This window comes from Pituophis catenifer, unplaced genomic scaffold (genome assembly GCF_029215685.1).
Source record: "Pituophis catenifer annectens isolate HBS135680 unplaced genomic scaffold, rPitCat1.0.hap2 SCAF_8, whole genome shotgun sequence".
Taxonomy (NCBI): Eukaryota; Metazoa; Chordata; class Lepidosauria; order Squamata; family Colubridae; genus Pituophis; species Pituophis catenifer.
In genome coordinates this window covers 58111309-58183397 of record NW_027256888.1, presented here as the reverse complement: position 1 = coordinate 58183397, position 72089 = coordinate 58111309, and the positions used below count along the sequence as shown (strand labels likewise).

Genomic DNA, 72089 nt, shown 5'->3' with positions numbered 1-72089 from the left:
CTATAAATGTTGATCGTATTTCAGTTTATCTTGTAATAATATATCTTAGTGAATTTCAATAGAGGAAAAAAAGAAGGCAACACCTAAGCTTCTAGTAGTTCGTCATTTGACATTTTTATTCACCTATTGAGTTCCTCCCACAGTTTGGGATAAGCAGATGTTGATTTTTGATGGTGTTAAAAGTATCATGGCAGGATTTAACCTATTTTGAGTAAAGCTGCTGTTTGCAATTGACTGATGGTGATTTTGTCAAGGTTGATGGGGTTCAAGTGGTGCTCTATTTGTCTTGCGATTGCATCCAAGACATCAAATACTATTGGTACTACCTTTGTTTTCTTTTGCCACAGTCATTCTATTTTTATTTACAGGTGTTTTGTTATTATTATGGCTTTTAAACTAAGGACATACATTAATAATGGTCCCAAACATTTTAGCAGTCACTTTCCATAAGGATAGTTTGATTCTACTCAGTTTTAAGCTCAGTTGTTTTAATCCCTTCAGTCCCTTCAACTATTTTTCTATTTTGGGATGCACATTTTAAGTTCATATATTTTCACATATACTCTTGAACATATCCAAAACTAACAAATATTTTTACAAGAAAAACAGATTTAGGAAAACTAGTCTCTGGCAGTGATGAGCATTAAAACAAGCTGCTGACCAAAAATAAAATAAGGTTTATAAGGTTTACTTTCTCCTGTCAATGTGCACGAAATCTGATTCTGCTAGTCTGGTGAGAATTGATTCTGGATAGAGATGCACAGCTTGAATGCTGCCCCCAAAGATCTCAAAAGTTACCAACTTGTAACATTTAACTTTATTGACTAAAACTATCACATTCATGATTGCAGAATAATACTAACTTTTTAAATAATTAAATAGTAGTATGAAATAGAATCTAATTTGTGTCCTAAGGCAAAAAGTGTATGCCATCTTCAGCTAAATATGAGAGGAGGAGGAGGAGGAGATTTAATTTTGTTTAGTCCGGTCTTAACAATCACATTGCCTGAGTTATGCAGTCTTGTAAACTGGCTAGAGTTTTTTTTTTTTTAATCTGAAAGTACACTAAGAATTAACATAAATGAATTTTAAAGCAAGATGCGTAAAACTGATGGGCAGATACAAAATCCCATCATGAACTTTGCTGCAGCAAGTCCTCTTATACTTTTGTGGTGAGCAAGTTTTCCATATTATTCCCCCATGTAATGTAGACAACTCCTTTTCTTTATTTCTTTAAGCATTTATTATGCATGTAACATAAAATGAAAAGGAATAGGTTCAAACAGGTACTCACAAAATTAAAAGTTTTTACTGCATTTCATTTGAAAGTATAGCCTAACAATATTATGCACATTGAGAGCAGCACTAGACCTAGAATTCAATTATCCTCTGATTGTCATTTTAAAACAAAAATGAATGCTTTTTGTCTGCAGCTCCTTGTAATTATGAACTCCTTGCATTAGCTTTCCTGTAAAATGCATTAGAGCGTCCCTGTGGAAAATAAAAACATTATGTACTTAGTGGCTGTAATGCTACTAGTGGGAAACTTGGACCATGAATTACTATCATTATCTCTGGACAATTTTGTTCTCAGGTTTTATTATGACCTGAGATTTACTGAAAGAAAAATAAAGTTGGTGCATGAAGAATCTTATAAAGCTGGAAAATGCTTTTGCTGTCCATGCATATTTTAATTTTTTTTTGTTAGAGATTTATATATATATTACATTTTTATTTTATAAAAATATAAAAAGAAAAATTAAGAAATAGGGAAAAAAAAATTATAAGAAACAATATAAGTAGAAAAAGATAAAGAAGCAACTTACTACTTTCCTTCTGGCAATTACAAACTTAATATCCCTCCCTCTCTCTTTAAGATTACATTTTCCTTCTTTCCATATTTAATCCTTTTTAATCAGCAAAGCCCAGTGGTGGGATTCAAGTAATTTAACAACTGGTTCTCTGCCCTAATGATTTCTTCCAACAACCAGTTTGCCAAACTGCTCAGAAAGTTAACAACCGGTTCTCCTGAAGTGGTGCGAACTGGCTGAATCCCACCACTGGCAAAGCCATAAAACACCAAATCATTTTTCCATTTGTTCAGCAAAAGCCCATAGGAGTTTTTCAGTATTTTATTAAAGTACTTATTGTTTAATTCCTGATCAAACGGGTCAATTTTACCTTCTATGCAAATTCCGCTATATTTACAATCTATTCCTCTATTATGATATATCAATGTTTTCCCATCTTTGTCAATATACAGTCAGGTCCAGAAATATTGGGACAGCGACACAATTCTAACATCTTTGGCTCTATACACCATCACAATGGAGTTGGAATGAAAAAAACACAATGTGCTTTAACTGCAGACTGTCAGCTTTAATTTGAGGGTATGTACATCCAACTCAGGTGAACGGTGTAGGACTTACAGCAGTTTGCATATGTGCCTCCCACTTGTTAAGGGACCAAAAGTAATGGGACAGAATAATAATCATAAATCAAACTTTCCCTTCTTAATACTTGGTTGCAAATCCTTTGCAGTCAATCACAGCCTGAAGTCTGGAATGCATCTTGAGAGTTGACAGCAACAGATTCCAAATGCAAATAGCACACTTGAAATGAACTCTGGGCCTTTCATCTGCACATTGTAATTGGGGTAATGAGGGAATATCACACACCTGGCCATGGAACAGCTGAGAAGCCAATTGTCCCATTACTTTTGGTCCCTTAACAAGTGGGAGGCACATATACAAACTGCTGTAAGTCCTTCACCTGAGTTGGATGTACCTACCCTCAAATTAAAGCTGGCAGTCTGAAGTTAACGCACATTGTGTCGATGTCCCAATATTTCTGGACCTGATTGTAATAGCCTCCTGCAGTTACCATATACAAAACTAATCTTCCATAAGTCTTTTTTTTTAATTGGCTATCAATTTAAAAGTTCAGATTTCATCAGAATATTAATTTTTTAAATTATTTGCAGCACCATGTGCATTTACATCCAGGTTGTGTTTTGTTTGAGAATATTTTTTGCTTCCCTCCCCCCAACACACACACTTCTACCATGCATGGTAAAATGTCCCTTGTATCTTTCACATTTTGAACATTGATTAGAAATACTTTTATACATCTTAGATAATTTGTCTGGTACTTACAGCACATCTACATATTATTAAATCTTTCATGCCTGTTTGTAACCTTCAATTGGGGCGAAATGCTGCATTATAGGACAAACGTTTGTCAACAAGATACCTCAAATGAGGTAACTTATAACTGCCAGGCTCCATTATTCCTGAGGTGATGACATTTCGGGTTTTGTTTATTTTCCTACTTCAGCTCCACTACACTGCCGCTGTTCAATACCATTGCACTGACCCAGTAACCCGCAATCACACGATCCTCATTTTCAATATTTCCTAACAGCTTCCCACAAGTTGATGGGGAACCGAGAAGGAACTGATATGACTGTCAACACTCTTTGCTTACCCCTTCCTTATGGGAAGCCTGCAAGGCAAGTCAATGGAGAAATGATGCACCCTCCACCAGTCCCTCTGCACTCATATCATACCCACCACTCTCACACTTCCTCCCTCCCTCCCCCCTCCACCAGCAGCAATAACTTAGCTGCTTGCGGGAAAAGGAAGGGAAGATTTCTGATGACAAAGGGGAAGCTGACAGGAAGTCAGAAGCCACTTCCCTCCCACTGATATATACAGTTATAATATACAGATAGACCAATACAATTTAAGAGATAACTGTTAGGAAATGCCCTGACAACCGGTGATTTGTTGGTTTATTTCTCCAGAGATATTTCCTTACTGTATATATAGTTTTTCTATTTCGATAAGAAAATACATCTGGAGAAACAAACCAACGATCACAGGTTGTCCGGGCATTTTATAACAGTTGTCTCTGATATTGGTCTATCTGTATATTCTAACCAAAATTCTTAACCAATTTTATCAGGCACTCTATTAATAAGTGAGCAGGGCAGGGTGACAGAGCTTTGTCTGCAGACGGGAGCTTCTACAGAAAGGAGCCTGGCAGAGGGGAAGGCAGTGGGGTGGTGAGATGCAACACTCTCCGTCACTGAGGCAGGAGAGCTAGCAGTGGTTCCCTGGGCAAAGGTGGAACTATGAGGAGGCAGTGTTTGGGGTGTTGGCAGAATTGAAGGAAAAGAAATGTGGTTATTCCTTAAAATTGGGTAAATCAAAGAATACATAATTGCAGTAAATTATTTATGCTATTAATGCATTTGCATATAATTACATTTAACAGGTAATCTTTGATTAATATGCACTTATTCAGCAACCAGTCAAAATTACAATAGTACTCAATGAGGGATATTTATGATGGGTCCTCATAGTTGCAAGCATCTCAGCATCTCTGCAGTCCGGTGATTGTAATTTGGGAATTTAACAACCTGCTCCCAATTATGCCATTTCAGCATCTCATGATGATTGCCATTTGCAACTTCATATGATTGCCATTTGCAACTTCACTGTCAGCTTCTGACAAGCAAAGTCAATGAGGAAGCCAGCAGATCACAAATAGCAGTCGTATGATCCAGCAACTGGGATTGTCAGAACTGCTATTATCAGTCATTATGGTCATGTGACATTATGACTGTGTTGCTTAATCATGGAGTTCCCAGTCCCAATTACCATTGATAAATGAGGACTTTCTGTATAATTACCTATTTTAAATGATATAAACAAATATTAAATGTAAGATAAGCTGTCTCAGAACAGAATTTATATATCAAACTGAGTTTGATAAACAAATCAAGAAGTACATAAAGTAAATGCAAAAACAACTGATTAACCAAATACATTTTTTTGGTCTTGGGCTATTCTTTAGATATTTGATAAACACTTTCTACTGTGATACTGATCATTTGAAATTTCAGTTCCGATATTAATTAAACTGTAAAAGTTGGGACAGGTGACTGATAGCATTTAGACTGCTAACTAATATTTCTATGGAATTATTTCAAATTGTCTCTACAGTCCATTGCTTCTGAGGAATGTCGTGCTGAGAGAGGTCAAAACACTGGTACAAGTAACACATCATTAATTTGGTGTCTCACAAGGAAACCTTCTAATGACTTTCAGCATTCCATTGCTTTGATAGTTACATGATTTTACTATTAATTTTTCTTGCTTCCGATTTAAAATATGGCCTTGGTTTCTGAGGCAACAGCATTTCAAAAAGAACAGAAAAGTGGGTGTGTTATATTTAAATTGCATCAACATTCTGTAAAAGATTGCTATTTTACATAAAAATAAATATTCTGAAATGAAGACACTTGAAAAGCTGAGTTTTTAACTTTTGGGTCAAATAAGTACAATAAGATATACTAATAAAGCCTGTATGTCACATCTTCTTCATTAAGAATTTAGTATCAGTCATCCTCAGTTTCTTTTGCAGAAATCTATATTATTCTTACATTGATATAAAAAGAAATAGCTCTCATTTGGGTCTTCTAATACTTCAAATCACATTTCTGATAAGCACTGATGAAACACATATAAAATATTAGAATTGATCTTTTTCACTTCTAGAGCAATATCAAATGAAATTTTACATACAAGTCAAACAAAATAAAAACAAAAATATATAGGCATGTTTTCAGAAGGTCTGGGCTGAGCAAAATCCAAATGCTTCTTATGATTTACTCTGTCTGAAATCTGAAATGATGGACAGAATTTGAAAGAGCTCCAGATTGGGGGGAAAAAATGCATCCTGTTTTAGCTAAATTGTAAATATATTTTAAATTGGGATTGAGAATAGACAAGCAGGGAGAGATTAAAAAAAAACATACAGTATTTTTCTGGGCAGATTTTCTATTTCTTTCAAAAAGAAATTGAAAATCCCCTTTTCCTTTTCCATTTTTTTCCCCCACAGCCAGATTTGGAAAATGTTACATACTTCTTTAAATACAGGTAGTCCTCAAGTTACAACAGTTCATTTAGTAACCATTCAAAGTTACAACGGCACAGAATAAAGTGATTTAGGACCATTTTTCAGAGTTACAACCTTTACAGCATCCCTATGGTCATGTGATCAACGTTCAGATGGTTGGCAACTGGTTCATATTTATGACAGTCACTGTGTCCCAGAGTCATGTGATCACGGTTTGCGATCTTCTGACAAGCAAAGTCAATGGGGAAGTCAGATTCACTTAATAACTGGGTTACTAATTTAACAATTTCAGTGATTCACTTAACTATGCATGAAATGTCGTACAATGGGGTAAAACTCATTTAACAAATATCTCATTTAACAACAGAAACTTTGGGCTCAATTGTGGTCGTAAATTGAGGACTACCTGTACTCTTGTGGATGTTGAGTTTAATTCTTCTCTCCTACTAATCAGTAGAGAGCAGCAAAGAGTCAGAAATGTTTTCTGTGTTTCTTTGCTGCCATCTAATGGTCCCCTGCCTGCTTTAAAATATTGCACTTTGCTATGTCTGGAATTAGCAATTTTGCTCCAGGTTCGGGACTTCCAGGTTCTGGAATCTTCAACAGACAAAACACATTTCCTATTTCATTCATACTCCTTAGCAGAGATCTAATTGCTTAGGTCTTAATTACTGAATTAAAATTAAGTTCAGGTAGGACCAATATCTGAAACAGATCTTTACAACAAGAATTAAGAGTGTGTTAAAAGTTTATAGAAAAATAGATATTGCTCAAGAAAGCTTAGGCCCATGATGACTATCATAAAGTTCAGCACGCCTGGTATTTCTTTGGCAGATATTTGAAAGTGTTACACAGAGATATCCATAAAACAAGTCAAATTGTATGGCACTTTTATTCCTATCCAGATATGGGTCACATTAGAAGGAGGGAGGGAAGGGGGAAAAAATCATTCAAAAATTGTTTCAGTCATTCGGATTAGAAATGACCTGATTCAAACATTGATTTCCCCAATAGTAATCTGTCCACTTTGTATGAAGTAATAATTATTCAAACTGGACTGACTATACCATGCAGTGAAAGTCCACTTCAAATATTTTATGTAGCACACTTTTCTACTGTGGCATCACAGAAGCAACTGTGCCTATACTTATATTAATACATACAGTGCGTGTGTGCTATGAGACTAATGAATACAATTGTATTCCTAATGTTTCATATATCCTGCCTTCAAGAAATAGAAAGATATTTGGTACTATTTTGTGGATGACTGAGCCATGGCCATACCTATGCATGCAAACAACCTGCAAAAGTCAATCTCTTCTCAGTAGAATGACTGTCTGGTCTATCAATCCAGACTATTTTTAGTAAACCTGGCATGCAGGTCCCCAGTACTTCTCCCATCATGGAACAATGAGAACAGAATGTACACATCTATAAAACCTGGAGACAGAAGAGTGAATTTTGGAAAACAAAGCCATTTTTCATGGCTTCTCATCACTCTAAGTTTTGATTGGATTCATATAACCATAAGCCTTGGTTTATAAATCAAAATGGCTGGATTTATGCAGCATGTTAGGTTAAAATCAAACAACCACTTTATGGCATGGATAATGAATTAAATTTATTGAATAAACAACAATATAAAGCAATTAAAGGCAGATAAAAATTAATAAATAAAATAACTGTTCAATTTTCCACATTATACCAAACACCATCATTTATAATCCATAATGTCTGATTTTGTACAACACACTTGGCTTATGCCTTAACTTAACATATGAAACTTAGTCATTAAGATTTTTCTCCTTAAATGTATTTTCAGAGGGCAACAAAGTATTTTTTGGGGAGGGAGGTATACAATCTTACATATGTGAATTCTGTAAATAAAAGATAGAATGTTGGAAAATTAAGTCTATCGCCAACTCACTTTCATTTGTTGTGGCAATAAGACTCCCCAAGATTTATTTATTTAAAGTTATTCTTTAACATTGTTCAGCCAAAAATGCTTCCACAATGGCTTACATTCTATCAGCAAAATCTGCTTTCATGTTTATATTCTGAAACACTAGTGCCAAATGGCAAAAGATAAAAGGGGATGGAGTCAACAAGGAAATAAGCACTAGATACTAAATTTAAATAGCAATTCTTCTGATGACCATCAGAAACAGGAAAGTCACAAGAGGCAGTGGAATGAGCCAATTTTCCAAATCTCCTTTGATTGCAGTTAACAGAATGAGATTTAACACTGTGTCCTGATGGGCAGGGATTGAACTCTAAGTTTCTTTCAAACAGTAATTTCTCTGTGTTTTATAATATTAACACTGTAAATAAGTGTTTTTCAACCTCAGCAATATTAAGATGTGTGGACCAACTTCCAGAATTCTAGGAATTGAAGTCCACACATCTTAAAATGGCTGAGATTGAGAAACACCACTCTAAATACATTTTTATGGAAACACGTGTATAGTCAATTGCCTGTTGATGTACACCCAGTTGTGGGATTCAGCAAGTTCGCACCACTTCGGGAGAACCGGTTGTTAACTTTCTGAGCAAGCTGGTGAACTGGTTGTTGGAAGAAATCATTAGGGCAGAGAACCGGTTGTTAAATTATTTGAATCCCACCACTGTGTACACCTAACATTGCAGAGTCTTCTTTATACCTATGATCATTACATTAAGAGAAATCCATGAATTAAGCAGTTGTGAAAATTTTGATACTTTTTCTAAAGCTATGGTTTTCGGATTGAAAATATTTAAATAATTGATCATATTTGCATATTAGCACTTTTAATTTAACACTGCATCTATAAACTGTTAAGTGAACATTTGTACCACACAATTTATAGTTTAATCACAAAAGGATGAAGAATTTGATCTTATTTAGGTACTCAATAAATCAGTGCCCCAAAAAACCCTTTAAATATCTGTAAATCACTTCAGAGAATAGAACATGTTATATATGTAAAAAAAAGACCAATATTTAACAGTTTGCAAACTCCTATAATTTCTTGCCTTTTATTTCAAGGGCAAGAAATATTTCTGCAAATACTTGCGTGTTGTTTTATATTGCATAGAATAATTTGGAGCTAAAACACTTACCTAACAAGGAGAGGTTATTTACTTTACTTTACTTTTACTTTTATTTGATTTATATACCGCCCTACTCCTGAAGGAGTCAGGGCGGTGAACAGCCAACAATAAAATACATACATACAAAATTTAAAAAGCAGAAATAAAATCGAATTAGTTTGGCCCAGACAGATTAAAAAAAAACCCAATCAATTTAAAACAAATTAAACTTTGAATATTAAAAATATTAAAAATTATTAAAAATTATTTAAAAAGAGTGAGAAAGTTAGGCCAGGCCCGCCTGGTGGAATAAAAAGGTTTTAAGAGCGCGGCAGAAGGTGCGCAGATCCGGGATCCTCTGTATCTCCGGGGGGAGCTTGTTCCAGATAGTAGGTGCCCCCACAGAAAAGGCTCTCCCCCTGGGGGCCGCCAGTTGACATTGTTTGGCCGACGGCACCGGAGGAGCCCCTCTCTATGAGAGCATACTGGCCGGTGGGAGGCTATTGGTGGTAGTAGGCAGTCCCGCAAGTACCCAGGTCCTAAGCCATGGAGCGCTTTAAAGGTGATGACCAAAACCTTGACTTGATTTATATCCTACCCTTTTCTTCCAAGATATCAAGGTGGAATAGTCCCATCTCCAATTTAACATTTTAAATAATCCCACAAGATAGGATTATTGGTATGAAAGTGATTGGCCCTATGAATTTCTGTTAACTTTCAAAACTAGTTAAACACTGTAGCTACTATACCACATTGATACACTAGACAATGTCCCGTTCTTTTTAACTTTAAGCAAAGGCAGCCAGTGGAAAGATGAGTGGTATCAGGGGTGGGTTTCACTTACCTTTACTACCGGTTTGCAGCAGGATCGCACACATGCAAGTGATGTCGTGCCGGGTGGGCAGAGCCTCGCGCCGGTTTTACTATCGGTTCTATAGAACCAGACAGAACCGGGAGCAACCCACCACTGAGTGGTATGTATAATAACTCATGTAAGAAAGGAAAAATGTCTGTGAGAGCACTTTTTCTCCAGTCCCACAATATTAGATTTAAGGGCTTGTCTATTAAACCTAAATGTGGCAAGGACCAATTCAAGGATGTACTTTTTACCCAATGCAAACTTACACTGATGCTGCTATCAGATGTTATGTTGGTCACTACTTTATATTATTGTTTAAATAGGACTGGAATAACTAGACATTAACAGCTAATAATTTTGATGTAGTTTGTTAGCTCTAAAATCACAGAGGGCATGCCTTGAATGCTCATTGCTAAGATGCATTGATGGAAGAGGTGAGATCCTCCTCATGTTCATATTTATAAATATCTTGATGCATCTGTTTGCCTACTGTGGAATACAATACAGAAAAGTGAATTTGATGGGCCAATGGCTAAACCAACAGGGCTCTTCATATCTTCTTAGAAGGGATTGCTTGGTTTTCTTTTCTTTTCGTGCCTATGTTCCGTCGTTGTTTTGTTCCTTCTGTTTCTGTTACTACTGCATCATTGGGCAGACAGTAAACTTCCTCTGTATTGTTTTGGTGCCACCCAGGGGCCGTTTATGATTTGCAGAAAAACAAAGGGAGGATTTTTCTCATGCATGGAACATGGAAAAACAAGTGCTAAATAACAACATTAGAATAGATATTCTAGAACAATAGAAATAACAATATGGCAGAAAAAAACATTGCTAGGCCATGTTTAGGTCATAAGTGTATATATTTGGGGAAAGGCCCTAAGCATGTATCATTTTAAAGTATTCAAAGTGTTCCCAATCTAATTTTTTCTCCAGCCTTTCTTTTTAAAGTGCAGGCCCCAGGCAATTGTGCAGTTTCAAAAACAAAAGGAGACAACAGAGACACTATTGAAGGACCATCAAAGAATAATTGCCTGACCATGCATTAATGGTTATTTCAGATTTGGACAACACAATCAACTGCAGCCAGGTCAACTTAATATTAAAAAATCATTATCTATTGCAGTTAACAAACTCTTGATAATCATGAAGTAACCGTGTTCTTTGGTTTAGAGCAGGGCTGTCAAACTCCTGGCCTGCGGGCCAGATGCGTCATGCGCTGGTCACGTCCACGTCCGGTTTAGTGAAGGGGGGGGAGTTCTGATACGTCACGTGATGCCACTGTGATGACGTGAGTTTGACACCCCTGGTTTAGAGATATTTTCCTCAGGAAAAAACAAACTATATAACTCTGGCTAGAAAAAAATCCCAAGTCCTGAACACCTAAAATCAATGAAATAAGTTTGAACATATTTGATAGAAACTAATTCTACCTATTCAGAGGATTTCTTGAGGGCGCAGTTATTCTATTCTCATTTTAGTGATGAAGCATACATTTTCCTTCTGGTGCTAAAAGAATGTCCTTATTACATTCAATTTAGGGCAAAGCTAATAACAGTAACTTAACCTATTGCCTCTCATCTGCAATTTAAAACTGGTTGTTTGCCAAACATCAATGAGCTCGAGAGTTTATTTGCTTGAGTAACTGCCATGAGCAAAGCAATTTGGTACTGTTCTGATCTACACAACATAGCATATAAATATATATTTTCCTGATACTTTGTTTATATGCTACAAACTATAGGTCAGAAAGGAGAGGGGCTAATAAATGTGTTTTCAAAGTTGTTATAAATGCTGTCAATATTAACTTATTCTACTTTGCGGTTCAGTAGGACTGCATAACGCTCAAGATTTAAAAAGTATATTAGAAGGTATATACGGACATAGTAACTCCTCAGATATATCTTTTCCCAGGATTGCACAGCAGCTGCAGAGAACAGCCCTTGTAACTCAGGAAAAGATGCTGCAAAAGATGCAAAAAATTGTGAATATGTTCTACATTCATAATGTTATATTGTTGTGGCCCGCCAGGGGCCTGCGCGGATCGTGGCTGATCCTGATGAAGAGGAGGCTGGTGTGATGTCGCGCCAGCAGCCTGCATAGCCAGCGCTTGCGTCGGACAGCGAGGAGGCTGAAGAGGATGTGATGCCAGAGGCAGAGACTCAGCCAGGGCCTTCAGAACCTCCAGAGGCTCCTTCCAGTGGAGAGAGCGAAGTAGAGGAGCCTCTCCTCAATGCTTGGGCACGCAGGGCTGCCAAAAGGCAGGAGTGGCTACTCAGGAGGAGGAGGTCTACTCGAGAGTAGGGCTTGAGGATAATTGGCCACTCCCTTAGCCTATTTAAGTCGCATGCAGCTAGTGCGTTCTTGCTGGAAACAACTTGTATTATTATCAGAGTATTTTGGTTTATCATATCTTGTTTTCTGGGCTGGTTGCCAACCTTTGCCGATCTTGTTTATTCTTGTTACTTAATAAATTTGATAAGGACCGTTGGTGTGTGTCAATATCCTCGGAAATCCGGAACTGGGGCAGAACATATATACTCCAAAGTGCCCTTCTAGAATTAAGTCCAAATCACTGCACAGCTACATTGATTTGGTTTAAGATGGCAGAAATTCTATTATTCAATTATTTGGGAGTAAGATACCTTGAGCCTGGGTAGTGTTAGGCTTCAGTAACAGCTTCACCAACATTTCACTAGCGACTGTGGCTGGCATCTTCAGAAGTAAGATAGCTAGCTCTGCAGTCCACAGACAACTGAGTAGGATCTAAGTGAGATTCTGTCTTTATAATCAGATGTCCTGACTTGTGATTGGTCTTCAGCCAAGATGGTTCCTGTTTGGTGCAGGTTGATAAAGAATTGGTTGGTTATTTCTTTGTGTTCTAATTCAACTGAAGATTTAAAATTCTTTTGTAATAGACTTTCTCCTTCAGTTATGGGAAAATTAGAAAGCAAGTTGCTAGGTTGCCAGAAGCTGGAGCAAGGACGGGAGCTCACCCTGTTACGTGGCACTTGGGTCTCAAACCAGCGTCTTAACCACTCAATCACCATGCCAATCTAATATATACATACAGTAAGCATTTAATCTAAAAAGGACCAAATAGAAAAATCAACAGAAGGCTTGAATCACTGATACTAAATTCCAAATAAAATTAATTTAATATTGCCTGCATGATAGGATCTTGAGATTCAGACTTCCTATACAGTTTATTGTATAGTGTTGTTAAATAGATTCCTTTCTTTTTAGAGCATTTATCTTTTAGTTGTCTAATAGAAATAAAGCAACAAAAAAAAGAAAGAAAATTATAAAGCATCTGAATATATCTTTCTAATACCTCTGAAGTTGAATTATGAAAATGCTGGCTGCTTTCTATAAAAATTTTTTAGACAAGCCATTTCAGAGCAGCATTCTGGAATTTTTTTTAAAAAATATCTGGCTTTCAGACCTCCCATCATGAGGTCAACTTAATTGGTCTAGGTCTAGGAGATCATTTTGGATTATAAGAAATAAATGGGATTATCATCTGTAATAATAATTCTGAGGATTTATGAGTAAAGTATTTTTTTTTCAATCTAAACTTCATCTTGGCTTGATTAATGGGCTGAGACACTGATAAAAAATATTTGTCTTGAGACTGAGAATATACTGCCTCTATAAAACCTGCTAGATTTCTCTGTGGAGTCTGATAATAGTTGTCACATAGAATCTATTGCTTTGAAATTATTACTCTTTGTGATTTTTTTTTTAAAAAAACTAAGCCTCTGAACACCATTATTTCATTATACTGCTGGTTCTAGCAATATGTGAAATGAGTAAGAAGCAACTAAATTGATTCCAGTTGGATCATATTGTGAAGATGCCTGGAAAAAATTGTTCTGTTATTATTATTAAAATATAAAGCCGAATGTCTAAAAGAAAGTTATTAGCAAGGTAACCATCATTATAGGGGCATTAAGAATTCTACAAATATACACTTTTCATCCATCATCACAAGCACCTTTTCCATTAATTTCTGCTGTAGGAAGTTAGCACCCACCCCTTTCCTAGAAGAATGAAATATTTTAGGATATACTAAAAAGGCAGAATATTATGTTTCCCTGGATGAGAAATGGAGAAGTATGTTTTGAAAGACGAAGCAGCTCCCACCTTCTTGCCCCCCACCCTTTGTAAATGGGCCAGAGGCAGAAACTCAATCTTTGTCAATGGACCATCATCTGCAACACAATAGGACCCATCTAGCAACAGAAACTCACCACATGGCACCTGGGAAGATTACATCAGCCAGCAAGGCTAACTAAGACCCCCACCCCCTGGGAGTCTGACAACCAATCAGGATACTCTTTCTGGGCCCCGGACGTTCAAAGCCAGAGAGGGCATAAAACCTGGAGACTGGCTGCATCTCGCTCTTTTTTCTGTTCAGGAACCCAAGCCATGTGATCCTGTCCACCATTAAACCATCTTTCCAAGCAGTCTCCATGTTTCCAGTGTCTTTTTCTCCACTTGGAGCTAGAGTTACCAGTGTCCACTATTTGAGCAGACAGTCCGCTTTTTTCACATTATGTTCACTATTTTTTTTCACAAAATAGTGGACCTTTTTTTTAATTCAAAAGCTTTATGATGAAGTGGTAGGTAATCTAAAGCTGTACAGTCTAAGAGAATAAGGATAGAAGAATCGGGTTTTGTCTTTTTTTTCATAAGTTAGAATGAGACAAAGATCGAATATCCATTGAACTCGATTCTCCGAAAAAATTAAAGATTAAAGTAAAAATATATTATAAAATTATGTACAGTTCACATTTTTAAAATGTATTGTAGCTTGTGTCGACTGTCCTAAAATGGCGTCGAGTGATGAGACTGACAGCGGCGAGATTTCAAATTCTTTAAAACGAGAGGAGTGTGCAAATACACCAAAGGGTGTATTTGGTGTATTTGGGAAGCTACTTTTGCATGGATTACCAACAACGAAACCGACAGAACAAATACAACGGCCTACTGTAAATTGTTTGTAAGAAAATACATAATTTAATTGTAATATTTTTTTTTTTACTACTTAACCCCCACCACCACCCCACTACCTCCGCTTGTCCGCTATTTTTCGGAAGCAGACCTGGCAACCCAGAAGGATATTTCTTCTAACACTGCCATTCTACAGTATTTACTCCTCCTTAGCCCGTTATTACATTGTGGGCTGCATTGTGGTTTAACATTGTTCCAACTTAGTTTCAAAGGCGGGAGAGCGAAAGCTGAGCCACTGAAATAAATCTTTTGAATCTAACAAGCACTTGTCAATCTTTGGTTACTTGCTTCATGCCAAATTAACTAGGATTGGGGAGAAAGCAGCGAGGACAGCAAAGCTAAGCCACAGAAACAGCAGCAGCAGCAGCCAAGGTTAAACTGCATCGTCAGTAAAGCATTTCAGGTTTGAAAGCAAAAGAGAAGGAAGGGCAAGAGGGCAGAACCGCCTCAAAATGCACCCAGCTGTAAAAAGCAGATCAGCAACCTCTCTTAAAGCTTCTGAGAATATCGATACTTCCGGCAATACTGAGCGGTACAGCGCATATATTGACCGTTCCCCGTATGATCACAACCGGAAGAGGATTTTTAGATTAAAAGCAATCAATATGGATTGAATGCAAAGTCTCCGAAGCAGAACAAGTTTTGGGACTCCGCCAAGGGAATCCCGGCATCCTCTGTGGCTATTAAGAATAATTATTTTATTCATCCAGTTCCCGGAATCCGACAGCCGCTGTCCCCTCCACTGCAAAAAACAAACATACAAAAAACTCACCACCAGCCTTTAAAGCAGAGGTCTTCAAACTTGGCAGCTTTAAGACTTGTGGACTTCAACTCCCAGAATTCTCCAGCCAGCTATGATAGCTGGCTGGAGAATTCTGGGAGTTGAAGTCCACAAGTCTTAAAGCAGCCAAATTTGAAGACCTCTGCTTTAAACTCTTCCCAACCTCAGATCACACTCATATCTAATCTAAAAGTAAGGGAGCAGTCAGAACGTCTCGGTCTACGCATGCGCTTTCCCAGCCCCGGGTGATGAATGAGGCGAGGGCGTGGCTGACGGCCGCACGCGACTGCCGAGCTCGCCGTCACAACGTGAGGGAAGGGGGGGGAGCCCTCATGAGGCGGGGGAAGGAGCGGACTCGCTGCTTTCCTCGGCGGCGCCGTAACGGCTGATCGTTACGCCGCGTGTCCCTTTCTCCTCCATGCCCGAGAGCCGTAGCCGCCACAGCTGTTGGCCCCGCCATCTCCTTTCTTCCGCTCGCCGCCGACGCCGAGGAGGGACCGTGGTAACCGATTCCGGCGCTACGTCGGTGGGTGGGTGAGCGAGCGCCCCCCCCCCCCGACCGCCCTCTCTCAGCATGCCATGGGCAACAGCTGGGCGGCGCAGTGGTGTTGCTGGGTCTTCCCGAGACGGGAAGCGGGACGCCTCCAACGAGGAGGAGGGTAAGCGCGGTGGGACGTCAGGGTTGGGGGCCGGTTCCGCCTTTCCGGGGAGGAATTCAGGGCAGGCCGGCCTGGGACTGAAAGGCAGAGTCCCTCTCGCCTCTTTGCTTTGGAAGAGAAGGGAATTCGGCTAGAAACTCGACCCGCGCTTTTGTTAACCGGGGAGGGTTGAATAAAGCCTCCATGTTCGCCGGCAGTCTATCTGAATCCGAGTGAACAGCGGGCAGGCGTTTCTGAAGGCGCTGGCCTTCAAGCCATGCCTAGTTTTTTTGGGGGGGGGCGGTTCTGGAAGTATCAGGTTGGCCTCTGCGGTGTAGAGTGAAGTGACCTCAGTCTGGTGGAGCTGCAATGGGCTGCCAGTCACGTGCGGATCGAAGGTGCCCCCATCCCCCCCCCCCAAAGAGACAGGCAGGCAGCCACCGGCTAGCTCATCCTGGCTGAAAACAGGGCTTGATGACAGGGGTGAGAGAAACCGTGGGCTCCAGTGGTGTACAGGGGCTCTCATGACTTGCACGTGGGCTCGCTAATAAAGTCTCTGTGGTGTAGTAGGGTGAATAAACGGTTTTTGTCTCATTTGCTATACACTTACAGGCCAATTCAGGTATGTGCTTAATTGTGGCTCACAGCAAACAAATAACCAATAACGCGGCAGCCATTCTTGTTTGCCCCTGCTAGAATAAAATAGAATAGAATTAGAACAGAACAATCACTTTATCGTCGCTTTGAATGTACACTAATCGCCACACATTAAAATGAAATTTCGTTGCCTACAGCTCTCAAAGGCTGCAGTGTTCTTTGAGGATAGCTCAGGGGTGAAATCCAACAGGTTCTGGAGAACCGGTAGTGGAAATTTTGAGCAGTTCGGAGAATCGGCAAATACCACCTCTGGCTGGCCCCAGAGTGAGGTGGGAATGGAGATTTTGCAATGTCCTTCCTCCAGGAGTAGAGAGGGAATGGGGATTTTGCAGTATCCTTCCCCTGCCAGGACCACCAAGCCACACCACGACCAAGTCATGCCCACAGAGCCGTACTAAAAATATTTGGATTTCACCACTGGGATAGCTTATTTGAGTAGAAGGGAGTGGGGAGATCTAAACAGTTTCCTTTTGATGAGCACGTTTAACTTATTTCCACATTTTTGTAGGCCTCGTATGAATAAAAGGGGCAATAATTCAGACTATAGCCTTGCTGGCAATTGCTGTTAACATTTTTTTTAACTATACAGTTTAGGTTGTCTTCAGCCTCCCAACTTACTTTCACTTCAGATTTGTTTGCAAGATCTTAAAAAACCCCTCATAATTCATGAGGCGGACAAAAAACTCCATGCTTTGTCTATGATTTTCTGAAAACTGATGAAATAATAATATCTATTTCGGTGTATGGAGTAATCACCGGGCATCTAGCTAGTAACCTAGCTGAACCATAGCTCAGGGGTGTCAAAGGCCCGGGGGACGAATCCAGCCTGCAGGGTGCTTAGATTCAGCCCACGAGGCCGTCCTGGAAACAGCAAAGGACTGGCCCACGGTGCCTCTGCCAGTGAAAATGGAGCCCCATTTTCGCTGGCAGAGGGTTACAGGAGGCCATCGCAGCCGAAAATGGAGCTTGTGAGGGCTGCGTGTTTTTGCTGGCAGAGGATTGCAGGCGGCCATCCCAGCTGAAAACAGAGCTCTGGAACCCGTTTTCGCTGGCAGAGCACTAAGGCCACCACAGGCACCCCTGACACGAGTGACGTTGAGCTGGACACACCCACCCCAGTCATACCCACTCTGCCCCCCCAAGGTCAAACATAACCCTGATACAGCCCTCAATGAAATCGAGTTTGATACCCCTGCTCTAGCCTGTAGGAATTTGTTTAATTCCCCACTTTGAACCTCTCTATTCTAATATAGGTAGTTCTAGATTTAATGGTAAGTTGTGATCATCCAGCAAGGTGCCCACATGCCTGCTTTGCTTAATGACTGCAATCCCTGCTCTCCCGTTGTCATTAAGTGACTGCATGGGTCATGCAATTCGCGCGTGGAGTGATTCAGGTAGGGAAAGGCCCTGGCAGTCCTAGCGCATACCCAAGCCCACATTGCAGCACCTCCCTAGCTCACATGTGGCTTCTCAGGGCCTCTCCCACCCCCGGAGATATCACCTACTCCACTTCCCACCCTGAGTCCCACACACTCCTCCCCAGACCCTCAGCCCAGCTTAGTCCACTTACCTTTTCTATAGATCTCCTTGGGGAAGCAGCCAGTATACTCTATACGGAAGCTGAGGGACAGATCAGCTAGTTTTCTTTGAAGCTGATCTACCAAGCAGCCTTCCTAAACAGAAGCCATGTGATGCTGTACTGAAAGTGGGTACCATTTTGGGAACAGCCACAGGGAATTGTGGCTGCTCCAAAATGGAGCCCACTTCTGGAATGGTGCCATGTAGCCTCAGTACTTTATAGGAAGCAGATGGGTGGATGTCTGTCTGTATTATGCTAATCACTAGTCTCACTATACAGTATTTTGGTTTACTATATCTCTGTATATAGGTTATATTTATGTCCTAGTATAATATATCTAAATACATTAAAGTAGAAAAGTACTGGAATATTTAAAGTTTTAAGAATGCTGGATAGGGTTATTATTTTTTTCATCATCATCATCATCATCATCATCATTATTATTATTATTATTATTATTATTATTATTATTATTATTATTATTTTATTGCTTTCAAGTCACTCATTGTGACTACCAGGATGAGACTGCAGTTTTCTTGGCAATATTTTGGAAGTGGTTTAGCATTGTCTTCTTTCTAGGGCTGATTGAAACTGACTGGCCCCAAATTATCAATCTCCATTTTCTAGTCTGATTCTTTAACCCTAGTTCTCTTAAATATCTCAAAAGATTTTACATAGAACATGGGTGTCAAACTCGCCGCATCACATTGCCGTCATGGATGTTTCACGACATTTTTCCCATTTGCGGAGCTGGGGTGGGTGTGGCCTACACATACATTCGGCCAGTTTGACACCCTTGACATAGAACATTAAGGCCTGTTATCCTTGGTTCCAGGTAACAGAACACTGAAAAATATAGATAAAATGCAGGAAGACAGGTTCTTGAGTGGTAGAAAAAAGACTTGTAAATTTGAAACAATTTAGAATGGAACAAATTACACCACAAGAACTGTCTCTCCTTTCACTAATATAAATGAAGGCATCCACTTGTTAAAAATATTTTAATTTGGATTCTAGCACTGAGCATGTGATTGGATTCATGGGTTTAATAGATATCTTCTATTATAAAGCCAGGATGAATAGTTTATTTAGCAGTGAAGATATATTGAAAATTTATATTGGACCAGACAATTGCATTTTTTGCATCAGCATAGGATCATTTATACCTGAATATTTTTCAATATTCTGTATATTAATCTAAACTGAAATACACCCTTAGGAATCTGGTAGCTGTGAGAAATATAAAACAAATCTGGTAGGCTATAGTTTTAAAAAAATATAAATAGCTTTCTTTGATTGTCTATTGTTCCCAGGATTTTTTGTTTTCCAAAGCTGATGCCTAGTGCCAAAAAGTTCACAAGTTTCTTTTGAAGCTGGAACTCTACTTATTTCATGATTAATGCAATAGAAAACAAATCTCACCTTGCTGTTTATTTTGAAGATACAAAATTTGAAGTACCGGTAGTTTCTCAAGATAACCTAAAAGCCCTGTTTAATCATATATGTCTTCAAGGGAATAAATGACAACATGTACACCATGATGTCCACAAATAAATACATTGGATCTCATAACACATCTCATTTGTATAATATGACATGTATTTCATTTTGACATAATTGTGGCTTATTATATAGCTGCCTTTGGCTTAAATTGTTTGTTGTAAAGGAGTCTTCTTTATGCTGCAGATGTAATTAGAAATTAAGTCATGTGTAATTTTAGCTTCTTCATTATCAACTTTCATTTTATCCCCAGAGGAATCACAACATTATTCTTTAAGTGCTTATGGGAATAAATATAATTAGAACTTTGGGATTACTTTTATCATCCTATCTGGAGAATAACTAAATTTATAATACTCATTTTTTAAAAGGTAATAGGCATCATGCACTTTCTTTAAAAAATAGTCTAGGACCTCATTTTACTGACCTTGGAAGAATGGAAGGCTGAGTCAACCTTGAGCCTGTCAGGATTGAACTCATAGCTGTGGTCAGAGTTAGTCTGCAGTACTGCATTCTAAACACTGGGCCACCAGTAGAGCTTTCTCTGGAAGAAGAGTGGATTTTTCAATTCACCAATCACCCTCCATGTCACTACTTGTTCTAGATGGTCAGGTTTTTTTCAGGAAGGAGTAAGGGATAAAAAAAAACCTTTACCCTTTTCATAGCTGATATATACTTTTACATACCATATATGTTAAAGACAGACTTTACTGTCTTTAATAATTTCTTTCATAGTATAATATTGAATATATCCAAAATACATAAATAATATCAGTGATGTATAGTACACACCTTGGAATCCAACTGTGTTCAATACATGTGCCAAACCCCTTATTTACAGGGATAGTGCAACATTACTTAATCACTTGAGAACATGGCATTTAGAATGCTAGATGGATAAATTAATGTTCTGAAAAATAGCCGGTAATTTCTAATTTTTTATTTCTAGAAGAATAGGAAAGGAGATTCAACTGCCGTTCTGCTGTTTGGGTCACCCATTGCTTTACACCGCCACAAGGTCCAATTGGTTTTGTATTAATGTAATAAATTGTGATTTATTCAGAAAACCAAGTCTAAACAAAACATGGTGTAATGTGATATGTAAACACTCTCTGCAGAATATTTTTAGCATGCCACATTTTACTTCCAAACCCTGATGCTAGCAACTCTTGATTTGGGAATCAGAAGTTCTAATTTCATGCCTTTCTTTGCTAAATATAGTCAAGGCTGTGATCAAACTTTTATTAAAAGAGTATTTTTTAAAAAGGGCATGTAACCATGTGCAGCCTTTTCATGACAAAGTTTTGAAAAGTACAATATGCAGTATTATGCATGGAGGTTATTAAACAGGTTCTAATGAGAGAAAAATTATTCTGATAATCTTTTTAAATATAGCAGTAATTCTGCTATGACACTGTTGGTTTATATTCTAGATCAAAGTACTTCAGGACATGTTCAACAGGAGAACATTTCACTATAGAGGTAAGAAAAGATTTTAAGTACCACTATAGTCATATTATGAAACTAGCACGATTTTTTTTCTTATTGCATATTTGCTGGCTGAAACATTATGCAATAAATAATTTTGAGCTGTTAAAATTATTTGTTGCTAATTTCAATCACATCAATTTGGAACAGTCTGTTCTTAACAATGACAATCTAATTAAAATCACTATATGCTATGTTTTATGTTCATTAAAATGCAAAGAAGACATAAAATACTGTAATCTTGGGATAAAATAAATCTAATAACATTCATGCAGTTATGAACTGTGTACGTTCCATTATGTGACTGGATAAAAGGGATGGAAGGTGGTGACAAGTTACCAGCTTCTTTGACCTCTTTGGTTCCTTAACATTTGTGTCCTACTTTTGGTACCCTTTCCTGACATAAACCTCATTTTCCTAGGATTGCCCTAGGAATTATTGCATAAAATTTCCCAAAGCTGCAAAAGTCAAACATTAAATAAGTTAAGAAATGGCAGAAGAAAATCTGTGGCTTCCAGTTACCAGAAGACTTTCAAACATCAAAAGATCAGTGAACTATTGCACGTATGTGATTGTAAATTGCTGCTAAGCAGACAAAATCCTTCTCTCACCAATATTTTTGTTTTTCCAGAAATTAATTTGCTGCAGAAATTAGAGAATATCTCAAACAATATTAAAGGAATACCATTTAAAATAATTCAGATGAAAGTTAATTTGTTTGATGACCATCTAGTTTTTGTTAATTCCAGTCTTAGCCCATTTAATTTTCTTAAGAATGTTGGTGATTTGAATTGAAAACAATCTTCTATCAATATAGAAAAAAATTACAATATATTACAAAGCTTATCAGGCATAAAATTGACATAAAATACCTCAGTTATTTGAAAGTAATTGTATCTAAAATGTTAAAAAGGCTTTTAAAAATTTACACTTATTGGATATATTAAAAATATTATTCAAAGGTTAATTCATGGAAATCGTTAAAGCTATCTTGTTTAGGGAAGTTAATCAAAATCTCTACTGTGTATATTTTTTATTTCTGTTTATATTTCTGTTTATTATTTTTTATTTCAGTGCCTTCGTCTGGTTATTTATAAAGTAGTTTAATAATAAGATTAAGATTAATAAATAACTATACACATGGGGGAAAGGCATGAGTTGAGACTAAAATTAGGTACAGCAATGAAAATAAAGAATAAAATATTCACAATTTACAACAATATAGTATGCGATAAAATAGAATATTTATATTTATAACATCAGAATATTTTACAGATTTAAATTTGATTTAAATATTATGTTCTATTATAGTTTTATAGCTGTTCAAAAAAGGTAAAAGTTCAAACTCTTTTTTTGTGTATAATAGCATTTCATCCCCAAATGGATCAGAAAAAAAAAGATTTGAATTTCTAAGACTTATGAGATTTGGTCAAAATATCTACCTGTACTTTATAGGATTTGAAGACAGTTTAAAATATTTAAATCAAATTTCTAAACTGTTTTTGGATTTCTATACGGGCAAAACCAAATGTAAACAAATATCAGCTAAAATTAGGAGACATTAATTAAAGTTGCTACCTTAAGAAAGCTGTGTTCACTAGAACCAGACATAAACCCAAGGATTTGGCAAAGCTGTACCTAAATTAGATCTTATGTATATCAGTGGTAGGTTCGTCCTGGTTTGGCCGAGCCGGTAGCAGTGACGATATGACATCACTGAACCGGTTCTCTTTGTTCGGGATCTGGGCCCCCCAGCCCCCCCCCAGCGTTATTCTTACCTTTTATTTGGCTCTGCCCCCAATCTATTCGCTGCCTCCCAAGTCCCAGCTGATCGGCTAAAAGGAAAAAAACTGTTTAAACTCTTGCCGCGGGGCTTCAAAGGCCCGCCCTACAGCTGATCAGTGTTAAAAGGCAGTGTGGTGGTAGCCCAGTGCGCTCCAAAAACAAATGGGTAGATCGGTGCCTCCAAAAACAAATGGGTAGACCGGTGCCTCCAAAAATAAACGAGGTAGACAGGAATGCTCTAAGAACAAATCAGTAGACCGGTACAGCTCTGCAAGCAGTTAAAAGCCTGGTTGACCAGTACCTCTGCTAAATCCTAAAGAATTGTCACATGACCATCAAACCACACCCACAGAACCGGTAGTAAAAAAATTTAGAACCCACCCCTGATGTACATACAACATATGGTAGTCTTATATAAAAATTCAAAGGTTTTGGCTAATAGTTCGTATTCAAATAAGGAAAATAAGCAAAAGATTGTCCTAGATCAGGGGTGTCAAACTCAAGGCCCGGGGGCCAGATCCGTCCTGTGAAGTGCTTAGATCTGGCCTGCAGTGCCGCCCTGGGACTGGCGCACAGTGCCTCTGCCAGCGAAAACAGCTTGGGAGGGCTGCATGTGGCCCTCCCAAGCTCCATTTTCGCTGGCAGAGGGTTGCAGGAGACAGTTGCAGCTGAAAACAGAGCTCAGGAGATCGTTTTCACTGGCAGAGCACTCGGGCTACCACAGGCGCCCCGACATGAATGACGTCGAGCTGGTCATGCCCAGCCCAGCCTTTCAAGGTCCAACAACTCTGATGCAGCCCTCAATGAAATCAAGTTTGACACCCCTGTCTTAGATCCTAGTAGTCCTTATCTTTATTTAATGAAACAAATGAAAATTCTTTGTTATAATTTTATTATCTGTACACAAAGTGGAATAAATTTATATACTCGTAATACAAATACTAATACATAGTCAGATATTTATTAATTTAAAGGTAGAACTGAGCAATATATTTTTCTCCATTGTTTACTACTATATCTAAATTATATATATATATATATTAACAAAGTTATATATTTGTACCATGTACTTTAAAATGATAATTTACAGTTTTATTTAAAAAATAGCTGCTAAGCTTTACTACACATGACAGTTATTTTGTCTGAAGTAGATATGTATTTGGTATTTCACTAAACACATTACTTATGCTTGATTAATTGAAATATTGTATCTATTTTCAGTTTGAAAACCTAGTGGAAAGTGATGAAGTAAGTTCTTCATACTGACCTTATTAAGTTCAGTAGATGTATTATATATGCAAATTAGATTACAAGATATTTGAAATTAGAGCAACTAAAAGTGTAGTGAATTGGAAAACTGTTTAGAAGAGGTGGCAGTTAAGATTTATTTAATTCATAGAATTAATATATATTGCACTACTACCTTTAGTTTCTGGCATCTGTGCAGAATGATGAGGAAATGTTATATGCCATGCTTTAATAATAATTACAATTCTGTGTTATGTAAATTATGTTCTTTTAAGATAAATTATATAATGTTCATAGTGTTACGTAATAATCTTTTGGGAGAAACTTAGCTCTCTGATCAGGGAAAATAATAATGTTGGCTTTTTCAAAAGGATGCTAATACAGATCCAAACCTTTTATACACCTCAGTGTATACATATATATAGATACTAGGAGAGGGTTCAATTTTATTGAAAAGTTTTACAAAAAGTTTACATATTCCCCCCCCCTTCCCTACCTCAACCTCCCCCCTCCCCCCCTCCCCTTCCCAGAACAAATTACAGGATATAAACTTCAACAATCATAATCAATCCTAATCTAAACAATTATGACATTTCACATCTCTTGTTTCTTCAATTCCCTAATTACCCGCCTAGCTTTATTACTTAAAGACACACTAAATATCTATATAATCATTCATAACCTATCTGCAATTTCTTATTCCGATATTTGTTTTGAATATAATCTATCCACCTTCTCCAATCTCTTAAATATCTTTCATTTGAATGATTCTTCAGGTACGCCGAGATTTTTGCCATTTCCGCTAGATTTATAACTTTCATTGTCCACTCTTGGATTGTAGGTAAATCTTGCTTCTTCCAATATTGTGCCACCAACAGTCTTGCTGCAGTTATTAAATTCAAAATCAATTTAGTCTCTATAACTGTACAGTCCGTAACTATACCCAAAAGAAACAGCTGTGGTGTAAATTTCAACCTCTTTTTAAGAATATTTTGTAAAATCCACCAGATTTTAATCCAAAACGCTTTAACCTTTTTACATGTCCACCAAATGTGAAAATAAGTAGCATCCTCACAATTACATCTCCAACATTTTGGTTGTACATTCGGATACATACGAGATAACTTTTTTGGATCTAGATGCCATCTATAAAACATTTTATAAAAGTTCTCCCTTAAATTTTGCGCTTTGGTAAATTTCACATTTGTTACCCATATTTTCTCCCACGTTTCCATCATTATTGGCTGTTCAAAATTCTGCGCCCATTTTATCATACAGTCCTTAACTAGCTCTGTTTCCGAGTCCATCTCTATCAGTATATTATACAATCTTTTTATATGCATTGGGCTTTGATCTCTAATTTGTTTAATTAAATTTTCATCACTTTGTATAACACCAGTTTTCTGGTCTTTTCTCCATCTGGCTTGTAATTGTACATATTGAAACCATGTTTGAATTATTTTCTCCTCTTTCAACACATTCACAGATTTTAATTTTAATATACCTCCCTCCATAATGAGAATATCTTTATACGTAATTACATCCTGTCTACATTCTATACTTGTATTCTCTATTGCGTGCCTGGGTGCTGTCCATATAGGTATTTTTTCATTTAACTTATATTGATATTTCTTCCAGACACGCAATAAAGCATTTCTCAGTATATGACTCTTAAATGCTCTGTCCACCCTTTTTTCATACACTAAATAAGCATGCCAACCATAGACCAGATCATACCCTTCAATATTCAATATCCTTCCATTTGTTAAATTAATCCAATCACTAATTGCTGATAAAACAGCTGCTTCATAGTACAATTTTAAATTTGGCATTTTCAGTCCTCCTCTTTCTCGTATGTCCTGCATTATTTTCAATTTTATCCTTGGTTTCTTACCTTGCCATACGAACTTATTAATACCTTTCTGCCACTCTTCCAGGTTGGCATCCTTTTTTAGTATTGGTATCGTTTGAAAGAGGAACAAAAACCTAGGCAACACATTCATTTTTATAACTGCTATTTTACCCAACAAGGACAATTGTAGTTTTTTCCAATTATCCATTTCAACTTGTATTTTATGCCATATCAATTCATAATTATACTTATACAATTTACCATTAGAAGATGCAATATAAACTCCTAAATACTTGACTTTTTTAACTATTTCACATCCCGTTACCCTTTGTAACTCCTCTTTTTGATTAGCTGTCATATTTTTAACTATCATCTTTGAGAGGGTTCAATTTTAGAAGCCTTCTATATGGGCTTTTTCCCATTCGCTTGTTGAAAATGCCTCTGACATACTTTGAAGAAAGATTTCGTAAGCACCCTTAATATAAATTAATCATAAGATACATGTATAATATATTTAATATAGGTATAGATATTCTATAAGACATTAGCACAGTGTCCAAGATTTTCTTTGTAAAGCGGCTCTTTATTTTTTTAATAATAAATCCTCTCATTTGGTAAAGGAAGATAAATTTCATATCTTGTTTATGATTTCTCTCATCCTGTAAGAAGCCCTAACAGCTGTCTTTATAGCTGAGAAGATCTGAGTGAAATGTGAATATCCAGTTTCTCATTAATCATGAGAAACCAGCCCTGTGATTAAGCAGATTTGCTTCTGTGGCATTTAATGTAACCCTAAGAAGCAAAACAATTCAGAGTCTTAAGATATAATCTGAAATAAAATAAAAATAACACATCTGTTGATCAACTGATAAGCCCATTAAAGAATTGATATTTGCTTTGAAATGTACATACCTTAGATTTGCTGCTCAATCTGATTTTAAAATTCAGACAGTTCCAGTGCAGGGAAGAATAGAAGAATTTAGATATTATTGCCTGAAAATATATCAATAGGTGTTTTTCTAAATATTTTAATTTGACAGTTTTATAGTGATTTGATATTTTAAAAGATTGAGGGATTTAAAGTCATATATTTCAGATCTATTTTGAAAGTAACTTGATAATTAGGTTCATGCTTTTTTAAAAAGCATTTTTTTTTAAACAGGGTGAAAGTCCAGGAAGCAACCAAAGGTATGGGTTTATATTTACAGTATATATTGTTTTGCTTTCCTTTCTCTCTCTCTCTCTCTCTCTCTCATATGCTCCTTGCTTCATTCTTTTTAATCATCTACTTTTTCAAATTAATTCATTTCAGCAAATTGACATTTTTGAAATTGAAAATACTGATTTGATTGTAATGTTGTTAGTTCTTTTAGGAAGATATATTTCATAAAAAGTTATTTTTAATCACTGGAATATCATTTGTAAAACACATTCAACTAGCTATGGTCCTAGAAAGTTTCTTCTTCATGGGTCTGCAGAAAAGCATAAGATGCTTATCTCTGACTAATAGGGAAGACTTGCTGACTTTAACAGAAAATGTCTAATAGTGGAATTCTTGATATTATGATAAACTAAAGCTGAGTATGAAATATTGGATTTCAGAAAAGTAGATTAACCTAGCGATTTTTTCCATAAGAACATTAATAACTCTTCATTAAAGTAAACTGAGGTATGCAGTCCTTGTCTTAATGCTCTTCAGCATATTCATTAATGATTTGCATGAAGAGGTGGAGAACACTTATCAGTCATACAAAAGGTCACAATGTGTTTTATCTCAAAAGAAGACTGATTCCCACTGAATGTTTGGGAAAACTTGCTAACGAGAAATTCAATTCACTTGTGGAACTAATTACTAAGGAAGATGGTAAATAGAGATGTGCAACATAGAGCAATTTAGCTGTGACACCTTTTCTTTTGAAACATTATGTTTTTCTCCTTGACAAGACTGACCAAACATTCTGGAGTTGGTTTATGGATATTGTCCAGAACTGATAGTGATTTGTGGTGCTGGACATGATCTAATCCCAAACTTTCTATTTTGGTTTGTGGTAAATTCCTCTCATTGGATGAGTTAATGGGATTGCTCAGCCCTCTGTTAAAATACTTTAATTTAGAGTCCCACAGTAAAAAGGGTGGGGAATTGATGGATGGATCACAGTAAATTTAGTAAAAAATATCACAAAAAGGAATTGCACTATATAAAAGCAATTGTATGCTATGTTTTTAAAAATATTTAAAATGCTAACTATTTGTGAAGCCTCTTCTGTTTCAGTATAATTTGAGTAATAAGATGTAAAACTGAAATATAAGCAAAAACATATGCAAAACTTCTCTATTGGATGTGAGGTTGAATTTGGCTCTTGTTGGGATTTTGGTGTTTTTTTTTAATTGACTGCAGCAATAGCACTTAGACTTATATACTGCATCACAATGCTTCACAGCCCTCTCTAAGCAGTTTACAGAGTCAACATATTGCCCCCAACAATCTGGGTCCTCATTTTCCCAACCTCACAGGGATGGAAGGCTGAGTCAACCTTGATCCAGTGAGAATCAAACTGCTGGCAGTCAGAAGAATTAGCCTGCAATGCTGCATTCTAAGCACTGCACCACCATGGCTCCTATAATGACTACTTATCTCAGTGCTCAGAAATGACACCTCAGTACATATTTGTATGCGATAATTTCTTAGCCTTCTCATTCTTAAACATTGAAACTGACATTCCAACTCTAAGGAGATCAGAATGACAGGCGTTGTACTCTTCCTTCTTTTTATTCAGACCTCTGACAGAAGAAGAAATTTCTGCTCTTCAAGAAAGACAGTATAATTCCATTGCTGATAAACAGAGAACTTTAGATGACAAACTTCAATCAGAGGTAAGCATAGTAACTCTTTGTGCTTGGACAAATAATTTGTATTGCATACAAATAATATTTTTTCATAATTGGCTAATAGCAGATGGAAACTTTGTGAGTGAAGCATCCAATATGGATACTGTAATATTGAAATTAAAGGGACTGAATGAGGAGGAAAAAAATACCAAGCAGAAATGTTGTCATGAATGAAAGTAAATTTATAGGGAAATGGTTTAGATAAATGTTACTGAAATTTAGTATAAAAGGAGCAGCTAGGTATTAGCTTGGAGTGCTAGATAAATGTTGGCATAGAGAAGGACAAAATATTTGTGCAGTCATTTCTCATTCAAAGGCCCAGTAGACAAAATCATTCCAAGCTTCCCAAAACTCTGATGGTTATGGTTTGGCTCCTGAGTATTTTGTGTGACCCTCTCCTCATGAACCATTTGATCTGCATTGAAAACTTCAAACCTTGGACCCAGATTTACAGTCAGTGCTTTATGAAGTCTGGAATAATTATTTAAATTGGGTATTATCTTCAAATAGCAGCATTGTATTTTTTTTCTGTGAAGAGAAAAATTAGAAAGGTTGTGAAGCTGTTTTCCTATGGAGATATATCAGGTACCTGCCTTAATATTGTTTTCCCATTTCCCATTTCAGGTAAATACCTATCAATACATTTCATTTTTATCAAATACTTTATTGATTATTGCTATTTTATTGTTTGCTTTAAGCTATTATAATGTATTCAGAATTTTTTTAGTTAATGGGTAATTTAGAAATGTATTAAGAAAACAGGAGAGCATGGTAATAGCGTATGCAACCATGAAAAAGTATATGTCCATTTCAGTACCACTCTGAAAGATAGAAATAAGATCAATAATTAGTTGTATATAGTTTATTATAAAATTGCTTGACGGGGGAAACAATTAATAGAAGACCTCCTGCTGCTTTTCTGCTTTACAGTAATAATACTATAAACACAGAGGGAAATGCAAAAATTTGTCCTGGTAGTTGAAATACTGAAAATGTGTTATGTAACAAAAATATTTCTCATTATTTGTCTTGTACATGCTGTGTAATTTAATCTGGTATGATTTCTTCCCATATGTTGCAGTTAGAACTCTATATCTATGAATGTAGATAGAAGCATAAAAATGTGTCTAAATCAGGGTGGATAAAAATCAATGATTTTTTTAAAAAAATCAAAAAAATCAGATTTTTTTGATTTAAATCAGATTTTTTTATTTAAATTGGATTTTTTTGATTTTTATCGAATTTATTTTAATAAAAAACTTTTGGGGTAAAAATCTATCGTAAGATAGGTTTCTATTTAAGATATATAAATAATTTAGTTTATTCAGCATGAAATGGAGCTTAGTTATGTAGCATGAGGCTGTATATTCTGCAACACTGGGACTATCGGTGAGTCAACAGTGGGTCAAAGGAGTAGCAGAGATGACAGTTGCTCTTTAAAAATTATGATTTAAATCAAGTTGATTTAAATCAAGCCTTTTTACTAGTGATTTAAATCATGATTTAAATTGTGATTTAAATCAACTTGATTTAAATCAAATCCACCCTGGTCTAAATAGGTAACTCCAACAATAAATAACTGCTTTCTGTTGATATCATGCATGTGAAGGCACTCAAGTTTGAAAATAGTTGCCTCAGGTTCAGAGCAACCGTTTCAATTTAAACCAAGCAACTGTTGTTTGCTTCATGGATAAATGTTTGTTGCTGCCTGAATATGGGCTCAAATCTGTGTTACTTTTAGAATGGAAGTAATTATTGCTTCATTCTTTATCAGTATTGAAGGACAATTTTTGGTCTTCTCCTTTGTCTTACATAATACCATTAAATAAAATGCTTTAGATGTCTGCCTCACAGCTCACATAAATAGGTGTAATAGAAAAGGCATTACTAACTAAACTAAAAAAAAATTAAAGGGATTTTAAAATAGCATGCATAGTACAATTAAAAGTTGTGTTAAATATGGAAATACTTTATTTTAAAATCTTGGTATATTTTATGTTTCAGATTTTTTTATAAGTACCTTTACTTTAAATTTAATGCACTTAATTTCATAGGAGAGATAGCTAGGTTTTCTTTTGTTAACCATTATTATTTTGTTCATATACAGTTAGCCATACAAGAGGAGAAGTTAAGAATAGAAGAGGAGACTTTATATGCTGTGCAGCGTGAAAAAGCCAGGGCAGCAAAACAAAGAAAGTTCTTGGAGGTGAGGGGAAAAGACCCCAAAATATATGTATTAGAGTGTCTATTTATATCTTCCTCTTAAGTTTCATGTGCTTTTTAAAACAACCAGCATTAACACTGGTTTGCAGCAGTTTCTGTTTTTTTTCTAGTCTCTCACTAGATACTGGCTGTAATACTAAGCCAATTTTTTTACAATTATAGTTCATACTATGTAGATAAGTTGCTAATGCTCTCTGATTTGCAGTTTTTTCTTTTGGCCAATAAAAATTGCTGAACAGACAAAGGAGTCCTATCCATGGTTTGTCTGATATAACATGTATGCCAAGATCCTTGCCTTCTTCCTATTTTAAACTCCAGCATTTATTGGCTTTAACTTGTGGATAAATCATAATATTTCAGTATCTATATTTGCACATAAAGCTCTTCTGCAGAATTGTTAATTCGCAAAAATAGGCTGAAATGTTTAATTCTACATTAGCAGTTTAGTATAAAATCTTACAATTTATGATGAATGTACTTTTATTATGATTATGATCATGCTTTATCACTTGTTGTATGTACACTGAGAATTTATGCACCAGAAACAAATTCTTTGTGTGTCCTATCACACTTGACCAATATTCTGTTCTAAATACAGTACTTGGGCTTATTAGAAATTGTTGACTGGCAATAAAGGGGACGGGGCATTTTGGCAAAAGAAAAGTAAAGAACTTGAATACTAAGGATGCAGAGGGAAATTATTGAAAGCAAGGAAGGAAATATAATATAATCCATAAAATATATCTGAAAACCAACAGAAAATAGTCATTGACATTTCATATTACAGGATACATAGAATGAGATCTCAATTAGTTATGAAATTTATAGAAAACTGTCTCTAATATTAATATATTTCAGCTATATTTCACTCAGAGTGTTGTGTGGAATAACCGTGTATGTTCTTACTTCTCTTTGGAATATGAATAGAATCATTGTCATTACAATCATCCATAAATAAATATTAGTTTTGATTCTTAAACAATTTGTAACTTGATGTCTTTCCATTCTGTTGTTTTCACTAGTATTTTTTTATGCTCAGCCTTTCTAAGTTTCAGTTTACCTGTTTGCTGTTTTTTGCTCCTTCTTTGAGATAGGCTTCTAGCACAAATGTCAAAATTGAGGTCTTTACACAATACAAAGTTATAAACTCTCATATAATGTCTGCTCTCACATTTTAAAACTGCTTCTTCAGTAATCAATGCATGAGCAAATGAGGAGCTTGAGTTCTTGTATCTCCCTCTGAGAGATTTTCTGGCTCATTAACCAATTACCTAACAAGGCTAATATTATTTAACTCTCCTACAAAACAACATTAACTTTAGCTGATTTTAAAAGTCCTGCAAGGCTGTTACAAATTGATAGCTACAAGAAAGTAACAAATTGGAATTTTCCTCTCAAGCCAGGTATATCACGGGAAGAGAGATTTTTAGAAATCTTTGTTGTTTGCCCAGGTTTCAGCAGATCTGTGGAGATTTGTTTGTTTGTTTGTTTGTTTATTGAAAAGGACTCCAAATCAAAGGTGAGTGGAACATCAGGGCCATGTAAGAATATAATATGAGGCTGAACTTGAAAAGCATCCAGAAGCACCAATTGGTTCAAAATACAGCAGTTCTCATGGTTTTGTGCAGACCCAGGTGTGCACACGTATCACCTCTTCTTGGGAGCTACATTGGCTGCCGATTTGCTTCCGGGTCCAATTCAAGGGCTGATTGTCACCTTTAAATCCCTACATGGCTTGGGATCAGTTTATATGAAGGACTGTTTCTTCAGTTATAGCCACCCAATGCATCAGAGCAGGGAGGTAAGGAATGTTGCTGGTCCCCTCTCCTAAAGAGGTACAGCTGGCGGGCCCAGAAGGAGGACCTTCTCCGTAGTAGTTCCTCCCTTTGGAACATCATCCCTGCAGAGATTAGACTTGCCTCTACTTTCACACACTTTCACAAGTCCCTGAAGACCTGGTTCTGCCAACGCGCCTGGGGATCCCAGAGTAGTGTGGACCACATCCGGTGGCTCATTTGTTGTGGCCAGGAGGGTCGGGAGTTATTGTTTTTACTTTTTTTATATGGGTTTTTTTATTGTTTGTAACCTGCCCAGAGTCACTGAGAGTGAGTGTTCAGCCATATAAATTGTCTAAATAAATAAATATCAAATAAATAATATATTTTGCCTGTGTATTATACTTGTTTAGGACACCAAAAACACATTAAGGTCATAGAAATAGTAGCATGCAGGCTAGTGGTCCAAAAAAAAAATCAAGATTGAAATTATATATTTGCTATGTGAAAGGCTACAGAATAGGTAACAATGGAGGGTGCACATGTATGTAAAAAACATACTATGCTCAGGTATCTGAAACAGCTTGTTGGATTGTGCCCTATAGAAAAAAGTGAGAGATGCCATTGTTTCAAAGATTCCTTTACTGAAGATACTAACAGCCCAGTCCTAAAAGTGAATTGGATGATTACTTGCTACAACAGTTCCATATACTAAGCTGCTTTAACGTATAATTTATTTACAGAAATGTTGTGTTTAAATGTCCAAATACATTTTTTCCAAGTAAAGGAAATGTCTTAATATTCTTTTTTCTACACTTTCAAAAGCAGGTATTTATTTTGCCCTCACCATATAATATTATCTTTTCAAGAATGTGTTGATTTATGATCTCAGCATCAGGCTAACTATCTTGGATTTAATTCTCTAATTTTTAATTTGTTACAAGGTAGAATTTTCAGAGATAGCATGAAAATTGCTTTTGTTCATTTAAAAGCAAAATTAAAATAATGTATATTTTTATCTCACTCTCATATTTGAATTGTCTGATCTGATAATTTTTGACAGTCTATATTACTTTTATTTACATAATATAAATAGATTCCAGTGCTAATGAGAAACAATATATCAGACATGGAGTGCAAACAGATTTATGTTATTTTGATGAGTACTGATCCTAGAAATTGATATGCTATGATAATATTGATTATGCTCTTAACTTGGAGGATCTTATCATTGGCTTTTTCTTTTTCCTTATTTTTGTTAGCAACAAAAGTTGCAGAGAATAACTCAGAAAGCAAACCATGGAGATGCCCAAAGGTAAGAAGAACAACTAATGTTGAGGAATTTTAAATACTGTAAGCAGTGTAGTTGGAAACTATTTAAAATTTGAATTTCAAATAGTAGAATTGTATACCTTACATGTTTAATAGAAAATATAGAAAAAAGGCAAGAATAAAGCAAAAGCTAATGCCATCTTTTTTAGAAGTCCAATTATATTAGATAAGTTTTCAGTTCTACTTACGATCATCCATAAATGAATTTTTGGCAGCCACCTATGCAGCATACTTTTCTTCAAATTAAAACAAAGTTAATACATTTTGTCAGCATAGTACCCATTTTCATTTCCAAAATATTTCTCTGAACGTAGGCCTACTTGTTATAACTTCTTTTTACAGTTCTATGGTAGAAGAAGACTTGGATTCTTATTTGAGAAATGTAAAACTGCCATATGAAGCTTTCCGCACTAGTAGTAAGTTTCCTATGTATATATTTTCTACAATTTCTTCCTCTTTGTAATTTGCTATTTTTACCCACATGTCAGTGAACATAAAACAGCCTATGATGTCGTATATGACTATGAATTGCAACCATTCAATTCCTTTCGAAGCAAGCAATGTCTCCTTACTTCTGAAAGACTTCCCTTTCAGTACTTTCCTTATTTAGGAGGCTTTATATATATGTTTGTTTGACAAAGGATAAATGTTGGAGAGATATGTTTGCAGATTCCGCTGTAGTTCCTATATCGTTTCTGAAAAGGTTACCTACCCCCATGATATAGAAGAGCAAGAGGTAGAGTTTGTCAGATTGAAGAGAGGACTCCTCCTATAATCGCTACGTTCTCATGAGTGGTTCAAGTCCAGACCCCTCTTGATTTCCATTAACTGTTGTTTAGCACCAATTTAGTGCTGACCATTAGTTGACTAAGATTCTGAGCCATGGTGGCGCAGTGGTTAGAATGCAGTATTGATTCAGCCAGAAGTTTGATCCTGACCAGCTCAAGGTTGACTCAGCCTTCCAGCCTTCCAGGATTGGTAAAATGAGGACCCAGATTGTTGGGGGCTATATGCTGATTTTGTAAAATGCTTAGAGAGCTATAAAGCGGTATATAAATCTAAGTGCTAAGTGCTATAGACATGAGCAATAAATCAGCTGAACTAGAACTAAATGTGTGATCCTGATTCTTTGCACCCAACATATACATATTTAATGTTTGGAAACTATAGATGGCTTTAGGGAGTAAAGATTGTTTTCCTTTATCAGAAGTTCCTGTGAAACCAAGTTTCATTTTCAGGAACTCCAGTCCATTAGTTGACTAAATATTAATATTACTAAAATATTCATTTAACTGTTTATTATGATTGAAAAAATTGAAAAATAATTTTGTAAATTAATTCATTTTATTAAAACAGGCTTCGGCTCAACCCTGCCAAGACCGAGTGGTTGTGGGTACCGGCATCCCGGTCCGATCTAGAGGTTCCATCTTTGTCTATAGGGGGTGAGGTGTTACCCCTGGTAGACAGGGCACGCAACTTGGGTGTCCTCCTGGATTCACAGTTGAGTTTAGAAGATCATATAACGGCCGTGACCAGGGGGCTGTTTGCCCAGGTTCGCCTGGTGCGCCAGTTGCGCCCTTATTTGGACCAGGATGCCCTATGCACAGTTACTCATGCGCTAGTCACCTCCCCTATTGACTACTGCAACGCTCTCTACCTAGGGCTGCCCTTGAGGACCATCCGGAGACTTCAGCTGGTACAGAATGCAGCCACGCAGGTCGTGATGGGTGGTTCCCAATACGCCCATGTTACACCTCTCCTGCGCGACTTGCATTGGAAACTCACCCGGTTGCCCTCCGGGTGAGATTCAAGGTGCTGTGATGACTATAAAGCCCCTCATGGCTTAGGCCCAGGATATTTGTCGGACCATCTACAACCAGCAACAGCTCCCCATCGCCCGGTGCGTTCTCACCGGGAGGGCCTATTCAGGGTGCCGTCAGCTAGACAGTGTTGACTGGCGACCCCTAGAGGTAGAGCTTTCTCTGTGGGTGCTCCCACCCTCTGGAACCAACGTCCTCTGGGGCTCCGGTTGGCCCTGACCTCCACACTTTCCGCCGCGACTTAAAGACATGGTTGTTCAACCTGGACTTGGGGGGGGGGTGTCAGCATGTGTTTTAACATGTTTTATTGGATATTTTATTGTTGTGAGCCGCCCTGAGTCCTATGGAGATAGGGCGGCATATAAATTAAATTAAATAAATAAATAAATAAAAATCCTATTACTTTCTAAAATAAATTCTAAAAATTTGTTGAGAATTTTTCAGTGTGCAAATGAGGAATTCTTTCTCCTGTCCTTTTCCCTCTTATTCCTCTCCTCTTCTGTTCAAGTACATTTAATTTTTTTTTTATTACAGGACTTTCATCAGATGCCACTGTTCTAACACCAAATACAGAGAGCAGTTGCGATTTAATGACCAAAACCAAATCTACAAGTGGAAATGATGACAGTAATTCCTTAGATTTAGAATGGGAAGATGAAGAAGGTATTTGTTCTATCCTATAATAATTGTTTAATTGATCTAACGTGATTCAAAATGAATTCAACAGAGTGGACACCGTTGGGTTTTAAAAATCAAAACTCCATTATTGCTTTTGAAAATTCATAAACTGTCTAAGGTTTCCAATCCAACTGAGGGAAGCATGAATAAAGAGGAAATTGCAGTAGGTAATTTTAAACTGGATTGAGGATTTACATGTACATAAACATTGAGCAAGTAATATTAATTTTGAAATACCTGAGTTAATTCATGTAAAATTTGAGTTTTCCATTCTCTCGTGATGAACGTGCTATGGATCTTGAGAATTACAGATACTTTGAGGATAGTTGTTAGTTGTATCCTAGTAGTTCTATTATTTATAGCAGTGAAACTCATGTGGCCTGCAGACCAATGGCAATCTGCAGTCTCTCTCTGTTCATTGGTTACAGTCTTGTCTAGTCAGTCCCTCAATCCTTCCTCCTTATGTTCACTACTTGGCAATTTTTCTGATGGTATATAGTTTCTGTGGTCAGATTATCCACCATCAAGTTGAATATGAATCTCCTAGTACAAGAAGAGATGCAACATCATCCTCACTGATATGAAAGACTTAGAACTCAGAGATTCAGACAAAAGAACATTCTTGACATGGCGTAGAATACAAAATAATTCAAATGGTAAATACATTTTAGTACAAAATAAAATTTTAAAAGGCCTTTAAAAATAAAGGTAAAGCAAAGCATATACAAATGTAACTATAACATTATCTTATTCATTGAGAAGCATGACTTCCCATGTTTTTAAAAACAGAAACAGAGAGGAGGTGTTTGGATGCCCTTCCCTATATTTTTAAATATTTAGCAGAATAATAGCAGAATATTTAAAATATTTAAAAACACAGTATAGAGGTAGCCCTCAAATTATGACTGTTTGTTCAGCAGCCATTCAGCATTAATAGCAGCACTGAACAAATGGTACCTACACCCAGTCCCTGAAATTTTGGGCATTTGGCAGCTTGCCCACACCTAGAACTGCAGGGTCCCTTCAAACCACCACTACCTCCTATCTCCATTCCTTGTGGCACTCCTTGGTAGTGATCCTGGTGATGAAGTAAAGGTCCAGGACCGTCAGCATCTCAGCTGGCCACCATTGTCTTCGAGCCTCTACTTCAGTTTAGCTATTACTGAGGACTGCTGCCTCAAGCCCCATGCCACAGCCAGCCATCCCAGTGCCACACTACAAAGCTCCTGGCACTCTGCTCTGCTGCACCCAACTGATCTTAGCTGTCTTCCTTTCGCTGCTAAGTAGACATGCCTGACCTGGCCCTATGGGAGGTACAGGTAGCTGTGGCCACTCTAGGCCTTCTTCCTGCTCATGCTCTTGTGGAATAGCATGCCCCATTCTCACAAAGCTTTGGAAGACCTCAGAAGCTAAGCAATATGGTTGTATGATGGCACACTTCATGACCACATTGCTTAGCAATAGAAATTCAGATCCCAGTTACTGTCAAGGACAGTAGTATTCTCCGAGCACTACTAGTATTCTATTTGCATTGCAAAAAAATGATTTTCGCTCAACCATAAAATATTTTTGCTACTAAAATAGATATTATTAGAAAAATCAGTATGTTGCTGCTGCATTGGACTCACAGAGCATGAAGAGGAAAGGCTAATACCTGGCTATTTATTTATATATTTATACATAGTACAGAGAATGTTCTGCATATTTATATTGCTTAAATATAATCACACAAGAAAAAAATTGATGCATGGAAGGTAAGACAAAGAAGACTTGTGTAACAAGTTAGAATTAATAGAAAACAGTTTTCAGATGTCTTTTAATAGGCTGGTTAAGACAACAGCTGCAGAAAAATAAGCTAGGTAGGATTTTAAAAGATTATGATTTTTTGTCATAGTGTTCACGCTATGAGTTTATTTTGTTAATATATTAATTTTGATTGAGTTTGTAACACTCATTTGGCCTTTTGGCTGTAAATAAAATTGATTGATTGATTGATTGATTGATTTTCTTAATATATTCCTCATCACAAGTTTTGTCAAAAGCTTGTTTGAAAGCTGAATTCTGAAGCCACACTAAACTTGGCTATTGGTGAAGTAGATTCTATTCCATAAACATTAATGCCATGCTGATGAATTAAGAGAGGTGGCATGGTGCGAGAAGGGGGTTGAGGGGTTTTTTAGCTAAATTTTTAACCAAAATTTTAAGGGGACCCGGGAGGAAGGGAGGGGGTTGTAAAAGTGGACCCGGGGGGGTTCAGATAGCAACTGAGCGGGGTGATGGGTCGATTGGCTGCAACAGAGGGGTCGTGAAAGGAAATTTAACCGGGGAGCAGGGGGACGATAGGAAGGGCTGTGTAATTGAAACAATGAGTGGGAGGGGCAGGTATGACGGACGCAGGGGGCCATATCATGTGCTGGGGGTGCGCACACGCTGTCTACAAGTAATTACGCACCCCGGCCCCCAATGCGCGACTCGTGTCCTGGGTTGTGCAGAATCTCAGGCCCAGGGTCCGCGGCTGATGTTGTGTAATGCCAGGTCGGTCGTTAATAAAGCCCCCCTCATTTGTGATCTTATTTTAGAGGGGGGTGCGGACCTGGCAGGTATTACGGAGACCTGGTTGGGCCAAGAGGGGGGGGTCCCCCTCGTTGAAATGTGCCCACCAGGTTTCCGTGCATTTCATCAGCCAAGGGCCCAGGGGAGGGGTGGGGGAGTGGCGGTGATTATTAGGGAGAGTCTTTGTCCGAGGGAGACCACTGTTCCTCAGATAGCCGGATGTGAGTCCCTCTTTGTGAAGTGGGGCCGTGGGGTGCAGATGGGTTTGCTGACTGCGTACCTGGCTCCCTGCCACGTGGCAGCGACCCTGCCCGAGCTACTCGACGTCATTGCCGGGGTGGCGGTTGACACCCCCAGACTTATTGTCATGGGGGATTTCAACCTTCCGTCTGCGGGTGAGGCGTCAGAGGCGGCTCGGGAGTTCATGGCTTCCATGACGGCCATGGACCTGACCCAGTTAGTTCAAGGCCCAACTCACATAGGGGGACACACTCTGGACCTGATTTTTGTCTCTGGTCAGTGGTTGAATGATCTTGGTAGAGGGGATCTAGACATCAAACCCTTGTCATGGACAGATCATTCGCTCCTTCACTTAGACTTTCCTGCCGCTTTCCCCCGCCGCAGGGAGACGGAACCGACCAAATGGTTCCGTCCCAGGCGCCTGATGGACCCCGAAAGGTTCCTGATGGAGCTTGGGCCGTTTCCTGAGACTCTGGCACACGACTCGACTGAAGAGCTGGTGGCCGCCTGGGAGAGTGCGGCCGCCGGAGCTTTGGACCGCGTCGTGCCTTTGCGGCCTCTGACCCGATGCCGATCTCAATTGGCTCCTTGGTTCTCTGAGGAGCTGAGAGAGATGAAGCGTCGGAAAAGACGCCTAGAGAGCATTTGGAGGACTAGTCAATCCGATTCCGACCGGACACAGGTGAGGTCTTATATCAAGACCTACCTAGTGGCGATAAAAGCGGCGAAATCTAATCATTTCTCGGTTCTTATCGCATCTGCAGAGAACCGCCCAGCCGCCCTGTTTAGGGTGACCCACTCCCTCCTCCGGGGGGGAGTGCGGGAAGATCCCTTGCAAGGCCGCGCTGAGGATTTTGTGCAATTCCTGCATGATAAAGTCGCTCGGATTCGGGATGGCTTGGACTCCGATTGGATGAGTCCAGGGGAGGAGACAGGAGCAGGCCTTGAGAATATTATCTGGGAGGAGTTTGATCCTGTGGCTCCCGAGGATGTGGACAGGGTTCTGGGTAGGATTAGTGCCGCCACATGTTTATTGGACCCGTGTCCCTCCTGGTTGGTACTGGCCTCCCGGGAGGTTACACGAGGCTGGCTCCAGGGGATTATAACTGCTTCTCTGAGTGAGGGTGCCTTTCCCGCCGCCTTGAAAGAGGCGGTGGTGAGGCCCCTCCTCAAGAAGCCTTCCCTGGACCCGGCTGAATTAGCTAACTACCGTCCGGTCTCCAACCTTCGTTTTGTGGCGAAGGTTGTTGAGAGTGTGGTGGCACGACAACTGCCCGGGCACCTGGATGAAGCTATCTATCTAGACCCGTGCCAGTCGGGCTTCAGGCGGGGGCACTGCACAGAAACGGCATTGGTCGCGTTGGTGGATGATCTCTGGAGGGCTCGGGACAGGGGTTGCTCCTCTGTCCTAGTCCTATTAGATCTCTCAGCAGCTTTTGATACCATCGACCATGGTATCATGCTGCGGCGGTTAAGAGGGTTAGGAATAGGGGGCACCGTTCTGCGGTGGTTCTCCTCCTTCCTCTCTGACCGCTCGCAGTTCGTGTTGGCAGGGGGGCAGAGGTCGACCTCGAGGCATCTCGCATGGGGAGTGCCACAAGGGTCGGTCCTCTCGCCCCTTCTGTTCAACATTTATGTGAAGCCACTGGGTGAGATCATCCGTGGTTTTGGGGTGAAGTGTCATCTGTACGCTGATGATACTCAGCTGTACATTTCCACCCCAGACCACCCCAACGATGCCCTTGCTGTGATGTCTCGCTGCCTGGAGGCCGTGCGGGTCTGGATGGGGAGGAACAGGCTCAGACTCAACCCGTCCAAGACCGAGTGGCTGTGGCTGCCGGCGTCCCGATATAGTCAGCAGGTGCCATCGCTGACTATTGGGGGTGAATCTTTGCCCCCCACAGAGAGGGCTCGCAATCTGGGTGTCCTCCTGGATGCACGGCTGTCTTTAGAAGAGCATATGACGGCCGTGGCCAGGGGGGCCTTTTATCAGGTTCGCCTGATCCGCCAGTTGCAGCCCTTTCTGGACCGGGACGCCTTGCGCACAGTCACTCATGCCCTTGTCACCTCCCGGCTAGACTATTGTAATGCTCTCTACATGGGGCTCCCCTTGAAGAGCACTCGGAGGCTCCAACTGGTCCAGAATGCGGCCGCGCGGGTGGTTATGGGCGCAACCCGTTGTGCCCGTGTGACACCCCTCCTGCACGAGCTGCACTGGCTCCCAGTGGTCTTCCGGGTGCGATTCAAGGTGTTGGTTACCACCTTTAAAGCGCTCCATGGCATAGGACCCGGGTACCTTCGAGACCGTCTTCTGCCACCAATAGCCTCCCACCGACCAGTCCGCTCCCACAGAGAGGGTCTCCTCAGGGTGCCATCAGCCAAGTTATGTCGGCTGGCGACACCAAGGGGGAGGGCCTTCTCTGTGGGAGCCCCAGCCCTGTGGAATGAACTGCCCCCGGAAATACGCAAGATCTCCGACCTCCGGGTGTTTCGTTGCGCATTGAAGACCCTGTTGTTCCGCCAGGCTGGGCTATCGACTTAATAATTTTAAATTGGGGTATTTTAAATTTTTGGGTTTTAAATCGGCCAAATTTATTTAATTATTTTAATTTTTAATTATTGTTGTGTCTTGTGTTTTTAAATTGGCTGTACACCGCCCTGAGTCCTTCGGGAGAAGGGCGGTATAGAAATAAAATTATTATTATTATTATTATTATTATTATTAAATGTTTGAAGTATCATATCATTTTCTGGCTGCTACACGGATTTGCCTCCCAATATTAGATATTTTGCAAAAGAAATTGTAGTTATTTGACTCAGGATGTATCTACATGAAACCTAAGAACCATGGAAAGACAACTTTTAAGGATTCAAGGGTTAGGATTAGGATCAAGAATTCTATTAAAAACATTTTTTCAATGGCAGGTATAAACAGAATGATCCCTTTGAGAGAACGTTCAAAAACTGAAGAAGATATTCTCCGGGCAGCATTGAAATTTAATGGCAAGAAAACTGGAAGTAACCCAACTTCTACATCTGATGATTCTACTGGTTTGGAATGGGAGAATGACTTCGTTAGTGCAGAAATGGATGATAACGGCAACTCGGAGTATGCTGGATTTGTAAATCCCGTTTTAGAACTTTCTGCAACAGACCAAAAAACTTCTGGTGTTGATCAACAAGTGAGATAATGAAATTGGCCATTGGTACCTAGAAGAATGATTGAAGTTGGAAAACCTACAAACCTGTATTGTGCACAATCTTGTAATTGCTGCTGCTGCTGCTGCTGCAAAGCCTACTTTTACAATAAGGAAATGATACAGTGACTACTCTTGGTGACTGAGCGCCAGAGTTCTATACAAAAGAAGGAATCTACGCTACCTTATGTCCATTAAACAATATGGTTTGCTAACAATGTGGTTTGCTATCTGAACTGAATTGTAAGTGCAATTTTTATAATCTACCTTTTAAATGTTTATACTTGAATGATTCTATTACGTATGTTTTTAGGTTTAAGCATACAGCACCCTCCATTAAATATAGCGTTACAGCTTAATGTTTTAATCAATTGTCCTATTTCAGTATTTGGGTTTCTTTTCCCCTTTAAATATAGTGGTACCTCGGTACTTATTGTGAATTGATTCTGGGAGGTTTGTTGAATACCAAAAATGTGAGTACCAAATTGATTTTTCCCATAAGGAATAATATAGTGAGTCACAAGGCAGCCAACACAGACAAGTTCTAGCTTGTGCGTTGAGTACCAAATCATGAGTACCAGGACAAAATTTTCACATCAAAATGCATTGTGTACCAAATTTGGTAAGCTTCAAAGCAACTAAGTACCAAAGTACTGCTATACCTTCATTAGCATAATTTTAGCAGGAAATCTGATCAGCACCTTTGTACTTGAAGCATAAAACTAGGAATAGGAATTCTGCTATGGCTTCCCAAGAAACATAGGATGCTGCCTTACATTGAGTCAGTCTGTTGATCCATATAGCCCAATGTTCCAAGCATTGGCATTACTTTCCCAGTTTTCTGGTGTTTCAAGCAATTCCCAGATTTATCTGGAAATGTTGAGGACTGGACATGGTGAAAGCAAACTTCATGTTCTGCTATCAGCTGAAGCATCCCTAACAGTTACTTTTTTTCAGTTCAATTTGTTTTGAAAATTAAATAAAACTTCGGAATATATTTATTTCTTTATTCCTTCTGATATTTTACTGAGATTAAATTCAAGCACAATGTCTTACATTTGAAAGCATTTTATTTATAAAGCTAAAGCATTATAAATAAAATTTATCATGGCAGTAATGACCCATGTAACTGCAGAAATTTGGAAGTATTGAAGACATCGTTCTTTCTTTTAAAACGTTGGATACCAAAATGCAGAGGTTTGCATTTTTAAGGTTCCACTGTTCTTCCAAATCAAAATGAGACTTAATTTTTAAATTGTGTAAAATTAATATTGCCTAATAATTGGTAATGTAGTGCTCTTCTGATTTGTAAAATATAGATAGCATCGATACTATCTGTGGCTGAATCAATGCAAATGTACATTCCAATCAAAGTATCTTTCTGAAGTATGTGAAACATTCCATTGTTGTAATTTAATTAAATTCAGTTTATCAGATTTAACGATAGAGTGATGACACCATTATTCAAAAATGTTACTATTATCAGTATGGTTTAATCCTCCCCAAAATCCTTACTTAATTGGTTCTAACCATTGAGACTAGAAAACTTCTCATAAAGCAGTTTTTCTGATGAGACAAAAACTGCTTTGGAATGATGGTTACATTTGTATGATAAAGCAGACATGTCTCTGTCACAAGTACTTGATTCATAACCATTTTCAGAGTGTAGCAATACAGTACTGTAAATCAGGGAGCAGAAGTATTTACTTCCACAACTCCTTGAGTTGTTGAACTTCATTTTGTCCTAGTAGTCATGCTCTAAGCTTCCTAACAAGAGTTTTCTTGCAATGCATTAACAATGAAATACCAGACACGCATAGACAACATGATGGCTTCTAGCAGCTGCTGCTACAGTAGAAAGGAAAACCAGAACTGCAATATTGAAAATTATTTATTTTGTTTTTAAATTTGTTTCCTTCAAGTCAAGCTTGACCAAAAAAAACCACAAAAATCTTGACGGAAATGAAAAAAACCAAGAGTTACTTTCTCCCACCCACCCACTTTTTTTTTTGCAACACTATAGAACAGTGATGGCTAACCTTTTTGCCATCGTGTGCAAGAAACGGCAGGGGGGAGGGCGCACATGCATGACCACAGCCATAATTCTATGCGTCCTGCCCCCCCCCCCACTCCTGGCCCAGTAGGCCCATTTTTCTCTCTTCCAGGCTCCAGAGCCTTTCTAGGAACTTGGGGAGGGCAAAAAAGGCCTTAATTGGGTTCCAAGGACTGACAAAGTTAACCAGAGCTACCAGCTGTTGAACATAAACTGAACATCTCTTGCACCTCTGTTATCAAAGCAATAGTGGTTTCTAAAACCACTAAAATGCATACACTAATAACTACATATATTCTACTTGGTAGGCTTGTGCTTGGCATTTGTCTCTTTGCTGCTCTGTAACAAATTTTATTATTGCCACATTGATTCATTAACTCTTTTTATAGATTAATTTATAGGTTATGATTCCAGATGCAGAATATTTATTGTTTACATTATTCACATCTCCAGAGTTATGGGTTTGAAGAGGTCAGCGACAGTAAATAGTTATGTGTTTATATGTAAAAATTTAATGTATACCAAATCATCATTTGATTTCTTTTCCTGTGCCTTTTATGTTTAAATTAAAAGACAGATTTTACCATTCATAATTCATAATTTTTTTCTTCATATATTGCATTTCTAAAGTAGAAATTAGTTGCTAAAAAAATTGAGTTCCATATTTTCAGTTCTTGTAATACGCTTTATTATAAGATATTTGTACGCTGCAGATATATATATATGGTTTGATATGATTTGTCACCTCATAAATGCTACAATCCTTAAAGATTTAGATTTATCAAGCTGTGAATAAATTTTTTACGCACTTCATAACTAGCCTTATATTTTTTGTCTTATTGTTCCATTATAGAGGTAGTCTGCAACTTAACAAGTTTGCTTAGTGACCATTCAAATTTACATCAGTGAAAAAAGTGATTTATGACCCCAGTCATGATCAAAATTCAGATCCTTGGCAACTGACACCTATTTATGATGGTTGCAGTGTCCTGGGTCATGTGATCCCCTTTAGTGACCCTCTGACAACCAAACTCAATGGGGAAGCCAGATTCATTTAATAACCATGTTACTAACTTAACAAGTGCAGTGATTCACTTAACAACTGTGGCAAGAAAGGTAATAAAATGGAGCAAAATTCACTTAACAAATATATCGCTTAGCAACAAATTTTGTGCTCAGTTATGGTCGTAAGTCAAAAGCTACCTGTACTGGTTTAGGAAGAATAAGGGACTGTTCATTTTTTACGATGACTTTAACTGGTTGTTTTATATAGATGTCCAATTATCTTTTGATTTTGAGATCTAAGTCTTTAAAATTAGTACACTGTTTAAGAAGTCCTCATCTACCGACTTTAATGGCCAAACAAGTCCATACTAAATAGTAATAATAATAATAATAATAATAATAATAATAATAATAATTTTATTTCTATACCGTCCTTCTCCCGAAGGACTCAGGGCGGTATACAGCCTATTAAAAGCACAAGACAAACATCAATTAAAATAATTTAAAATTATTAAATAATTTGGCTCAATTTAAAACCCCAGAAATTTAAAATACCCAATTTAAAATTATTATGTTGATAGCCCGGCCTGGCGGAACAACAGGGTCTTGAGTGCACAGCGAAATACCCGGAGGTCGGAGATCTTACGCATTTCCAGGGGCAGTTCATTCCACAGGGCTGGGGCTCCCACAGTGAAGGCCCTCCCCCTGGGTGTCGCCAGCTGACATAACTTGGCCGATGGCACCCTGAGGAGACCCTCTCTGTGGGAGCGAACTGGCCGGTGGGAGGCTATTGGTGGCAGAAGTCAGTCTCGAAGGTACCCGGGTCCTATGCCTATCCTATGATTCAAGGTGGTGACCAACACCTTGAATCGCACCCGGAAGACCACTGGGATAAATAAGCAATCCCTCACACCATTTAGGACTTTAAATATTTTAAAAAAAATTAAATTGGTTTCCAAATGTTAACTCCAACATTGGCCAAAATGTTTCTTAAAAGAACTTATAAAAACAAAAATATTTCACTTGTGTTCATCAATTTAAAACACTGAGTTATCAAATGCTTTTATAAGTGAGAGACAGAAAAAAACATTGGGAGGAGAAAAATGGAAGCATTAAGTTCCTCATACAACCATCAGTACAATTTGGATCTAAATACAGAGAAATAGCTGCTGCGACTGGTTGATGGAAGGAAATTTTCAAAGATACCAAAAGGTAGCAATGTTGAAACAATATTTATTCAACTTTTATGACTGACCAGTCATCAAGAGCCCCTGAAAGATGCTAATCTATTGGCAATGCAGGTGACGATACAGATCAGGGGTGCTCAAACTACAGCCCGTGGGACAGATATGGCCCGCTGAACCCATTAATCCGGCCTGCCTGGGACCACGAGGCTGCCCCACCCACCCTTCAGCCGAGTGCAGGGCCTTATCTTTGTGAGCCCCGTGGGCTGGAACTGGAAGGTAAGGCCAACATTTTTGACCTTCAGAGTGCTTCTGGAGGCCAGGGAAGTCAAAAATGGGCCACGTAGAGGCCTTCTGGGGCCTTTGCGCGGCCGGGAGAGTGCTGCAGGAGGCCTGGATTGGAGGAGGGGCACCTGCTTGCCCACCTGCCAGCCAGACTAGCCCAGTCATGGGTTGGATGCGGGGCCTGAGGTGGACAGGAGGGCGAACGGGCGATCAGGGAAGAGCACCACCCTGGGGCGCTATGTGCTCTCGGACCTCCGGCCCGTCCTTGCTAATGCAAGGCAGAAAGCCGTAAAAGTCTTTGCTCCAGATGTCAGATTCCCACCACCAGCACCAGTTCAGGGGTTCCTCCACGTGCAGGGGACAGAGAGAAAGAGAGAGAAAGACAGAGATAGAGTGAGAGAGACTTGTTGATTATAAAATCCTTGGAGCTGAGAAGAATTGCTGCAAAACTTGAGTTTCCTGAAGTGGACCACTAGACTCCTAAACAATTTAAAAAACAATCTAGTAAAAAAAGAAATCAACCAAAAGAGCAATATGCAAACAAAACACTCCCAGGAGCAAAACAAATCAAAGTTTAATTTTTTATTATTTATCATATTAATCAATTTGTGTGTATTGTTTAATAGACTGCTAAATTGGCCACACCCACCCAGCACTGACCACTTAGCCACGCCCACCTAACTGGTCCATCCCCAACAGTCTAGGGACCATGAATTGGCCCCATTTAAAAAGTTTGAGGACCCCTGATATAGATGTACAGATATCATTTCAACTACCATAGCACACAAAGTAAAGATGACCACTGAATACACAATTGTTTTTTTTTTTCCATGGAATTTTCCAAGTTATTCATTCTCATCCATTTCTGTTGGAAATTGGGTATATGAACTGCTACTTTCACATACTGGTTTTTTTAAAAATAGTTTTTTTTCTTGTAACAGTGACGTTCTGGCCAATTCAAAGCAGATGTTAAAGTAGTCTTCACATTGTCCTTCTTGTTTTTGCAATTGCATCTGGTACTCTCCAAAACAAACCAAACATTTATCTGGTAGATTGACTTTATTTAGATAGGCCAGTTCAACATCATCCACAGATAACTTTCCCTTTTTGCTCAGATTCTTAATCTCAAAACCAAACTCTGAGCTGTTGAAGTGCCTGAAAAACTGAAGGGAAAACTGAACACGTGAAACCCGTGTATCTACAAAGTGAAAACGACAGATGTTCGAATCTCTTCCAAATTTCACTATGTCATCTGCTCTCAGCTGTTGTTCGTGGCAGAAGGTTAAAGCGTGGAAGACTGGTTTTTCTTCTTGTTTTGGATGATAAATAGTGATTTGCAGACAAGTCACAGTCTCTTCAGTATCTTCTGTTTCAAAATCAGACATGGCAGTACTAATTCAGAAAATCCTAAAAGAACAAAGTATATATTAAAATCATTTTAAAACCAAATTGCTTGACGCTTACTGGATCTTGCTTCATGAAGAACAAAAAAAAAAAAAAAAAACCTCCCATCAAAAATGGAAGCAAACAGGTTGCAACAAAGTCATTTTGATGAGGAACATAAATATTGACAAGGTTGGAGGCTGTGAGGTTTGATTCCAGTAAACTTAAAATATGAAAAAAAAAAATCTTCAGATTAATTTTAATTCACTTTTTTACATTTTATTTCACTTGTTTAGGAAGAGATCCAAAGTGACCATTATTGCTTTTAAGTCCCCTATCCATCATAATTTATAGTAATTATAGTAAATCCTGAGGAGGCACATAAAGGTAAAACCATACAGGCAGCACAAAAACTATTGAAGATATAAGTTTAATTTAAAAGCAAAAACCGAAACCATGTTTCGTGTGAGGCTTAGACCAAGCATCCTCATCCCTTACCCGTGGATATACAGGGGGCCCGGAGCATTGCTTCTCCTCCAAAAGGGGGGGGGAAAGTTACTGTAGAACTTTTACAGTCTTTTCAGCCAGGCAGGCGCCCTTGCAAAACTTCTCACGTCGCTCAGCTCCGCGTTCCCAGATGGCGGAGTCTTCCCCGCCCGCTTGTCTTAACCCTGCTTGCGTTTGCACGCAGAATGGAGGCCCTTCCCTACGAGGGTTTGCACTTTCGCTTCTATTTCCGGCGAGGTAAGTGGAAGTGTTGACTCCACGGGAACATCCCACGAGAGAGATCAAGGCAGGCGTTCAAACCTGAAATTAAGCGGGGCTAAAGATTTCTTGGCTGATCTCCCACTCCACCCGGGTCTCGTCTGAACCTGGCAAAACGCCCAGGTAAGCAGTCAGCCTTACTTCAATCCATTGCTTCTCCCCGTCATTTTCTACAGCATTGCTGATTTTGAGTTTTCCGTGAATATATTCGCGTCAAAAGGCGTCGTCTGAAGGGGAGGGAGGGGGGGCTCTACCGAACTCTATGTATTAGAAATTTAAATAATCAAAGCTTATATTAACAGACCGATCGGTAGTTCAGCTTCAAAACAGGATTTGTTTTGCCTTCTTCCTGGGACTCACCTTTTCAAAGAGATCTCAAAAGCAATAGCAGCAGCACCACCACCAATGAGAGCGTGAGAAAGGTGGGTATCTTTGGAAGAAACGGGTCCACCAGGCTCGCGGGAGGAACTGGGTGGCGAAAGGATGCCGCGCTGCAACTGCAGAAAAATATCCCCTACTGTGCTTTCCCTTTCCCGCCCAGCAAAAGGGGAGGGGGTGACGTTAGGAAGGGGATGAGTTTCAATTCTGGTGCATAACCGAAGTTCCTCCTTTCCTTTGACCGCGAAGTTAGAAAGGAGGGTGGGTGGGGCATGTGAAGCTGGTAAACAAGACTGTAAAATGTCGATAAAGAGTCACTTACAATGTGGCATAACAGAACATCTCTCCTTATCAGCAATACCGATAAGATTGGGAGTCTCTCTCTCCCTTCCCCTCCCTCTCTCTCTCTCTCTCACACACACACACACCATTTGTAATTTTGATGTTCTTAGACATCTTGTTATTTCTTTCTCTGGAGACCTCATTGTTTTGCAAGCAAACAATATCAAAAGAGATATTTTGATATCTGAATTTAAGCAGATAATCTGTACTTCGTGAGTGAATTTCTCACTGGGGCTACATCTGAGCATCTCTTTTCTGAATAGGATCTAATTTCAATGGGCACAATTAAAAAACTATTATGTGATACCTCCCATACATTTGAAATGTCATAGTTCCTTTTTTAAATCAAAATTTAGCTGTATTCCGGCATCCAATGATGCCATGCTTGGAAGATGTTAGGTTTGAAATATAATTTTGATCCCTATTCTGATTTCTATTTTGAAGTTAATTCCAGTTTGAAAATTTCTATTGGAACTCATGGGATTGGTAGGATATTAGGTGTTTTCCTACTTTAAGTCACTTTATTTCAAGTTTTAAATCTTTTAAGACACTGCAAGAGAAATTTGGATTGTCTAATACTGTGGAATGACAGCGTATTCAGGTTTTGTTTTTTTTTTATTTCACAATTTTGTGCAAACATATTAGCAGCATCTAGAGCTCCTAAATTACTGTTAATACTAAAAAGTGCTTTGGACAGTTTCAGATCTATAACTTTTAATAGGCAATTAATGAGCATTGCTAAAGTTGATAGTAGCAGTTTGCAAATATTTTGTGGTAAGGGGCTGGAAATTCATGCGGAAAAAAAATAGTGAAGACTTAAAGCAGGCCTGTCGAACTGGTGGCCTGCCAGCTAGATGCATCATGCACAGGCCACACCCACTGCAGCTCCACAAAGGCAGAAAATGTTATGATCCAGCCCATGATGCAATCAAGTTTGACACCCATGACTTAAAGAATATTAAGCATATTTTTACTGTCTCAAGATAAGATTAATTCAACAAATTTTCACATGTACAGGTAGTCCTTGACTTACGACCACAATGGAACCCCAAATTGCTAACCAGGATAGCTGTTAAGTGAGTTATGCCCCATTTTATGACTTTATGTGCCACAATTATTAAGCGAATCCCTGCAGTTGTTAAATGAATCTATTGGTTGCTCAGTGAATCTGCCATTGACTTTGCTTGTCAGAAACCAGCTCGGAAAGTTACAGATGGTGAACACATGGTTCCAGGACCTGGACACTGCAATTGTCATAAATACATGCTGGTTGCCAAGAGCCCAAAAGTTTGATCACATGACCTTGGGGATGCTGCAATGGTCGTAAATAAAAAAACCAGTCATAAGTCACTTTTTTCAGTGGCACTGTAACTTCAAATGGTCACTAAATAAATGGTTGTAACTTAAGGCTGACCCCAAACTACTTCTTTGTTCATTTTACTTGGTATGAAGAACTAATTAGGGGAAAGTAGAATTCAAACACTTCATTTCTGCACAGGAGCAAAGTGGGCATCCCAGCTGTCATTTTCAGTAAACTTCAGCTCAAAAGAAAATGGGCATCCCCAGCCAGGTTTCTATCAAAGCTTTTATACTTTTTCTACAAAGAAACACAAAGTTACAATCTCAGTCATTGGTTATCTACCACTTCCTGAGCATGCTGATTGTGCAAACATTCACATGTTCTCCAGAAGCTTCTTAGCTTGTTTGGAATGATCTCTAAATTTCTCATTTAAATAATTAGGGGGTTGAGATTTTAGTATGCTAATGATGAACTTTTGTTCACCTTCGGACCCCTGCCAGGATTTTTTGCCCATAGCTGTAAATCAAACGCCTCTTTGATTACCTCTTAATTGCTGGGTCTCTTGCAGATTTTTTAGGATTCTTCTCAGGCCACATCTTTCCATCAAACTAAAGCCTCCTGTATCTGGTCTCTGCCTTCAGCAGTTTCTAACAAGCATCAGAACTGATTCTTAGCTGCGATTTAGCTTCGATTGGCAAGCTTTCGTTTATCTGAGGGAAATTATTGCAGTACTGAATCTGAAAAAATCTTCTGTTTAAATAATAATGATAATAACAATAATAATAATACAGGTTTATGGCCACAATTGAGCCCAAAATTTATGTTGCTAAGTGAGACATTTGTTAAATGAATTTTCCTCATTTTACGACCTTTCTTGCTACAGTTGTTAAGTGAATCACTGCAGTAGTTAAGTTAGTACCACAATTGTTAAGTGAATCTGGCTACTCCAGTGTTGGCGAACCTTTTCGGCACTGAGTGCCGAAATGGGAGCGCACGCCGAGGGGAACACCAAAAACTGGAAGAGCAGTTCCCTGGCATCCTTCCGGTTTCCGGCATGCGCATGTGTGCCAGTCACCTGGTCTTCCGGTTTCTGGTACGCATGCATGCATGAACACCAGCTGGCTGGAAGAGCAACGGGTGACGGCTGGCGTGCCTGGAGAGATGGCTCTGGGTACCACTTCTGGTATGCATGCCATAGGTTCACCATTACTGAGCTACCCCATTGACTTGGTTTGTCAGAAGTTAATTTGCCACAAACGGGGATTACATGACCCAGGACCCTGCAACTGTCATGCATGAGAATTTTGATCACAAGACTATGGGGATGCTGTAATCGTCATAAGTGTGGAAAATGGTCATAAGTCACTTTTTCCAGTGCTGTTGTATCTGAAAGGTCACTAAACAAACTGTCAAGAACTATCTGTAATAAACTTTATGAAGCAATTTAAAGCAAAATTTCATCTGAGACTCTTTTATAAGCTACTTTTAAAATTCCTGACCTTCACTAACCAGGCCCTCCTGAACCAAGGTTAAAATACTAGGCCTTCGTGTACATGATAACTGAGAATATTTCAAAAGAGTTAACTGCCAAGTTCATCATGTTCAAAGAATAAACTTTTTAATTATTAATCACATTTGTATAGCTATTTATAACTTTCAAATTTAGGGATGCTTTCAAGTCAAGCTTGATTGCTGGCAGCTAACTGGACTTGTTCCTGCAGCTTTTTGGCAAGATTTCAGACATTCCATTGCTCTACTTCTAGGGCTAAGAGAGTGACTGGCTTAAAGACATTCTGCCTAAGTGGGATTAGAATGCATAGTTTCCAGTCTAATATCTTAACCATTATACCAAACTGGCTGTCAAAGAATGGGTTAGAAGACATTGATGCAAATACTGTGGATTTGTCCCACTATTGTCCCATTGTAGTTCACTAACTACATGATTTTGTTAATATGGTTTTGTGAAAAGTAATATGGTAAATTCACACAATTGCGATACACTTCATAACATTTGTGTGGTGACATCATGAACCATGTGGTGTTATTGTATGGTTATGACTGAATAACACCACATGGTTCATGATGTCACCACACAAATGTTATGAAGTGTATCGCATAACTCCCCATGGGGAACTAACTGTTCATAAAATATTTCTTAAACAGGAAAGTACATAGTGTTGACCTACAGTTGGTCAATTTAACTCAATTTATTTCTCTGTCATTGAAAGTCAGCTTTGTGCTTCTTCTGCATGTCATTGCTAAGGTAAAATTATTTAGATTTATCACTAAGTAACACCAGACACTGTGGCTTGTAAAATGCCTACCATTTTGTAAAAACAAACCATTTTTTTTTAATCATAATTAAATAAACATAGCACTATTAGATTTAGGCTACAAAACTCTTTTGACCAAATAGATGCAGCAAAGCAATAAAGAAAATTTGAACTTTTTGCTGTCAATTTCCAGTAACAATATTTTGTACAAACCATGTCTGTGTAATTGTAGAAGTCACCCTATCTTGGTGAAAAATGAGGCATCATTTTCTAGTCTGATTTTAGGCGTGAAAGCCAGCTGGGTGATTTTGAGCCAATCATTGTCTCAGCCCAACCCATTACCCAGAGTTGTTGTGGGAAAAATAGGAGGAGGAAGGAATATTAGATCGTTTTGAGTTATTTATAAAAATAATAAAGATGGAATATATATAAATAAAATCATTTTGAAGAAGTGCTTTTGGATAGCAGCAGTTCTTAATGCTAAATAGTAGCAGTAGTTCTTAATGCTAAATGATGAGCATGTAGCATTAAGAACTAGGATAGCATCAAACAAATGATGTTTAATGAGTAGGGAGAAAGTACCAAGAATCAATTTTGTTTTACTTGATGCCTGGTATATTATTTGTTGAAAATCAGAATTGTAATCTAAAATTAAAAATAAAAATCTTAAACAAATAAAAATTACAACTGTGTTATTTAGCCTTTAGTATAATTTCTTATAAAATTTGTATGTAGTGAGAAGTATGGATTTCATACTGAATTCTAGTTAATATGTCTTCCTAGCTATGTGGAAGAACATCTAAATGTTGACTCGGATTTGTTTATTTTGATGTGTGTATGTTAAATTATGGTTTAATATACTGTGTGAATCTTCCTATGAAGTACCTATTTTTAAAAAAAAAAATATGGTGAAATATCTCAGGTAATTTCCTAGATCAATGTCAGGTGTCTCTAGGGAACTGCTAACTAGATAGATAGATTGATAGATGATAGTGGGCCATTTCTTTTATGTAACTTCTGTAGAACAGAAATAGCATGGCATGGCATGGCATGGCATGGCATGGCATGGCATGGCATGGCATGGCATAGAATAGAATAGAATAGAATAGAATAGAATAGAATAGAATAGAATAGAATAGAATAGAATAGAATAGAATTCTTTATTGGCCAAGTGTGATTGGACACACAAGGAATTTGTCTTTGGTGAATGCTCTCAGTGTACATAAAAAGACAAGATACATCGTCAAGAATCATAAGATACAACACTGATACCGTGTTTCCTTCAAAATAAGACCCTGTCTTATATTTTTTTGAACCCCGAAATAAGTGCTTGGCCTTATTGCCATGCGCTCAAAAGCCCGATTGGGCTTATTATCAGGGGATGTCTTCTTTTGGGGGAAAGAGGGTAGTCATAGGGTACAAATAAGCAATAGGGAAATAATATCAATATAAATCGTAAGGATACAAGCAACAAAGTTACAGTTATGCAGTCATAAGTGGGAGGAGATGGGTGATAGGAACGATGAGAAGATTAAGAGTAATAGTACTGTATTTTTCAGACTATAAGACTCACCGGAGTATATGACGCAGCTTAGTTTTTGGGGAGGAAAATAGGGGGGAGGGAATTTGCCTACCAGGTATTCATCTGGCTAGTATCCTTAGTCTGGTCAGCTTCAGCACACTAGTTTGCTGGTTTTTTATCCCCTGCTCTAAGGCACAGCTATTCACAATTATCTCGTTTCTTATGGTGATCAGTGCTTCCTTCAGATTTAATTGATTCACATTGACAAGCCACAATGTTGCTTGCATGTAGGGGGCTTAGCATGTTATATAAAATCATGATCAATTTGCAAATTTAGCTAAGTTGTTTTTTTGACAAACAATGGTCACTTTGGACCCAGCCTTGTCAAAGTTAAATCCACAAATGAATTACAGATGTTGTTGTTATATTCATTACTCATGTTTAATATATGCTGTTATATACTGTTTCTGGTTAAGCTCATTTAGAACAGTTTTTTTTTTTAAGAAAACATTCTAACATTCTAAATACAGTAGCTGCAAGATTGATTTTCCAGTTGCAGTTTGGAAAAGTGTTTGTATTAGCCAAACAACACCTTATTAGTCTATGTCTAACAATGACTTGATGTCACTTGGCACTGACATCTCTGGAAATCCCCTTTTGAGCAATGTTTGAGAGCAAACTGTGAATTTCCTGCAAATCTCTCTACTAGCTTTCTCTTCCTCAATGTCTTCAACTTACAAGAAACATAAGCTTTTCAAATAAGAAACAACTTCCTTCTGAATAATATTGATAATATCCTTATTGCTATCTATAAATCCAGAAAAGTTTTCAGTGAAGTTGTATTCTTCAAGGAGTTATTGATTTATTATTTAAACAAGATTGGTTTATTCTCTCCCTCCCTCCCTCTCTCTCTCAGAAATTATTTAGAGATAACTACTGATAATTACAAGTGCGTGCTTAAAAGAGAGTAGGAAAATGTGAATCTAATTTAGTGTTGGTGCAGTAGTTCAACCATTTTCACATTAAATAGGTTGTATTTTATCTGTTTTGTATTGGAGATGGATGCAAAAGTGGACAATTTTAGATAAATTCTACCTTATATATTCAAGCAGAGATTTGTTTTGGGGAAATGATGGAACCTGTGTTCAGTCTGCTAATAAATTGCAGTCTGTGGCATCTTTTATATCCTTTATGTTCTTCTTTGGGCTTACCATTTGCCCAAAGAAATATTAGAAAGTTTCATAAAATAATCATGCTCATGATCTACCATTGTTTCTTGTTTCATATGATGGAGCTGGCATAGGGTGATTGGTAGGTGAATGTGAGCTTCATTGGGACCTCAACATTATTCAAACAGTCTGTTGTTTATTGTTTAAAATGGTCTTTTTAGTGTATTGTGTTTTTATTCTATTTGCTGCCCAGAGTTCCTTCTGGAAGATAGGCAACTATATAAATTTGTTTCATATAAACAACATATTATTGGAAAAAATATGGCTGGTTTTGTAAATATATATTTACACTTAATTGAGAAACCCATCCTTCATCTATATGGAAAATACCCAGCAGAAATACAGGTAAGTCCTCACTTAGCAACCACAATCGGGACCGGCAAATCTGTTCTGGGTAGTCATAAAGTGAATAGTCACATGATTGTGCTGGATTTACAACATCAGTTCCATTGTCATTATTAAGCATTGTTAAGCAAGCTGTCTTATAACCTCATCTTGTGGCTTCCTGCCATTTTCCACATTGACTTTGCTTATCATAAATCGGAAAATTGCAAATGGCAATAACATGATAGGATAGGATAGGATAGGATAGGATAGGATAGGATAGGATAGGATAGGAGATAGGATAGGATAGGATAGGATAGGATAGGATAGGATAGGATAGGATAGGATAGGATAGGATAGGATAGGATAGGATAGGATAGGATAACAGAGTTGGAAGGGACCTTGGAGGTCTTCTAGTCCAATCCCCTGCTTAGGCAGGAAACCCTATATCACTTCAGACAAATGGTTATCTGATATCTTCTTAAAAACTTCCAGTGTTGGAGCATTCACAACTTCTGGAGGCAAGTTGTTCCACTGATTAATTACAAGGAATAAAGGAAAGGGCTTAGCACACAACCCGGGGGAACTCCTGTACTTAGTATCAGAGTAGAGGAATGGTAAGATCCCATCCTTACTGAATGTGGCCTATCTGTCAGAAAATCATCTTTGTTGCTCTTCTCTGCACTCTTTCTAGAGTCTCCACATCTTTTTTACAACGTGGCAACCAAAACTGAATGCAGTATTCCAAGTGTGGCCTTACCAAGGCATTATAAAGGAGTATTAACACTTCATGTGATCTTGATTCTAGCCCTCTGTTTATGCAGCACAGAACTGTGTTGGCTTTAATTGATAGGAGAGACCTCTTGGCATTTCAGGTAGTCCTCAATTTATTACCATAGTTGGAACTGTAATTTCCAAGGTAAGTCATTGTGGTCTAAATCAAGTTATCACCTAACCAACTAATCAATACCTGTTCTGATTTTACAACTATTTTTACAAAGGTTGTAAGTAAAATCACTGTGGTCGTAAGTCGAGTCATAATTGCTGTCATAATTGTGAATCTAGCTTGATCAAGGAGAGACAGGATGCCGAGATCATTGGAAATGCATGCTGGTTGTAAAGCACCCAAGTGGTGATCACAGAACCATGGGGACATTGCAACGGCCGCAAGTTCAAGGACCGGTCATAAACCTACTTTTTCAGCATTCTGTAACTTCAAACAATCACTGAAGAATGCTGTGAGTAAGTCACAATTACCTGCAATAAACTACAGACAATCTTTTGATTACGCTGGCAATTGAGAACAATTTCTTTCACTAAGCAATGCAGTCATAAAATATGACATCGCCTGACTGCACCATTTAGCAACAGCAATCCCAGCAGTTCCCATTACCATTGCTAAACAAGGGCCACATGGGTGGTTAAGCAATGAACTCATGAGACCTTGATGTGGGAAAAGGAGAGAATCCAGAAAGGCTTGCTTGTGCTGCTGAAACTGTGTTCCATGCAAGCAGGCTGGTGGGCAGTTTCTTAGGGGCAGGTGACTGTTACAAATAAGTATGTGGAGTATGAGCAAGCAGATAGCTGGGGACTAGGTAGTACTAGGCCAGTGATGGCTAACCTTTTTGCCGTTGCGTGCCAAATGCGGGGGGAGTGCGGGGGAGTCGCATGTGTGCATGTTCACACCCATAATTTCTTTCTTGGAGCCTGGGGAGGGTTAAAACGGCCTTCCCCACTCTCCAGGAGGCCCTCTGGAGGCCGGAAACAGCCCATTTCCGAAATTCCAGTGGGACCGGAAGGCCCGTTTTACACCTCTCCAGGCTCCAGAGGCTTTCCAGGAGCCTGGGGAGGGCAAAAATGGCCTCCTCCCACCCCCAGAGGCTGGAAACAGCCTGTTTCCCCGACTTCTGGTGGGCCTGGAAGGCCTGAAAATTAGCTGGTTGGTGCCCGCATGCTTCCTAAAGCTAAGCTCATGTGCCCACCAATATGGCTCCACGTGCCACATGTGGCACACATGCCATAGGTTCGCCATCACAGTACTAGTCAGATGGGCACTAAGCAGATGGGCACAAGAGAGTATGAGATCCCCATGTTCCTGGGAGCTCCTTGGGTGGAAGAGTGGGAGCAAATTGCAGGAGTGTCTTGCAACCTCCTGCAGCTACCCCCATTGACTTTGCTGGTGGAAAAGCAAAGGGAAGGTTGCAAAAGGCAATCACATGATCACAGGGCACTGCAACTGCATACTTGCAAACCGATTGCCAAGCACCCAAAGTGGTAACCACCAATCAAAAACACCTGAAGCACCAATCAGGTGCCTTTGGTTAAGCTGAGTTCGTGCTTATGACCATATGACTTGACTTACCAACACAGTGACTTGACTTATGACCATCAGAAAAAAGGGTCATAGAATCTGATCCAATGAGGTGATGTGTTAAATTTATATTTACCGATAAAGAAATAAAGGGAGATTAGCATAGATCTATTTCAAGCTATTTAGCTCTCATCAGCTAGCCATACCATTCTGGGATTCAAAGGGCTAGCTGACAAGAGCTAAATAGCTTGAAGTAGATCTATACTAGTTTCCCTTTATTTCTTTGTTGGTAAATATAAATTTAACATAAAAATAGTTTGTCGCGAAAGCGACTGCCTGCGAAGGATCCTGGATTGGGGCTGAAAGGTGAAAGCAGAAGGAGTATGTTCCGTCCCATTTTTGGGTAGACCAGGTTGTCCTGCTCATCATCAATGAGGTGATGGTTTGACTTACAACCGCAGTGACTTATGTCAGAAATTCTAGTCCCAATTATGGTTGCAATTCAAGGTCTACCTGTACTATCAATCTCTCCCATTCTATAGTGCATATTATAGAAATAATGCATGTTATAAGAAAGGGCCAAAATGATAAGGTAGTGAACGTGCTCTCTAAATGAAGATCAGCAAATAAAACTCTAGTTTCCTTGTTTAAATCAAACAGCAAGGCATAGCTTGCTTTGAAGTAGAAAAAAGAGGTTAAGCTTGTAGAGTTGCATGGGAAAACCCCAATGGTTTCATCTAATAGATATTTCTGAAAAAAATGTGGAACAAATTTTCAGTAAATAAATGTTTTTTAGAAAATGGAGCAGTTGAGCTGAGTAATCTGTAGATCCTCTTTACCACAAATTATTCTAAATATATGATGTAACCAAAGTTCAACACTCGCACAGTGCTTCAATTTCACTCTGCTCTTATTAATAAGCTTTCAAATTTCCACAAAGCTGTACAATTTCCACAAAGAAATTGGAAAAATGTTTATGAGCTCCTGTTAACCAGCAAAGTGGTAGTCAAATAAGAAAAGAAAAAATAGAGAAGAAATTAGGAAAATATTAATAGAATAAATGTAAAAGTTTTAGGGAAAAAATTACTTAGTTTATTTTTTCAAATGAAAAAACACATATCTCAATTAGATACATTTATCTAAGAAATTGCACTGCCCAGTTACTTCAAAGATTTCCTGCTATTCTATATTGTAAGAGGATAGATAACTATATTAATAGCAATAGCAATAGCACTTAGACTTATATAATCGCTTCATAATGCTTTACTAAGCTCTAAGCTGTTTACCAGCATATTTCCCCCAACAATGTGGGTTCTCATTTTACCCACCTCAGAAGGATGGAAGGCTGAATCAACCCTGAGCCAGTGAGAATCGAACTATTGAATTGCAGTCAGCTGCAGAGGTGGGTATCACATAATTTTACCACCAGTTCACCATGCACCAAAAATGTGAGCGTCTGCGCCTTCCGCACATTCATGTGACTATCTGTGCATGCGCTTTGCTCGCGCATGTGGCTTGCATGCATGCACGCGGCTTAGAAAACGTGGCTAAATAGGAAAGCATAGCACCAGGGCAGGTGGGCAGGCCCACCCGCAGGTCACCACTACCGGTTCACCTGAACCGGCTGGATACCATCACCATTTGGCCGACAGTCAGAAGAAGCAAGATATGTGATGACAAAAAAATAGGAGTCTGAACCATCTTTTCTGACTATCGTATTTATTCCTTTTAATAAATATTGCTAGTTGAGAAATGTGATACCAGATTCCTTCTGATTTTTTGCAGCAACTCTACTGTATACAGGTAGTCCTTGACCTACAACTACAATTGAGCCCAAAATTTCTAGTGAGACATTTGTTAAATCAGTTTTGCCCCATTTCATGACCTTTCTTGCCACAGTTATTAAGTGAATCACTGCAGTTGTCAAGTTAGTAACAAGATTGTTAAATGAATCTGGTTTCTCCATTGACTCTGCTTGTCAGAAGGTTACAAAAAGTAATGACACAACGTGATCTCAGGACATCCGTCATAAGTCTGAATTTTGATCACATGACCATGCAATAGTCGTAAGTGTGAAAAACATTCATAAGTCACTTTTTTCAGTGCTATTGTAACTTCAAACGGTCACTAAATGAACTGTTGTAAATCAAGGATTACCTGTAGAGTGTGTGGTTTAGAGAAAACTGTTGCATTTTCTTTCCTATCCCTAGAGGGCAGTGTTGTATCGGACATATTTTATTAGTTCATAATGTCCATTAATGTTTGGTTTGTTCTACTTCTGAAAAATTAGTTCTTCAGCAGAAACTGATCCTATCAGAATGTCTGTACATGATTTCTTTTACACACCAATCTTTTCACCGAATTTAACATTACTTCTACTTGTGGGCATTTCCTTTGAGAAGTTCAGGGTTAAAGTTCAGGCACAGAGGGAAAACTGCAGAAGCATCACAAAATTTCTCTTCCTAATTCTCTGGCAACCCCAAGAGTAAGATTGTGGCTGTCAGTTTTCAAAAATAGGAAATAACTAGACTTGAGGAGTCATAGATAAAAGTCCAAGGTAAGCTTAATAAGTGAAATATTGTATGAGCAACCACATAGAAGCCAAACAAAGAACTAGAAAATTAGCAAGCAATGAAGCTGAGACTAAATTCCAATTTCATGTGAGGGCAGTCCTACAAAAACGTAATACATGTAGTCATTGACTTACAACAATTCACTTAGTTACTGTTCTGTTCAAAATTAGAACAGTACTGAAAAAAGAATATATTATTGATTTACTGGTTGTCCACTAACAATGGCCCTGGTGGCCCCATAGCAGAGTGCAACTACAGAGAAAGTCTTTAGCCCTGACTTGGGCATTTTGTGGCCCAAAGGCCATATTTTCCCCTTTTACTGACCCTGTCCAGCCTGTGGCAGCAAGAGGGGATGGGGTGGTAGAGGAGCAGTGGTCCTCTACAACAGTCCCAGTTTGTCATGTGGCCTCCTTCCTTTGTCATGGGAAATTAATTGCCCACCCCTGCATTATCCAGTTGCTATCAGTTTAAATTCTGAAGTTAGTGATACCTAGAGAAAGTAATTTGGAAGACAGCATTTAAATTACTACAGAACTACTTAAAAAGAATATTACAAACATTACTGAGATATTGTCTGTAAAACACTTCACATCTACTAAACTAATTTAATTGTACAAATTATAATTCATAAAAACCTAGTGGTGATTTACTCAGGAGGAGAACAGGAAGAGGAGAAAGATCAGTCCTGGAAGACAGGTTTCACATGTAAAATGTCCTACATTCAATTCATTGCATTGTCAGACTCTAGAGCAGGGGTCTCCAACCTTGGCAACTTTAAGCCTGGCGGACTTCAACTCCCAGAATCCATTGTGGGAGTTGAAGTCCGCCAGGCTTAAAATTGTCAAGGTTGGAGACCCCTGCTCTAGAGAGCTGGTGCTCAATTCATATAGTAAGATTATGTACATAATTCCACCAGCCATAGTCAGCATAGCCAAGGGCAATGGATTATGAGAGTTACACTCTAAAATACGTAGAGGTCACCAGGCGTCTACCACTATGGGAATCAATACTCAACACAATAGATAAAAGGTTGCATTCTATAAATGTGAGCACCATGTATAGAAATAAGGTACAATGTCATCTGAGGTAAGAAAACCACAATTTTGAATTCCAAAAATGCTTTTATTATGATCTTAAAATATACTGCACTTTGACAGCCATTATTCAAGTTCTACAAATGACATGTTGCAATATTTTCAGGATCAGACTCAATAAATATAGTAAGAGTTAAAGGTTTAAATATTTCTCCTTTTATTTACATTAGGCATTCTATATTCACTGAATATTCACAGATAGAAGCAAGGAATGGGTGCGTGCAGCTCCTTATATATACAATGGGTGGAGCTAGGTGTGGGAGTGGTAAATTATGAATACATTAATAAGTGAAGAATAAATTAACCCCTGATACCCCGTTCATATACTATTTACATATTAGAGAATAAGGCATTTACATGTGACAAATCCCCCTCTAAATGCCGATTCGTTATGCTACACCAATTACATTCAGATTCAGGACAATACAAAACATATAACTTGGAAGTCAAATATTTATGCTGCTTAGAAGGTAAAGGCTTTGTCAATATGTCAGCTAATTGTTCTGATGTCTCACAATGCACTGCTTTAATAAATCCATCCTGAGATAATTGTCTCACATGTTTAAATTTTATATCTATATGTCTGGACCTTTGTCCAATGGCGTCAGATCTAGATATTTCGATAGCCGCTTTATTGTCTTCATGCATGACAAAAGGTAAAGCAGGTTTTTTCCAAACATCAGAAATTAAATCATTAAACCATACAAGGTTATTTGCAGCTTTAGATAAACAAACATATTCTGCTTCTGTCGTTGAAGTGGCCACTAATTCTTGTTTACCAGTGTACCAGTAAACTGGACAATCATTTAGGAGGAATACATAACCGGATGTACTTTTTCTGCATGAAGTGTCTCCAGCCCAATCCGCATCTGCGTAACATGTGAGGTTTGGTTCTTTAACATTATTAGGTTCTAACATCAAACAAAAATCTAAGGTATTTTTTAAATATCTTAATATCCTTTTAACAGCTTCCCAATGGTACATTGTTGGTTTGCTGACATGTCTGGACAATAAATTGAGTGGTAAAGCGATATCAGGTCTTGTCCAATTAGAAATGTAAAGAAGTGAACCTATGACTGATCTATAGAACGTGTTATCTTTGAATTCAGGGGATGATTCATCAGCATTTCTTAGAAAGTCAGTCTGCATAGGAGTGTCACAGGGTTTGGCATCACTTAGATTGCATTTGTTTAAGAGCTCTATGTTCTTATCTCTCTGAGTAAGTTTGAATCCTCTTTTAGTCTTATTAATTTGAACACCAAGATACTTATTTACTTTGCCTAAAGATTTCAATGAGAAATGTTCATTTAGCTTAGTTACAAATGTTTCTCTTCTTTCTTTATGTTTACCTATGTACAAAATGTCATCCACATAGATCAATACAAATTCTATGTAATCATCACCTTTTTTAACAAAGAAACAGTTATCAGCAGTAGTAGCATTGAAATCCATAGTTTTAAGTACTTTTACTAAACAATCATACCATCGTTTACCAGATTGTTTTAACCCGTATAAACTTTTGTTTAACAACCAAGTCTCATTCTTGTTTGTGTATTGACTGTGAGGTGCTCTCACATATATTTCCTTATCTAGTTTTGCGTGTAGATACGCAGTCTGTATGTCATATTGGAATACATCGAGATTGAGTGCTGATGCTACTACTAGAGCTGTTTTGACACTCTCAGTTCTTACTGTGGGGGAATATGTGTCAGTATAGTCCTCCGGATATTTCTGTGCATAACCTTGTGCAACTAGTCTAGCTTTGTATAGAGTATTGCCTCCCTCTAAATTTTTAATTTTGTATATCCACCTAGTACCAATAATGGTTTTGTCTTTTGGTGCAATTGCAGGTGTAAATACGTTTAATCCTTGTAAACTTTCCATCTCTTTTTTCATTGCTAATTCCCATTTTTCTTTTTCTTTACGAGGAAGTTTTAACACTTCCTCATATGTATTAGGTGTCGTTGATTCTCCATCCATATGCATTATGTAATCCTTGTATTTATTTGGCATTTGATTTCTGGTGTTTCTAATTGTTTTTTCAGGTTTACTATTATTATCATGCAAATATCTTGCTTCCTTTTTTGTTAGTGTGTCTGTCTTTATTTTGTGTTGGCTATTTGTCCACGTTTTGGTTTTGTTTCTATGTTTGTTATCATTTTGCTTTTCTATAGTTCCTTTCTCTTGGGATTTTGTATCTTTGTTGTTACTTGGGAATATTTCATTAAGATGTATTTTAGACCAGTTGGCCTGTTCATGGAACACAGCTGTTCTGGAAACTATAAATCTGTTATTATTATCAATGAATCTGTATCCTTTTGTGCCTGTCTCATACCCCATAAATCTGAGTCTTCTAGACACATTTTCTCCCTTTCTTCTTAATTGTTTAGGTATGTGTACGTCTGCAGTGACTCCAAATATGTGCATGTGTGCTAATTTTGGTTTCCTATTATACATCACTTCATATGGTGTCTTATTTACAATGCTGGACCAGGTTCTATTCTGTGTGTAATTGGAATAATGTAGGGCTTCTGACCAGAATTGTTTGCTTAAGCCAGCATCTTCCAATGTGCATCTAATCATGGTTTGTAATGTTGAGTTCTTCCTCTCTGCAATTCCATTCTGAAACGCAGAAAATGGGCTAGATGTGTAATGTAACATTCCTTTGTCCTTCAGCCATTGGGAGAATTCCTTAGACATGAATTCACATCCCCTATCTGTCATGATTTGTTTTATTTTGATATTGTGTTGTGTTTCTACGCGTTTATAAAATTCTTTAAATTTCTGAAAAGTTTCATCTTTGTGTTTTAATGTATAAACAAATCCATAGCGACTATAATCGTCCACTATGGTTAAGAAGTAACGTTTTCTATAAGTGATTGATGGAGTTAGTGGACCAACTAAATCCATGTGTACTAAATCAAAAATTTTGTTGGTTGACCTAGTTGATTTCCTAGGCCTGGGGCTAGTTTTTAGTTTTGTAGATTTACATACTGAGCATTCCAAATAGTTTTCACAATTTTTTATTTTGACACCTTCTGCGTGTTCAGTCATTTTTTGTACTACAGGAAAACTGGCATGTCCTAACTTCCTATGCAAAATATGAGCACACTCATCATGAATTGGCTTACCTATTTTTGGTTTTTTTTCATTATGTGCATCCTTGTGATCATGAGCTACTTTACATTCATCATTGTCACTGTTGCTAATGTTTCCATCATCTAGTTCAATACAATCTTCCATATTTGAATCAATGTTGTGTAACCATTTTTCCTTTGTTATTAAATAAGGTAAGCCCCCTTTAATCATTACAGTGCCTATATCTATTTTATTTTTCTCCAAGGTCGCTTTTCCTTTAGAAAAAACAATATTAATATCAGAATCTCTGCTTAGTTTTATGGCACTTAGTATGTTATGAGGTATTTCGGGTATTAGTAATACCCCCTCTATTTTTCCTAGGCCAGGTAAGGTTACATTCCCTCTACCTAATACTTGAACCTTTTCTTGGTTAGCTACCTTTATTACAAATTTATCTTCTACAAATGAAGATAATATATTTTTGTTATTAGTGGTGTGATTAGTTGCTCCAGAATCAATAAGCCAATTATTGTTCTCAGTTTGCTGTATGTTAGTGTTGTCTTGTTTATTTAGTCCATTCAGTGAACCAGATTTTCTATCCTTTGAATTATCTCTGCCCCCTCTATGCTCTTTGTAATTTGGTGGGCTTCTATATCTATGTCTATCAATGGAAGACTGTCTATAATTGTACTTGTTTCTGTGTTCTGACCTATGTCTTTCTTTTGAAATTTTGGGGCAATCTCTTCTATTGTGTTCCCTGGATCCACAGTTGTGGCATCTAAATGTTTCATTATATCTTTCTTGAAAAGCCACTTTTCTATATGGTTTGTGTTCTATGTGATTGTTAGAGCGATTCCTCCTTGAATTGTCTTCAGCTATTAACTTATTGGATAGACTTTCTATGGATAAGTATCCTAGTTTGATTGTGTCTAAATGTGACATATAATTATCCCATGATGGGTCAAGTGAGTTGATGATAACACTTTTCATTGTTTGATCTGAAATCACCTCCCCCCTTAAATGCAGTTCAGCTCTTATTTTGTTTAAAGATATTAAGTGTTCACTTATGGAAACCCCTGGCTTTATCCTAGAGGAAAAGAAATCTTTAGACATTCTTGTGGTAGTAGCTACACTGTCACTGTGAAATAAATTGAACATGCATTGAATAATTTCTGAAACAGTCAGATTTTGCTTAATGCTGTGATACATAGCAGGAGATACACTAGAAATTAATAAGAAAAATGCTCTATGGTGTAAACAGTCTAATTTTAGAGTCCAAGGTCTTTTTGGGGGACTAGTGATAAAAAACAGTAAGTTTTTCATAAAGACAACCTGAAGCTGCTGATACCATTCTTGTAAATTAATGCCATCTATCCTCAGCTTTGGGAAGTCACTGGGCAAATTTCCGACATTATTGGGTCCATTACTTACAACCTGAGGTAGTCCGTGGTCTCGTAAATGCTGGAAATTACAAAATGGCGTGGGAATGCTCGCAACGAGCCTGCACGGTCTTCTCAGCAACTCATATCTTCCTGGATCGTCTGCGTAGTCTTGCGCATGCGCGTTGTCCATTCCGTCCCTGGAGTCGTCGTGAGAGGTTCTCGTCGTTGCGGCTCGCTCGTTCTGCTCCTCCTCAGACGAATCGGTCTCTGGCTCGATCTTGGGGGTCCTGACGATGGCGGCTGTTCTTTTTCTTCTTTTGAGAGCGTTGGTGCTTGCATCGGTCTGTGGCGTGGGGCGGTATCTGCAGGGCTCTCTAGGTTCGGGCGTCGGCGCTCTCGTAGTCAGGATGGGAGCGGGTAGATTTTGAGGCATTGGCTTGCTCGCTTGCTTTCTAGTTGGCTTCTTGGTAATTTTTAGTTTCGGCCCAAATGCAGCAAAAAGCGTTTTCATTGCTGATTTTATCTGAGTATCTGTTGAATCACCTTCACTTTCCGATTCTGATTCTTCTGAGGTGTTTGACTTTTCTTTTTCGTTTTCGTTGTCTAGTAATGTTTTTCGCGCCAAAATTTTGAATCGGGTTTTCTGATTGGCTCTGCTTCGCTCACCCTGGAGGTCTGTTGAAACCAAGATGGCTGCCATTCAAAATTTTGCGCAGGATCACCGTTTTTCTTCTTCATAGTATTTTTTTCTGTAGTCATATCACTCACTATTTTTGAATCTTTTGGTTTTTCAGTAGTGATGTGCTTCTCTCTCGCTGCTCCGCTGTTTTTCAACATATCTTGGAGGTTCGCGATGAGGCTTTCATCATTCTTCTGGCTCTTTAATAGTTTTAATATCTCTGACCTGAGTTCGTTGTTTTCTATTTTGATTTCCTCTCGATCATCATTTTCATTTATTATTTCTTCGTCTTCAGTGGTGTATTCTTCGGATTCTCTCGAAATCGCGTTTGTGGATTCATCGATTATTTCTTGATCCGTTTCCATTTCTTTGCTGTATGCCCTGGTGTTGGGCCTATCTCTCTTAGACATATTTAAATTTTTATTGAGTCAATTAACCATCCTCTGCTACCAGATTGTTGCAATATTTTCAGGATCAGACTCAATAAATATAGTAAGAGTTAAAGGTTTAAATATTTCTCCTTTTATTTACATTAGGCATTCTATATTCACTGAATATTCACAGATAGAAGCAAGGAATGGGTGCGTGCAGCTCCTTATATATACAATGGGTGGAGCTAGGTGTGGGAGTGGTAAATTATGAATACATTAAGAAGTGAAGAATAAATTAACCCCTGATACCCCGTTCATATACTATTTACATATTAGAGAATAAGGCATTTACATGTGACATGACATGCATTCAACATGAAATTGCCACTTAAAATTACATCCCAAGTGGTATCAGTAATTGAATTAATATATGGCAAATCAGTGCACTGATGTCTGAAGAAAATCAATCTGTTGGAGGTAGACAGTGCTGTGGTTATTTATGGCCCATCTCGTAATATAGATATTAGACATGGCACATATACAGTAACTTCCCTGCAGAAAGGGAGAGCACACACACACACACACAAATCTCAAAAATCACCAGGGGATTATCTTACTATGACAAAGAGTACAGAGATAAAGAAATAAATATATTTGTGTTTTCTTCTTAACAACAATGCATTTTCTGAGATGCAATAGTTTCTCCAGACATTAAGTAAAGAAAAAAAAATTACTTGTATTTTTATTTTGTTTTACTTTATTCAATTAGAATAATAGTGACACACCTCTTAGGGTGAATTGATTCATCATGAAAAGCATCTTTCTTTGAAACTTCTTATGACAGAGATTTTAGTTTGTTGCTAGGATTACTACATCTGAACTATATATTCTAAACCAGTAGATGGCAGCAAAAATTTAGAGTTTTCTGTCTCTCTTTGCTGTCACCCAACGGAGCTCTGAATATTTGCTACACAGATCTAATTTAAATTTATATCTTTTGTGAATGCGATAAACTGATATACAATATACAATCAATGGCATAGGACCAGGATATCTACGGGACCGCCTTCTGCCACCAACAGCCTCCCACCGACCAGTTCGCTCCCACAGAGAGGGACTCCTCAGGGTACCGTCCTCCAAGTTATGTCGGGTGGCGACATCCAGGAGGAGAGCCTTCTCTGTCGGAGCTCCTGCCCTTTGGAATGAATTACCCCCGGATATTCGTAACATCTCTGACCTCCGGGTCTTTCGCTGTGCCCTCAAGACCCTACTGTTCCGACAGGCGGGGCTGTCTAACTGAATGATTTTAAATTGGGTTTTAATTTTGGGTTTTAAAATTCGGTCAAAACTACTTAATGATTTTAATTATTTTTAACTATGATACTGTATATTTATGTTTTAATTCTGGCTGTACACCGCCCCGAGTCCTTCGGGAGAAGGGCGGTATATAAATAAAATTATTATTATTATTATTATTATTATTATTATTATTATTATTATTATTATTATTATTATTATTATTATTATTATTATTCCCCACTTGGCTGGCGGACAACTGGAATTGTACCCTAACATCTGAAAGAGACCAGTTTGGGAGGGGGAAATATTCATCTGGAAAGTTACCAGGAGCATGCACCATTGAATAACCAGAATTGTCTTCTGAATAAACACAGTAGAATATGCTGTGTCAAAAATAATCCAGAGTGCCACAAGCTAGAACTAAAGTCCCATTTCAAATCTTCTTGGTCATAAATTCAAGAAATCCTCTTTCATGCTATAGTTTTCTACAATATGGAGTTGGTTGCTAATCCCTAGATGGCCATATATTTCAAAGAAAGAAGTTATAAGCGATTATTTCCATATTGTTTCTTCTGGAATCAGTTGTACATGCAATTGCATTATCTTCTTTCCTTCAGAGGACTAAACTCACGCTGCTACTTGGCTTTTGGAGACATTATATATTGTCCCTGGGATCTTCTAAATCCAAAGTGGGTACTCTATCACAGAATTACTGAATTATCCTGTCTGTTGTTCTGCTGCAAAGAGAAATGTCATGAATAATGTACAGCAGTCACTTTAGGAAGTACTAAACATGATATAAGTTGTTGCATATGTGTAGGTGCGTGTTTTTAGTATAATAAGGAAATTATTTTTCTGAGGCGAAGAGCAAGCATACCTCTTTGCAAAAACATAAGAATACAGATGCAAGCTCCAAAGATTTTAAAGACTACAATATAATTTCAATATATCCTATTCACAGGCCCATTTCTATATAAAGAGAACAGGATCCAATCTGTGTTGGTCACCAGAACCAGCAGTTTTGTCTTCCAAGCTTTTTGTTTCGTACTGGAGCCCATCTTCAGGGAACTTCTCTCTAGCAGAGTGTGTGCTTTGTGCTGTTCTGTGTGTGGTATTTATATGGTGACTGTTATATTTGGCTTTTTAGATGTTAATTGGGTGTTGATGACTGGCTATTAAGTTGTTGGCTGTTATTTGCTTCTGCTGCCAAGCCCTCATCTCCTAAGTACTTGATAAGCTGGTGGTAAATCAGCACACTTGTTGATTGATGTGGGTTTTCCCGTTTCCCAGGCTTCAATCACTTCCCTGGCTGTTTTTGTGCCTGCTCATCCAACAATCTTAGTAGCTTCAAAATGTATGTCCTTCTTCGTTGCAGTATGAGGCTACCAATGAGTTTGGGTCTCCTCGTCTGACCGCTCGCTTGTTTTCTTGCAATCTGATGGTAAGCTTCTTCCCCATCTGTCCTAGTCACAGGGGCAATCCATGCAAGGGATCCAGTAGATTACATTGGAAGTATCTCCCACCTCCAAGAGATCTTTACAATGAATAATTTGTCCTCGTATAGTAGCCTCTGGGCTGTGTGCGATGCCCACTTGCAGTTCTTGGAAGCTGCATTCTACAGCTTCTGAAATGTTTCTGAATGTATGGCAGAATGTACCATGTGGTTGATCTTGTATCTTGTTTTTTCCTTTCTCTCCCCTCCATGTTGCACAGACATCTTGTGATGAATGATTGTGGACACCCGTTCTGCCTGAATTGTTCACATACTCCATACCATAACTTGTTTATTATTTTCTCTATTATGTTACACTATTTATCTGAAACTCTTTGTCATATTCTATAGCAGTGATGGCTAACGTTTTCCGGACCGAGTGCCCAAAGCACGCCTGACCCCCCAAAATGCAATGCGTGCACGGCCCCCGTGCATGTGCCCTGCCCCCGGTGCATGCGTATGTGGCCCCTTGCACATGTTCTGCTCCCCACGCATGCACATGTGCCCTACCTTCCACATGCACGCCCCCGCATGCGCCCCACCCCTGCACGCATGCACGCGCAGCCTCCCGCACACACCTCGCCCCCCCGCATATGCACAGCAGAAACCTGAATACCAGCTGGCTGGCAGGAGGTGTGCACGCATGCACAGCAGAGCTGAACTGGG

At 38.2% G+C, this 72089-nt stretch overlaps 2 protein-coding genes across 4 annotated transcripts; one reads left to right on the top strand and one right to left on the bottom strand.

The window, feature by feature from the left end:
• Positions 1-16090: 16090 nt before the first annotated feature.
• AP1AR (adaptor related protein complex 1 associated regulatory protein) lies at positions 16091-45970 on the top strand. Its single transcript, XM_070948310.1, has 10 exons — positions 16091-16306; positions 21455-21503; positions 24516-24542; positions 27557-27582; positions 29172-29268; positions 31391-31489; positions 34544-34596; positions 34956-35029; positions 36968-37096; positions 42830-45970. Exons 1-10 carry the CDS (start codon positions 16227-16229, stop codon positions 43093-43095), a joined length of 900 nt encoding a protein of 299 aa, XP_070804411.1. The 5' UTR covers positions 16091-16226; the 3' UTR covers positions 43096-45970.
• A 2207-nt stretch (positions 45971-48177) lies between these two features.
• On the bottom strand, positions 48178-50320 carry TIFA (TRAF interacting protein with forkhead associated domain). Of its 3 annotated transcripts, XM_070948762.1 has the most exons (3): positions 50137-50175; positions 49918-50036; positions 48178-49035 (listed from the first exon to the last, which is right to left on the bottom strand). In XM_070948762.1, exon 3 carries the CDS (start codon positions 49011-49013, stop codon positions 48474-48476), a length of 540 nt encoding a protein of 179 aa, XP_070804863.1. In that variant the 5' UTR covers positions 49014-49035; positions 49918-50036; positions 50137-50175; the 3' UTR covers positions 48178-48473. The 3 variants fall into 3 exon arrangements, with proteins under 3 accessions (XP_070804863.1, XP_070804862.1, XP_070804864.1); XM_070948761.1 differs by lacking the exon at positions 49918-50036 and having other exon boundaries at positions 50137-50320; XM_070948763.1 differs by lacking the exons at positions 49918-50036; positions 50137-50175 and adding an exon at positions 49510-49756.
• Positions 50321-72089: the final 21769 nt, after the last annotated feature.

Bases quoted from the DNA above. Each gene is read 5' to 3' on its own strand.
- AP1AR (XM_070948310.1), top strand. From the start codon at position 16,227: ATGGGCAACAGCTGGGCGGCGCAGTGGTGTTGCTGGGTCTTCCCGAGA. The intron at 27,583-29,171 runs GTATGGGTTTAT...CTTTTTATTCAG, and splicing joins AGTCCAGGAAGCAACCAAAG to ACCTCTGACAGAAGAAGAAA. The intron at 34,597-34,955 runs GTAAGAAGAACA...TTCTTTTTACAG, and splicing joins AACCATGGAGATGCCCAAAG to TTCTATGGTAGAAGAAGACT.
- TIFA (XM_070948761.1), bottom strand. From the start codon at position 49,013: ATGTCTGATTTTGAAACAGAAGATACTGAAGAGACTGTGACTTGTCTG.